We start from the raw sequence: 72,089 nt of genomic DNA, 5'->3' as shown, positions 1-72,089 counted from the left end.
GTGCTATATACACACCAAAATTCCCCACAAACCCTCAATGGATAGATCAAATAGCAAAGAGCCTATAAACATGACTAAATAGAGAATTAATTAAGTAGAAGATATAACTATAGAAAATTATAGAAAATAAAAACAGATATCCAAAGAGATAGAAAATATGAAAGGCACAATATATGTACCTAATGTAAGTTCAAAAAGGAGAGACCAAAAAAATAAGAAAGTAAAATTTTGAGTCCATGAATTTGGGAATAAACATATTTTCAAACCTAAACAGAACATTTATAAGTGTTAAGAAATAATAATATACTTACTAAATGTCACAAAAATGACTCTCAATGAATGACAAAGAAACAGTATAATTCAGAGCATGTCCCCAAATCACATTATAAATATCATATTTACATATTCAAAGCTAACTTTAAAAAGTATCATATGCATTGAAAATTTTAAAGGGATATATAAATAGCTTATATGTAAACACTAAGTCATAATAGATAAAACTTTAGAACCAATGTGTAGCCCAAATTACATACCAGAATTTGTTGGATAAAACTATTTAGAGGAGACATTTATTTTCCCATAAGCTTATATTAGGGGAAAGATGACTAAGAGTTAAAGAGGTTAGAGCACAACATGAGAAGACAGAAAATGAACTGAAGAACTATCTTAAGATAATAATTGAGGAAGATAAAACTACAAGAGAAAGCAAAAACATAAAATTTTGTACCAATAAAACTAAAGTCTTATTTTTTAAAAGACAAAACATACATAGACAAATAAACTAAAAGGATAAAAATCACAAATATCAATGTGAGATTTTGAAATTTAAAAATGCACATATTCTTATATTTTAACATCTCTGAAATCAAGATATATTACAATCAATAATATTTCAAAGTTTAATTGATGAAGTTTCTTTTTTTATTTAAAAATATACAAATTTGTAGTTCATCTGGTAAGTGACTAAATAAATTGTCATTTTAATAAAGCACAGTGAGCAATTTGATGTCAGTAAGTTTGAAAACTAAGACAAAATTGATTTATAAAAATAAAACAACACAATTAACACAAAAATAGAGAAATTAGAGAAATATTATAAAAATTCCTTAACCTGGGTTTCCTTAGAATCAGACATAAAGTATGTGATACTTATGTGAGAATGTGGTTCCATGTAGCAGAACAGGACAGGTGCAATGAAACTAAAAGAGAGGTACAGCCAACTTAAGGGTTAATCAGCTCTGGGTAAATGCTGCTAGATCTGAGAATCCTCACCCAGAGGAAGCGAGGGGGAGTACATAGCCATCTGTTCTCATTGGTCAAGTGTAGCCAAGAGTCATTAATTTCTCTGTCCTTTCCATTTGTGCATGAATGATTGAAGACTGATTCTGAAGATGGCAGAAAATGAAAGGTACCTGGAGTGATCTGAGATACTGAGTTACCCAATTAGCTCTGCATAAAGAAAGTAAACATCACATACAGTGCTCACTATAGCACTGATAAACTTGATGTTGTGTTTGAAAACAATCAAAGTATATATTGGAGACTAATTACTTTTTAGTTGTTTTATTTGTTATTATCTTCTCCTATTCTGGGGGTTGTCTTTTCACCTTGCTTATAATTTCCTTTGTTGTACAAAAGCTTTTAAGTTTAATTAGGTCCTATTTGTCTAGTTTATTTTTATTCCCATTACTCTAGAAGATGGGTCATAGAGGATCTTGCTGTGATTTATTTCAGAATGTTCTGTCTGTTTTCCTCTAAGAGTTTTATAGTTTCCTATCTTACATGTAGGTCTTTAGTCTATTTTGAGTTTATTTTTATGTACAGTGTTAGAAAGTATTCTAATTTCATTCTTTTACATGTAGTTGACCAGTGTTCCCAGCACATTTATTGGAAAGACTGTCTTTTCTCCATTGTATATTTTTACCTCCTTTGTCAAATTTAAGGTGTCCATAGGTGCATGGATTTATCTCTGGGCTTTCTAGTTTCCTCAGTTTCTGTTTTTGTGCCAGTACCATATGTCTTGATGACTGTAGCTTTGCAGTATAGACTGAAGTCAAGAAGGTTGATTCCTCTAGTTCCATTCTTCTTTCTCAAGATTGCTTTGGCTTTTCAGGGTCTTTTGTGTTTCCATACAAATTGTGAAAGTATTCGTTCTGGTGCTGAGAAATAAACTGTTGGTAGCTTTATAGGGATTGCACTCAATCTATAGATTGCTTTGAGTAGTGTAGTCATGTTCACTATATTGATTCCTGCAATCCAAAAACGTGGTATATCTTGCCAACTGTCTGTGTCATCTTTGATTTCTTTCATCAGTGTTTTATAGTTTCTTGCATATAGGATTTTCTCTCTTTAGGTGAAAAATATTTTATCCTTTTTTTTTGCAATGGTGAGTAGGATTTTTTCCTTAATTTCCCTTTCTGATTTTCATTGATTACTGTATAAGATTCCAAGGGATTTCTTTGTATTAATTTTATATCCTGTAAAATTACTATATCCATTGATTGGTTCTAGTAATTTTCTGACAACATCTTTCAGTCAGTTCAGTTCAGTCACTCAGACAAGTCCGACTCTTCGCGACTCCATGAATTGCAGCATGCCAGGCCTCCCTGTCCATCACCAACTCCCGGAGTTCACCCAGACTCACGTCTATCGAGTCAGTGATGCCATCCAGCCATCTCATCCTCTGTCGTCCCCTTCTCCTCCTGCCCCCAATCCCTCCCAGCATCAGAGTCTTTTCCAATGAGTCAACTCTTCGCATGAGGTGGCCAAAGTACTGGAGTTTCAGCTTTAGCATCATTCCTTCCAAAGAAATCCCAGGGCTGATCTCCTTCAGAATGGATTGGTTGGATCTCCTTGCAGTCCAAGGGACTCTCAAGAGTCTTCTCCAACACCACAGTTCCAAAGCATCAATTCTTCGGCACTCAGCCTTCTTCACAGTCCAACTCTCACATCCATACATGACCACTGGAAAAAACAAAGCCTTGACTAGACGGACCTTTGTTGGCAAAGTAATGTTTCTGCTTTTCAATATGCTATCTAGGTTGGTCATAACTTTCCTTCCAAGGAGTAAGCGTCTTTTAATTTCATGGCTGCAGTCACCATCTGCAGTGATTTTGGAGCCCCCCAATATAAAGTCTGACACTGTTTCCACTGTTTCCCCATCTATTTCCCATGAAGTAATGGGACCAGATGCCATGATCTTCATTTTCTGAATGTTGAGCTTTAAGCCAACTTTTTCACTCTCCACTTTCACTTTCATCAAGAAACTTTTTAGTTCCTCTTCACTTTCTGCCCTAAGGGTGGTGTCATCTGCATATCTGAGGTTATTGAGATTTCTCCTGGCAATCATGATTCCAGCTTGTGCTTCTTCCAGCCCAGTGTTTCTCATGATGTACTCTGCATAGAAGTTAAATAAGCAAGGTGACAATATACAGCCTTGACGGACTCCTTTTCCTATTTGGAACCAGTCTGTTGTTGCATGTCCAGTTCTAACTGCAGCTTCCTGACCTGCATATAGGTTTCTCAAGAGGCAGGTCAGGTGTTCTGATATTCCCATTTCTTTTAGAATTTTCCACAGTTTATTGTGATCCACACAGTCAAAGGCTTTGGTATAGTCAATAAAGCAGAAATAGGAGGGAAACCATTTAAGAAATGGAAAAGTAATCACAAACAACATTGGGTAGTTGTGACTTTCAGTTCTATATCAGTTGAATTTTTGTGCTGTTTTCCCTGTGTACGTGGTGGTTCTATTTTTCTCCAATAAAACTTTTTATTTAAAAAAAAAAAAAAAAGCAGAAATAGATGGTTTTCTGAAACTCTCTTGCTTTTTCCATGATCCAGAGGATGTTGGCAACTTGATCTCTGTTTCCTCTGCCTTTTCTAAAACCAGCTTGATCATCTGGAAGTTCATGGTTCACATATTGCTGAAGCCTGACTTGGAGAATTTTGAGCATTACTTTACTAGCATGTGAGATGAGTGCAATTGTGAGGTAGTTTGAGCATTCTTTGGCATTGACTTTGTTTTGGATTGGAATGAAAACTGACCCTTTCCAGTCCTGTGGCCACTGCCCAGTTTTCCATATTTGCTGGCATATTGAGTGCAGCACTTTCACAGCGTCATCTTTCAGGATTTGAAATAGCTCTACTGGAATTTCATCATCTCAACTAGCTTTGTTCATAGTGATGCTTTCTAAGGCCCACTTGACTTCACATTCCAGGATGTCTGGCTCTAGATGAGTGATCACACCATCATGATTATCTTGGTCTTGAAGATCTTTTTTGTACAGTTCTTCTGTGTATTCTTGCCACCTCTTCTTAATATATTCTGCTTCTGTTAGGTGCATACCAAAAACAAGACCAGGAGCTGCTGTGGCTCAGTTCATGAACTCCTTATTGCCAAATTCAGACTTAAACTGAAGAAAGTAGGGAAAACCACTGGACCATTCAGGTATGGCCTATATCAAATCCCTTATGATTATACAGTGGAAGTGAGAAATAGATTGAAGGGACTAGATCTGATAGAGTGCCTGATGAACTACGGACGGAGGTTCATAACATTTTACAGGAGACAGGGATCAGGACCATCCTTGTGGAAAAGAAATGCAAAAAAGCAAAATGGCTGTTTGGAGAGGCCTTACAAATAGCTGTGAAAAGAAGAGAAGCAAAAAGCAAAGGAGAAAAGGAAAGATACAAGTATCTGAATGCAGAGTTCCAAAGAATAGCAAGGAGAGATAAAAAGCCTTCCTCAGCGATCAATGCAAAGAAAAAGAGGAAAACAACAGAATGGGAAAGACTAGAGATCTCTTCAAGAAAATTAGAGATACCAAGGGAACATTTCATGCCAAGACACCATCTTTAGGGTTTGCTATGTAGAGAATCATGTCATTTACAAACAGTGAGAATTTTACTTCTTGTTTTCAAATCTGGATTCCTTTTATTTTGTTTTCTTCTCTGATTGCTGTCGCTAGGATTTTGAAAACTATGACTCAGCCATTAAAAAGAATACATTTGAATCAGTTCTAATGAGGTGGATGAAACTGGAGCCTATTATACAGAGTGAAGTAAGCCAGAAAGAAAAACACCAATACAGTATACTAACGCATATATATGGAATTTAGAAAGATGGTAACAATAACCCTGTGTACGAGACAGCAAAAGAGACACTGATGTATAGAACAGTCTTATGGACTCTGTGGGAGAGGGAGAGGGTGGGAAGATTTGGGAGAATGGCATTGAAACATGTAAAATATCATGTATGAAATGAGTTGCCAGTCCAGGTTCGATGCACGATACTGGATGCTTGGGGCTGGTGCACTGGGACGACCCAGAGGGATGGAATGGGGACGGAGGAGGGAGGAGGGTTCAGGATGGGGAACACATGTATACCTGTGGTGGATTCATTTTGATATTTGGCAAAACTAATACAGTTATGTAAAGTTTAAAAAGAAAATAAAATTAAAAAAAAAAAAAAGAATGGGCGTTTTTGTCTTCTTCCTGATTGTAGAAGAAATTGTTTCAGATCTTTACCAGTGAAGGTAATATTTGCTGTATGTGTGTTATATATGGAATTTATTATGTTTTAGTATGTTCCTTCTATGCTTACTTTCTGGACAAGCAGTTCATGCTGCTCAAAAACAGAAAAACAAACAACCCAGTCAAAAAGTGGGCAGAAGACCAAAACAGACATTTCTCCGAAGAAGGTATACAGATAGATAATAAACACACAAAAAGATGCTCAACATCTCTCATTATTAGAGAGATACAAATCAAAACCACAACAAGGTATCATCACACATGGTCAGAATGGCCAGTATCAAAAAGTCTACAAACAATAAATGCTAGAGAGGCTGTGGAGAAAAGGAAGCCCTCTTTCATTATAGGTGGGAATGAAAACTGATGCAACCACTATTGTGAACAGTATGGAGAGTCCTTAAAAAGCTAGGAATAAAACTACCATGTGGCCCAGCAATTCCACCACTGGGCATAATACCTTGAGGAAACCAGAACTGAAAAAGACAAATATATTCCAGTGTTCAATGAAGCACTATTTGCAATAGCTAGGACATGGAAGCAACTTAAAAAATCCACTGGCACGAGTGGATAAGGAAGTTGTGGTACATATACACAATGGAATATTACTCAACTATAAAAAGGAAAGCATTTGAATCAATTCTACTGAGGTGGATGAACCTAGAGCTTATTATACAAGTGAAATAAATCAGAAAGAGAAAAATAAATGTTGTATATTATTGCATGTATATGGAATATAGAAAGATGGCTCTGACAATCCTATGGGCATAGCAGCAAGGCAATGCAGACACAAAGGACAGACTTTTGGACACAGTGGGAGAAGGAGAGGGTGAGATGATTTAAGAGAATAGCATTGAAACATATGCATTACCACATATAAAATAGCAGTGGGAGTTTGATGTATTATCCAGCAAAGCCAAAGCTATGGTCTGTGACAACTTGGAGGGATGGGGTGGGGAGGGAAGTGGCAGTGATTTCAGGAGGGAGGGGACATCTGTATACCTATGGCAAATTCATGTTAATGTGTGGCAAAACCATCACAATATTGTAATTATCCTCCAATTAAAACAAATAAATATTTGTTTATAAAAGAAAATAACCAAAGTAAGCAGTTATAAATGTACCAACCAAAACAAGCCCAGATAAAGCGTGACAAATATTCTGAATTTCATGTAATTGATTCCAAAATACAGAAAACTCAAATTATTAATCCAAAACATCTTGATAACAAAAACTGACACGACTATAAGAAGAAACAATTACATACAATCTCAAAATATAGATGCAAAATCCTAATTACAGTGTTAACATGTTGAATCCATCAATTTGATATTCATAAAACAAAGCACCCTTAATAATAATTTTGATTGATTCCAGAAATACATGGATGATTAACATGAAAAACAAGGACCATGTGATTTGTTACTTTTTCAAACAGATACATTGAGGGGAAACTGCTCTTTCTGCCTCTGGACATAATCGTATGAGGCTATGACATTCGGAATTGCTGCAAGTATCTCTGACCATGAATGGAAAGCCAAGAAGATCCCAAAAAGGCTGGGTCTCACATGACTCTGTTCAGTTGCAGCAGTTACTACTCTACTTTTACAATGCTTATGATTAGAAATAAAAGTGTGCTTATTGACTAGATCAAAGCAAAACAAAAAACAACCCTCAAAACTTATGTTCATTATTGTTGCTGTTTTTGTTGAGTCATCCAGTTCAGTTCAGTTCAGTCGCTCAGTCGTGTCCAACACTTTGGGACCCCATGAATCGCAGCACGCCATGCCTCCTTGTCCATCACCAACTCCCAGAGTTTAACCAACTCATGTTCTTCGAGTCATTGATGCCATCCAACCATCTCATCCTCTGTCATCCCCTTCTCCTCCTGCCCCCAATCCCTCCCAGCAACAGGGTCTTTTCTAATGAGTCAGTTATTCGCATGAGGTGGCCAAAGTATTGCAGTTTCAACTTCAGCATCAATCCTTTCAATGAACACCCAACAATGATCTCCTTTAGGATGGACTGGTTGGATCTCCTTGCAGTCCAAGGGACTCTCAAGAGTCTTCTCCAACACCACAGTTCAAAAGCATCAATTCTTCAGCACTCAGCTTTCTTCATAGTCCAACTCTCACATCCATACATGACCACTGGAAAAACCATAGCCTTGACTAGACGGACCTTCAACATACTATCTAGGTTGGTCATAACTTTCCTTCCAAGGAGTAAGCGTCTTTTAATTTCATGGCTGTAGCCACCATCTGCAGTGATTTTGGAGCCCCCCAAAATAAATTCTGACACTGTTTCCACTGTTTCCCCATCTATTTCCCATGAAGTAATGGGACCAGATGCCATGATCTTCGTTTTCTGAATGTTGAGCTTTAAGCCAACTTTTTCACTCTCCACTTTCACTTTCATCAAGAAACTTTTCAGTTCCCCTTCACTTTCTGCCATAAGGGTGGTGTCATCTGCATATCTGAGGTTATTGATATTTCTCCCGGCAATCTTGATTCCAGCTTGTGTTTCTTCCTGCTCAGCGTTTGTCATGATGTGCTCTGCATAGAAGTTAAATAACCAGGGTGGCAATATACAGCCTTGACATACTCCTTTTCCTATTTGGAACCAGTCTGTTGTTCCATGTCCAGTTCTAACTGTTGCTTCCTGACCTGCATACAGATTTCTCAAGAGGCAGGTCAGGTGGTCTGGTATTCCCATCTCTTTCAGAATTTTCCACAGTTTATTGTGATCCACACAGTCAAAGGCTTTGGCATAGTCAATAAAGCAGAAATATATTTTTTTTTCTCGAACTCTCTTGCATTTTCCATGATTCAGTGAATGTTGGCAATTTGATCTCTGGTTCCCCTACCTTTTCTAAAACCATCTTGAACATCTGGAAGTTCACGGTTCACATATTGCTGAAGCCTGGCTTGGAGAATTTTGAGCATTACTTTACTAGTGTGGTAGATGAGCGCAATTGTGCAGTAGTTTGGGCATTGTTTAGTATTGCCTTTCTTGGGATTGGAATGAAAACTGACTTTTTCCAGTCTTGTGGCCACTGCCAAGTTTTTCAAATTTGCTGGCATACTGATAGTAGCACTTTCACAGCATCATCTTTTAGGATTTGAAATAGCTCTACTGGAATTCCATCACCTCAACTAGCTTTGTTTGTAGTGATGCTTTCTAAGGCCCACTTGACTTCACATTCCAGGATGTCTGGCTTTAGGTGAGTGATCACACCATTGTCATTATCTGGGTCCTGAAGATCTTTTTTATACAGTTCTTCTGTGTATTCTTGCCACCTGTTCTTAATATCTTTTGCTTCTGTTAGGTCTGTACCAATTCTGTTCTTTAGTGAGTCCATCTTTGCTTGAAATGTTCTCTTGGTATCTCTAATTTTCTTGAAGAGATCTCTAGTCTTTCCCATTCTGTTATTTTCATCTATTTCTTTACATTGATCACTTGGGAAGGCTTTCTTATCTCTCCTTGCTATTTTTTGGAACTCTGCATTCAGATGCTTGTATCTTTCCTTTTCTCCTTTGCTTTTCACTTCTCTTCTCTTTATAGCTATTTGTAAGGCCTCCTCAGACAACCATTTTGCTTTTTTGCATTTCTTTTCCATGGGGATGGTCTTGATCCCTGTCTCCAATGTCACGAACCTCCGTCCATAGTTCATCAGGCCCTCTGTCTATCAGATATAGTCCCTTAAATCTATTTTTCACTTCCACTGTATAATCATAAGGGATTTGATTTAGGTCATACCTGAATGGTCTAGTGGTTTCCCCTACTTTCTTCAATTTAAGTCTGAATTTGGCAATAAGGACTTCATGATCTGAGCCACAGTCAGCTCCCAGTCTTGTTTTTGCTGACTGTATAGAGCTTCTCCATCTGTGGCTGCAATGAATATAATCAATCTGATTTCAGTATTCACCATCTGGTGATGTCCATTTGTAGAGTCTTCTCTTGTGTTGTTGGAAGAGGGTGTTTGCTATGACCAGTGCATTTTCTTAGCAGAACTCTATTAGTCTTTGCCCTGCTTAATTCTGTACTCCAAGGCCAAATTTTCCTGTTACTCCAGGAGTTTCTTAACTTCCTACTTTTGCATTCCAGTCCCTTATAATGAAAAAGGACATCTTTTTTGGATGTTAGTTCTAGAAGGTCTTGTAGGTCTTCATAGAATTGTTCACCTTCTTCAGTATTACTCGTTGGGGCATAGGCTTGGATTACTGTGATATTTTATGGTTTTCTTTGGAAACTAACAGAGATCATTCTGTCGTTCAGTCATCTAGTGGTGTTCAAATCCTTGTGACCCTATGGACTGCAAAACGTTAGACCTCCCTGTCCCTCACCATCTCCCAAAGTTTGCCCAAGTTCACCTCCATTGTTTCAGTGATGCTATGCAGCCATCTCATCCTCTGATGATCTCTTCTCCTTCTGCCCTCTATCTTTCTTGGCATCAGGGACTTACCCAATGAATTAGCTCTTTGCATCAGATGACCAAAATACTGGAGTTTCAACTTCAACATCAGTCCTTCCAATGAATATTCAGTGTAGATTTCCCTTAAGATTGACTGGTTTGATCTCCTTGCTATCCAAGAGACTCTTGAGAGTCTCTTCCAGCACCACAATTAGAAGACATTAATTTTTTAGTGCTCCACCTTCTTTACAGTCCAGCTCTCACAACTGTACCTGACCACTGGGAAGACCATAGCTTTGTCTATATGGACCTTTGTTGGCAGAGTAATATCTCTGCTTGTCAACACACTGTATAGGTTTGTCACAGCTTTCCTGCAAAGAAGCAAGTATCTTCTGATTTCATGGCTATAGTCACTGTCCACAGTGATTTTAGAGCTGAAGAAGAGGAAATCTTTCACTACTTCCACTTTTTCCCATTTATTTGCAGTGAAGTAATGGGCCAGATGCCATGATCTTAGCTTTTTAAAAATATTTAGTTTTAAGCCTTCTCTTTCACTTCTTCACCCTCAAGTTCTTTAGTTCCTCTTTTTTTTTCTGCTATTAGAATAGTATTATTAATATATGTTCATTTTATTAAAAAGTTGACTTTTTTTAAGTATGATCATTGCAATTGAAGCAGTTTTCAAACAATGACACTTCTATATCTGAAATAAGAAAAACTGACTTCACTGATTACTGTAGTAAGGAATACCTAAGCTAGTGAGTCACAATCTCCCAGAACAGAGTAGAATGCTAAATGAACAGAGAGAGTTTAAGAATCAGAGGTTCAAGAGTTAGTCTTCTTCAGAGGTGAACATGGTGGATGTCATTATTTGATTACTCTTATTGATCAATTGATTCTTATAAGTGATTTTATTTGAGTAAATCTTCCCCTGATTAGCTGACTTGTAGTAGAAAATGACTGAGAGGTTGGTAGGCCTGTAAATGTATGCTCACTTAGGCACATTGTGATAGAACAAAGAGTTAAATCCAATTCTGGTGTCTACAAAACAACATAGATTTTCTTGAATTTGTGAAAATATTAAACCATGTAATAACGTTTGTGACAAAAAGATTGCTGAATCATAATAGCATGAAGATTTCCTAACTGGCTAAGTGGTAGCTACAAAAGAAATATCTATCAAAAAAAGTGCATATAGTGATGAAATGAGAAGCACATTCCCTTAAGGAGCAAAACAAAGATGTCCATTATCCCCACTAATTTTCAGCCTTTTACTGGTGGTGCTAGCCTGCACAAAATGACAAGAGAATGGAATTATGATAATATGACAGGATGAAAATGGCATAAAAATAATCAAATATATACATATGTATATGTATATATATATATACACACATATCTGGGGCTGGGACTTCCCAGGTGATGCTAGTGATAAAGAACCTGCCTGTCAATTCAGGAGACATAAAAGATGCCGGTTTGATTCCTGGGTTGAGAAGATCCCCTGGAGAAGGACATGGCAACCCACTCCAGTATTCTTGCCTGGAGAATCCCATGGACAGTGGAACCTGCTGGGCTACTGGGTTGTAAAATCCATTGGGTTACAAAGAGTTGGACTTAGCATGCACAGGCACACACACACACACACACGTTTTTAAAATCCAAAATTCTACAAAGATTGTAAGAGTAAGTTTACTGTACAGAAGCCAATTACATTTTAGACATAAGGAAAAACAGTAGAAAATAGTTTAAAAATATTTTTAATAAAAATATTTAGAATAATAAAAGAGTAATAAAAATATCTAGAATATATTTTAGAATTCCATTTAGGAGTCTAGAGAATTCTGTGGTGTCATGCCATTTCCCCAAATTTGGGAGTAAGGAAGAAGCCCAGAGCAGGAGTAAGACATCCCACATTCCATTCTCCCCCACCCTCACTTCAGCCGTTACCAATAAAGGGTAAGAGACAGTTGTGAAACTTGGAGTATAAGATTGTTCTGATCCTATTTTTGAAAAAGTCAAGCTAGAGTCCCCAACCTCAGGAACACATGCTCCTAAAAAAATCTCTGCATGCACAGACACTATAGCTTTGTACCTTAAAATCATCAAGATTCATCAAGAACAGACTATTTGATATCCTGAGGTTCTGTTACTTACTATAAGAATTGCATGATTCCCAGACATACACCACAAATTAACTGTTCTTAATTTCTTTCCATCTCCTACCTGTCTCCTATTCCTGCATCCTTGTGTGCATTTTTTGGAATTTATTATAAAATGTTAATGTTCTCCTATATTCTCAATCTTTTCTCTAGTACTTACTTTTAGTTGTCAATCGAACAGAAACTTAGAATTTCTCTTTCTCCTTGTGGTTCTTATATGTACACTTTTCAAATGGAAAGTTTAAAACATCTCCATCACTATGCTATTTACTGCTTTGGAAATATTTCTGCAAGTATTTCCAGAGGTCTACTATAGATATACCTTTCCCATTATGGGTTAGTGCTTGGTTTGTCTGTCTCCAGATGATGAGGGCAGAATTACTTTAAACACAAGTTACTATGAGGTAGTTTCCTAGACCACATTAATGATGTAAATTTGGGGTTGCACATTGTTGACAGAGATGACCAAGATTTTCTGACACTCATCTTAGAATTGGTCATAGGTGGTCTGATCAGTATCATCTTAACTGTTTTGAGTACAGTTAAACTTCAGTTCCAGTGGTGGTTTGTTCCCATGTTTTTGTTGGTTTGTTTTTTATTTACTTTATTGAAGTATATTTGCTTTATAATATTTCTGCTAATTTCTGTGGCACAACAAAAACATTCAGTTTTACATATGCATATATTTGTCTTCACATTCTTTTCCATTGAGGTTTATCACAGAATATTGAATATAATTCACTGTGCTCTACAGTAGGACCTTGTTGTTTATCCATCCTATAGATTACACTTTACATCTGCTCATCCCATACTCCTAATCCTTCCCTCCTCCACTCTCCCATCCCATCACTGGCAACTGCCAGTCTTTTCTCTATTGTGAGGAGTCTGTTCTGTTTCTTAGATTAGGTACTTGTGTCATATTTTAGATTCCAGATGTAAGTGATCTCAGGTGGTATTTGTCTTTCTCTTTCTGTCCGGTCACATTTTTTAATCTTAGTTTTTTAAGGTACATAATCACAAACACTGCACGAGTGCAGCAGCTGTGACGGTGCATGACTGCCGCGCCCGAGGAACTACCCTGCGCCCGAGTTAAGGAGCAGCAGTTTCACTTGGCTGAAGCAGCCATAAAAAGAGACTCCGCGTCCAAGGTAAGAGAAATCCAGGTAAGACGGTAGGCATTGAGAGAGGGGATCAAAGGGCAGACAGACTGAAACTGCAGTCATGGACAACTAGCCAGTCTGATCACGTGGACCAGAGCCTTGTTTAACTCAATAAAACTAAGCCATGCCCAGAATGGGGCCACCCAAGATGGACAGGTCATGGGGGAGAGGTCTGACAGAATGTGGTCCACTGGAGAAGGGAATGGCAAACCACTTCAGTATTCTTGCCTTGAGAACCCCATGAAAAGATGAACTCCCCAGGTCAGTAGGTGACCAATATGCTACTGGAGATCAGTGGAGAAATAACTCCAGAAAGAATGAAGGGATGGAGCCAAAGCAAAAACACCACCCAGTTGTGAATGGGACCCATGATAGAAGCAAGATTCGATGCTGTAAAGAGCAATATTGCATAGGAACCTGGAATGTTAGGTCCAGGAATCAAGGCAAATTGGAAGTGGACAAACAGGAGATGGCAAGAGTGAACATTGACATTCGAGGAATCAGTGAACTAAGATGGACTGGAATGGGTGAATTTAACACAGATGACCATTATATCTACTACTGTGGGCAGGAATCCTTTAGAAGAAATGGAGTAGCCATCATGGTCAACAAAAGAGTCCAAAATGCAGTACTTGGATGCAATCTCAAAAATGAGAGAATGATCTCTTTGTTTCCAAGGCAAACCATTCAATATCATGGTAATTCAAGTCTATTCCACAACCAGTAATGCTGAAGAAGCTGAAGTTGAACAGTTCGATGAAGACCTACAAGACCTTCTAGAACTAACACCCCCAAAATATGTCCTTTTCATTATAGGGGACTGGAATGCAAAATAGGAAGTGAAGAAACACCTGGAGTAACAGGCAAATTTGGCCTTGGAATATGGAATGAAGCAGGGCAAAGGCTAATAGAGTTCTGCCAAGAGAACACACTGGTCATAGCAAACACCCTGTTCCAACAACACAAGACTCTACACATGGACATCATGAGATGGTCAACACCGAAATCAGATTGATTATAGTCATTGCAGCCAAAGATGGAGAAGCTCTATACACTGAGCAAAAACAAGACCAGGAGCTGACTGTGGCTCAGATCATGAACTCCTTATTGCCAAATTCAGACTTAAATTGAAGAAACTGGATAAAACCACTAGACCATTCAGGTATGACCTAAATCAAACCCCTTATGATTATACAGTGGAAGTGAAAAAAGGGACTAGATATGATAGACAAAGTGCCTGGTGAACAATGGATGGAGGTTCATGACATTTTACAGGAGACAGGAATCAAGACCATCTCCAAAAAAAAAGAAATGGAAAAAAGCAAAATGGTTGTCTGAGGAGGCCTTACAAATAGCTGTGAAAAGAAGAGAAGCAAAATGCAAAGGAGAAAAGGAAAGATATACTCATTTGAATGCAGAGTTTCAAAGGAGAGATAAAAAAGCCTTCCTCAGGGATTAATGCAAAGAAATAGATAAAAAAACATCAGAATGGGAAAGACTAGAGATCTCTTCAAGAGAATTAGAGATACCAAAGGAACATTTCATGCAAAGATGGGCTCAATAAAGGACAGAAATGGTACAGACCTTACAGAAGCAGAAGATATTAAGAAGAGGTGGCAAGAATACACAGAAGAACTGCACAAAAAAGATCTTCACGACCCAGATAATGACAATGGTGTGATCACTCACCTAGAGCTAGACATCCTGGAATGTGAAGTCAAGTGGGCCTTAGAAAGCATCACTACAAACAAAGCTAGTGGAGGTGATGGAATTCCAGTTGAGCTATTTCAAATCCTGAAAGATGATGCTGTGAAAGTGCTGTACTCATATGCCAGCAAATATGGAAAACTCATCAGTGGCCACAGGACTGGAAAAGATCAGTTTTCATTCCAATCCCAAAGAAAGGCAATGGCAAAGAATGCTCAAAGGAAGAAATGTAATGTAGTCACTCAGTCGTGTCCAACTCTTTGTGACCCCACGGACTGTAGCCTATCAGTCTCTTCCATCCATGGGATTTTCCAAGCAAGAATACTGGAGTGGGAAACTACCTTACCATTGCTCATCTCACACACTAGTAAAATAATGCTTAAAATTCTCCAAGCCAGGCTTCAGCAATACGTGAACCGTGAACTTCCAGATGTTCAAGATGGTTTTAGAAAAGGCAGAGAAACCAGAGGTCAAATTGCCAACATCCACTGGATCATGGAAAAAGCAAGAGAGTTCCAGAAAAATATCTATTTCTTCTTTATTGACTATGCCAAAGCCTTTGACTGTGTGGATCACAATAAACTGTGGAAAATTCTAAAAGAGATGGGAATACCAGACCACCTGATCTGCCTCTTGAGAAACTTATATGCAGGTCAGGAAGCAACAGTTAGAACTGGACATGAAACAACAGACTGGTTCCAAATAGGAAAAGGAGTACGTCAAGGCTGTATATTTTCACCCTGCTTACTTAAGTTATATGCAGAATACATCAGAGAAACACTGGGCTGGAAGAAACACAAGCTGGAATCTAGATTGCTGGGAGAAATACCAATAACCTCAGATATGCAGATGACACCACCCTTATGGCAGAAAGCGAAGAAGTACTAAAGAGCCTCTTGATAAAAGTGAAAGAGGAGAATGAAAAAGTTGGCTTAAAGCTCAATATTCAGAAAACTAAGATCATGGCATCTGGCTCCATCAGTTCATGGCAGATAGATGGGGAAACAGTGGAAACAGTGTCAGACTTTATTTTTTGGGCTCCAAAATTACTGCAGATGGTGATTGCAGGCATGGAATCAAAAGACACCTACTCCTTGGAAGGAAAGTTATGACCAACCTAGATAGCATATTGAAAAGCAGAGACATGACTTTGCCAATAAGGTCCGTCTAGTCAAGGCTATGGTTTTTCCAGTGGTCATGTAGGGATGTGAGAGTTGGACTGTGAGGAAAGCTGAGTGCCAAAGAATTGATGCTTTTGAACTGTGGTGTTGGAGAAGACTCTTGAGTTCCTTGGACTTCAAGGAGATCCAACAAGTCCATCCTAAAGGAGATCAGCCCTTGGTGTTCAATGGAAGGATGATGTTGAAGCTGAAACTCCAATACTTTGGCCACCTGATGAGAAGAACTGACTCATTGGAAAAGACCCTCATGCTGGGAAAGATTGAGGGCAGAAGGAGAGGGGGACGACAGAGGATGAGATGGTTGGATGGCATCATCGACTCGATGGGCATGGGTTTTAGTGGACTCCGGGTGTTGGTGATGGACAGGGAGACTGGTATGCTACAGTTCATGGGGTCGCAAAGAGTCAGACGTGTCTGAGTGACTGAACTGAACTGAATTGAATCACAAACAGTTTACAAGTCTGGATCAATTGGTGTTTACTTCTGTTTATGTTCTATCTCTTCCCTGACTCATCTTGCAATGTCTTGAACAATAAGTAAATATTTAAATTGAATGCTTTCATTTCAAAAAGGAAAACTATTAAAGAGTGGGACGGTTCTTTCCACATCCATATCAAACATCAGTTGTGGGTTGATGCATTGATTCTGATGACTTTCTGTTCCCATTATTTTGAGACCAATCATCCAATTCTAAGTTTGGATGATTATGTCATGACTACAGTTGGTTATGATAGAATTAACTGTTTCCACATGGTAAGGGTTTCAGAATTTATAAAACAGCTCAAAGAATATGGTTCAGAATATTATCTATGGCTGTTGATAAATAAACCTAAAGGACCAAATTTTATTTAATGAGTAAACTATTGTTATTTGATTTTGTTTGTCTGTTTTCCTCTGCTTCTGCATGTTATCACTTTTTTGATTCAATTTATTCTTTGACTAAAGTTTTTCTACAGACAAAAAGCAGACTGAGGACCTGGAAGATGGAAGTGTCTGTCCTGGGAAGGCCTCATAGGATCCTGCTCTATTTCAAAGCTAGAGTTAGAATCCTCTATGTTGTCAATGGAATTGTTGAAGGAGAGATGAAAAAATGAGTTCTCCAAATTCCTTCCCTCTCTCTTTCTTCTTTTCCATCTATATACATACATTTTTATAAATGCAGATAAATGTATATATCCATAGAAAAGTTGTACAAATATTTCTTGTATAATGTGTGAATGAGCATGCATATATTATATAATTGATTATATAAGTGCATACATGAATCAGTTATATATTGCTGTATAACAAAACACACCAAAATCTAGTGTATTAAAATTATAAGCATCTACTATTGAATCTATGTTTATAAATCAGCCAGACAACTTGGCTGATGTAATACATGCTTGGCTGATTTTGTCTGGTTTTGCTTCTGCCATCAGCTAGTAGTTCACTGGGAGGCCCACTGATCTGTTGATTAACTGACAGTCCTCAGATGTGCCTGGCATGATTCATACATTTTTAATCATTCAGGAGGTTAGAATGGACCTGACCACATGCTACTGTCAAGGTTGCAAAACTAAGGAATCTTCAAAGCCACTCAAGGCCTAAACTTGGACCTAGGACAAGATCACTCTCTACATACTTATTTAGTTCTTTATTTTAAAAAGCAAAGATGAAGTTTGTCCCAAATGGGGACATGGGGATATAGTTTCCTTTTTGTTGAGAGGAGCAGCAAAGTGACACTGCAAAGTATATGGACATAGGAAAGATTAACAAATTGATGTAATTTTGTAATCAATCTACCTCAGTGTGAATTATATATACAATTTTCATAATTATGTGTATTTATGAAGTTTTGAATAAGTTCTTTTAACTCTTTAAGTTTTTAAATATAGGTATAATTGATATAAAATATTATATTAGTTTCTGCCATACAATATAATGATTTAATATTTGCACATTGTGAAATGATCACCAAAATGTCTAGTTAATGTCCATCATCTTCCTTATTTAAAAATATTTTTTCTTGTCATAAAAACTTTTAAGACTTACTCTCTTAACAACTTCAAATATTTAATACAGTATTATGAACATAGTCACCGTGCTATACATTGTACACCCACAACATATTTTATAACTGAAAGTCTGTATCTTTTGACCTTCACTGAGGTCACCCATCATATACCTACCTCTGGTTACCACCAATCTGTTCTCTGTATCTATAAGCTCTGCTTTTTTTTGGGCGGGTGTGGGGGGGGGTGGTTTGGTTTTTTAAATTTTACATATAAGTGAGATAATTTGGTATTTGCCTCTCTCTGTCTGACTAATTGATTTATTTCACTTAGCATAATGACCTTGAGGTCCATTCATGTTTTCGCAAATTGGCAAGATTTCCTTCCTTTTATGGCTGTGCAGCATTTCACTGTATATGTGTACACCACGTTTTATTTATTCATTCATCTATGGATAACTGAAGAGATTCTTTTGTTGAATTGCATATAACTTTGTGCACCAGGACCCACAATAACATGATGATGTTGTTACTGAAGTGTGAGAAATATCATGAAAAAATGCACTTGTCTAGATATCCCTAGGTATGCCAATTATTATTCTAGATTACAGAATTTGGAATCTATTCCTTTTCTATATTTCTATGCCAGTGATGATCACTGTCTCATACTTTAATGATTCATTCTTTTATTAGTTCATTTAACAAGAAGTTTCTTCATGCTTACTATGTCCCAAGAACTACATTGTATGCAAGCAACAAAGAAAATTAAGTGTGATGGTTAAAAAAAAAAAAGGACTTCAAAGAAAAAGAGCAAAAATAATCAATAAAAATGGACATATTTTTGATATACATTTAGCGATGTGTTTGTTTTTAAAATCAAATTTACTTATTTGCCCAATATTTTATCATACTCTCTATGGATATGTACATATTCATATATATATATAGAGAGAGATTTATAGACATAAAACATCTTACTACTGTAGTCATCAAAGCATATTTAATATTAGTAAAATTATCTGATATCTATGAACAATTAAAGAACTAAGTGCTTTATATGGCTAGCCTTTCTTAATTCTCGGTCCTGTGGAGTAAGTACTACTATAAAATCCATTCTAACCATTGAAGAGTACATCAGGAGAAAGGCTGGGCTGGAAGAAGCACAAGCTAGAATCTAGATTTCCAGGAGAAATGTCCAAAACCTCAGATATGCAGATGACACCACCCTTATGGCAGAAAGTGAAGAAGAACTAAAAAGCCTCTTAATGAAAGTGAAAGAGGACAGTGAAAAAGTTGGCTTAAAGCTCAATATTCAGAAAATGAAGATCATGGCATCCGGTCCCATCACTTCATGGCAAATAGATGGGGAAACAGTGGAAACAGTGGCTGACTTTATTTTTTGGGGCTCCAAAATCACTGCAGCCATGAAATCAAAAGACACTTACTCCTTGCAAGGAAATTTATGACCAACCTAGATAGCATATTCAAAAGCAGAGACATTACTTTGCCAACAAAGGTCCATCTAGTCAAGGCTATGGTTTTTCCAGTGGTCATGTATGGCTGTGAGAGTTGGACTATGAAGAAGGCTGAGCACCGAAGAATTGATGCTTTTGAACTGTGGTGTTGGAGAAGACTCTTGAGAGTCCCTTGGACTGCAAGGAGATCCAAACAGTCCATCCTAAAAGAGATCAGTCCTGGGTGTTCATTGGAAGGACTGATGCTGAAGCTGAAACTCCAGTACTTTGGCCACCTCATGCAAAGAGTTGACTCATTGGAAAAGACCCTGATTGCTGGGAGGGATTAGGGGCAGGAGGAGAAGGGGATGACAGAGGATGAGATGGCTGGATGGCATCACTGACTCCATGGATGTGAGTTTGAGTAAACTCCAGGAATTGGTAATAGACAGGGAGGTGTGACGTGCTGCGATTCATGGGGTTGCAATGAATTGGACACTACTGAGTGACTGAACTGAACTGAACCATTGAAGAAGACACTAGAGATAAGCAAGGTTTAATAACTTGTTTAGTAATTTGTAAAAATAACCAGTCTGTAAGTGACAGAGTTGAAATTCAAACTTAGGCTTTGAGTTTCTTGAAATCTTTGGTCTGGCACCATCATCTTTCCAGACACTTTCTAATGAATAGATTGTTGTAAGTTCACAGAACCTGCTGCTTTCTGTATTTGTCCAAATATACATGGAAACAGTTTTCATCACCAAAAGAGGAAGCTTCATACCACTACTGATTTTTATCCAAATTTTGGATCTGTTTCCCTCCCTGGCCATTCAAATTAGATTCTTCAGGGAAATAAATTATATGCATTAGGTTGTCACCAGCGTGGGGAGAGGGGTAAGAGAGGAATTCTGGATGGAGGGGACACATGTATCACTAAGGCCAATTCATATTGCTATATGGTAAAATCCAGAATGATATTATAAAGTAATTATCCTCCAATTAAAATAAATAAATAAAAATTTAAAAGAAACAAAACCATAAAAAATTATATGCTTCAATACAGTTAAGTATGTAAGGAATAGAATTAGTGTTATAAACTATGCTTAGTCAAAATCATGGAAGTATCCAAGTAAAGGAATTAGGAATGCATCATTATTTTATATTTTAATAGCTCATTTCTTTTGTAACTCTTATTTTTAACTTGCTATTGCATTTATTTGGTTTTTAGTCTGTTTTGCCCACTAAATTATAAATTCCTGAGTAGAAGACCTTTTATGCCTTCCTTCCTATTGTCACTGACCCATAGTAGGCTCTTTGTAGCAATTTCTTACTCTAGAATATGATACCTGCAACCCAGGGCAGTAGCTCAGGTATCCAGAATCAAAGTCTAGAAGGTAAATACAAAAGTAAAGAACAGTTATGAGATTAAAAGATGCTTGCTCCTTGGAAGAAAAGCAATGACAAACCTAGACAACATATAAAAAAGCAGAGACATTACTGACAAAGCTCTGTCAAAGCTATGGTTTTTCCAGTAGTCATGTATGGATGTGAGAGTTGGACCATAAAGAAAGCTGAGGGATGAAGTATTTATCCTTTTGAACTGTGATGTTGGAGAAGACTATTGAGAGTCCTTTGGACTGCAGGGAGATCAAACCAGTCAATCCTAAAGGAAATCAGTCCTGAATATTCATTGGAAAGACTGATGCTGAAGCTAAAGCTTCAATACTTTCACTACCTGTTACGAAGAACAGACTAATTGGAAAAGATCCTGATGTTGGAAAAGATTGAAGATAGGAGGAGAAGACAACAGAGGATGAGATGGTTGGATGACATCATTGACTCCATGGACATGACTTTGAGCAAGCTTCAGGAGTTGGTGATGGACAGAGAAGCCTGGCATGCTGCAGTCCATTGCGTCACAAACAGTTGGACAAGACTGAGTGACTGAACTGAACTGAACTGAAATAACAGCACAGCTTCTCCTATTAAACTGAAGAGCAGGGCTGAGGAAGAGAAAGCTGCTCCAACAGATTCCAAAGACCCTGTGCTGGCTTTCATGCTGACACAGTCCAAATATCTCTTCTGCTGCCAGGTCAACTTTTTGTCCTTAAAGAGGTCCGCCTTGATACTGATATGATACTTTCTTTGTCTGTGCCCTCAAGAAAATAGAGGAGATATAAGGAGCAGTGTGTTTTGGAGGCTGGGAGGAAGTGGGTGGTTGATAGACTGACGTTGAGGGTGCCAGGTAAACTCTGGGATTAAGTCCAGCTCACACACACTTTTCCCCAGCCTCTTATTTTTCCTGCTTTTACTTCTTCTCTGTTTTGGGTACTCTGAATATATCCAAGAACTCCATTCTCCTACATCTTCCAGGTTAAAATACATACATGATAAAAAAAAAAAAGTAATTTTACTATAAAAATGTTCTGCACACATTTTCACTATGGGTTACTTTTCATTTATTTTTCAATTCAGTTCAGTTGTTCAGTTGTGTCCGATTCTTTGTGACTCCTTGAACAACAGCATGCCAGGCTTCCCTATCCATCACCAACTCCTGGAGTCCACCCAAACCCATGCCATTGAGTTGGCGATGCCATCCAACCATCTCATCCTGTGTCATCCCCTTCTCCTCCTGTTGTCTCCAATCCCTCCCAGCATCAGGGGTTTTCAAATGAGTCAGCACTTTGCATCAGCTGGCCAAAGTATTGGAGGTTTAGCTTCAACATAAGTCCTTCCAATGAACACCCAGGACTGATCTCCTTTAGGATGGACTGGTTGGATCTCCTTGCAGTTCAAGGGACTTTCAAGAGTCTTCTCCAACACCATAGTTCAAAACCATCAATTCTTCGGTGCTCAGTTTTCCTTATAGTCCAACTCTCACAGCCATACATGACCACTGGAAAAACCATACCTTTGACTAGATGGACTTTTGTTGACAAGGTAATGTCTCTGCTTTTTAATAAGCTGTCTAGGTTGGTCATAACTTTCCTTCCAAGGAGAAGCATCTTTTGATTTCATGGCTGCAATCACCATCTGAACTGATTTTGGAGCCCCAAAAAATAAAGTCTGACACTGTTTCCACTGTTTCCCCATTTATTTGGCATGAAGTGATGGGACCAGATGCCATGATCTTAGTTTTCTGAATGTTAAGCTTTAAGCCAACTTTTTCACTCTCCTCTTTCACTTTCATCAAGAGGCTCTTTAGTTCATCTTTGCTTTCTATTGTAAGAGTGGTGTCTTCTACATATGTGAGATTATTGATATGTCTCCCAGCAATCTTGATTCCAGCTTGTGCTTCCTCCAGCCCAGCATTTCTCATGATCTACTCTGCATATACTTTAAATAAGCAGGGTGACGATATACAGCTTTGATGTACTCCTTTTCCTATTTGGAACCAGTCTGTTGTTTCATGTCCAGTTCTAACTGTTGCTTCCTGACCTGCATACAGGTTTCTCAAGAGGTAGGTCAGATGGTCTGGTATTCGCATCTCTTTCAGAATTTCCCAGAGTTTATTGTGATCCACACAGTCCAAGGCTTTGGCATAGTCAATAAAGAAGAAATGGATGTTTTTCTGGAACTCACTTGCTTTTTCAGTGATCCAGTGGATGTTGGCAATTTGACCTCTTGTTCCTCTGCCTTTTCTAAAACCAGCTTGAACATCTGGAAGTTCATGGTTCATGTATTGCTGAAGCCTGGCTTGGCAAATTTTGAGCATTACTTTACTAGCATGTGAGATGAGTGCAATTGCGTGGTAGTTTGAGCTTTCTTTGGCATTGTTTTTCTTTGAAATTAGAATGAAAACTGACTTTTTCCAGTCCTGTGGCCACTGCTGAGTTTTCCAAATTTTCTGGCATCTTGAGTGCAGCACTTTCACAGCGTCATCTTTCAGGATTTGAAATAGCTTAACTGGAATTCCATCACCTGCACTAGCTTTGTGTGTAGTGATGCTTTATAAGTCCCACTTGATTTCACATTCCAGGATGTTTGGCTCTAGGTGAGTGTGAGTGATCACACCATCATGATTATCTGGGTCGTGAAGATCTTTTTTACACAGTTATTTTGTGTATTCTTGCCACCTCTTCTTAATATCTTCTGCTTCTGTTAGGTTCATCCCACTTCTGTCCTTTATTGAGCCCATCTTTGCATGAAATGTTCCCTTGGTATCTCTAATTTTCTTGAAGAGATCTCTAGTGTTTCCCATTCTATTGTTTCCTCTATTTCTTTGCACTGATCCCTGAGGAAGGCTTTCTTATCTCTCCTTGTTATTCTTTGGAACTGTGCATTCAAATGGGTATATCTTTCCTTTTCTCCTTTGCTTTTCACTTCTCTTCTTTTCACAGCTCTTTGTAAGGCCTCCTCAGACAGCCATTTTGCTTTTTTGCATTTCTTTTTCTTAGGGATGTTCTTGATCCCTGTCTCCTGTACAATGTCACAAATCTCCATCCATAGTTTATCAGGCACTCTGTCTATCAGATCTAGTCCCTTAAGTCCATTTCTTTGTAGACAAAATATATTTGAAGAGTGTTTATGTATTTGCATAACTTTTGGATACTTTGCCTCCCTAACTAGATCTGTCTATCAGATCTAGTCCCTTAAATCATTTCTTTTTATACAAAATATATTTGAAGGGTGTTTTTATATTTGCATAACTTTTGGATACTTTGCCTTCCTAACTAAATTCCAATGCCTAGACATAGGACAAAAAATAAACAAAGAACTGCAAAAGCAAATATCTTGAAGGAAGTTTCAAAGACATTTAACATTTTAATGTAAATTATATACTGTGTTTGTGTATACCTTTATAGAGTATACATCCCCAGTATGTGGCAGAACTCATACGAACTTCTGTTTTTTATCATAAACAAATACCTATTTACAGTATAAATTGACTACATAGTTTTGTAAATTTTTATTTTGTTGCTCTCGGGAATTGTATAGGGTAAGGGAGCAAAGCACTTATCAAGAACTTACTATGTGCCACACATTTGTTTTCTATTTTAGAAGTGTTATTTCATTTAATATTAATAGTAATCCTATTATTTTAAACCCAGAAATTGCCCCTAAGAGAGAGTGTGAAACTTCCTGGTTGAAAGTTAAAAAGAAGCAAAGCCAAGATTTAAACCCAGGTTTTTTGTTTTTTGTTTTTTTCTTCTTTGTTTGTTTTGTTTTGTTTTTAATAACTCCAACATCTGGATGTTTTTCTTTTTACCATGATTCTTTCAATTTTTTTTTTTTTCACTAAAGCATTTATTGTAGAGTGATGTATTGACACCATCATACTCTAATGAGACATTTGTAAGTTATTTTATTTCTGAAACAAGTAGTTCTTTTCTTGAGAAGTCACAAGATTTTTATGTTTAATGGGAGGGCTAAAGGTCAGACTTAAAGTTATTCATATTTTTCTATGTCAAGGAATAAAAGGGGAAACTAATTCTATCACAACAACTCTGGTCAATTTAATTCTTATATATGTTAAATAGCTCAAAATGAATAAACCTCCTTCACTGTTGATTCTTTTATAAAATAGATAAAAGTACTAAATGTGAAACAATTATGAGAAATTTGGGTATCATGTTAAAGTCAAAAGGTTTACAACTCTAAAACCATTTTACTCAAGTATGGATTTTATATGACTCAGACATTATTATTCTATCTTCTAAAAAAGTAAGAAAATTTCTATAACAAGAAGAAAAAGTACGGTTGCCAAAAAAGGATACTAATTTTAAAAGCATCAACAAGGAAAGAACACAATAAAGAGAGAAAAATTTAAGTTGCTTAAGTATTCCTTGTATAGCATTGATTTACTCTTTCTCTCTCAAGGTCATCTCAGTAGCTATTTCAGACTTTTACTGGACTACTGCATTCCTCCATCTCCCCCATTCCCTTTTATTTCCAGCAGTTAATCCTTCCTTTGCCTAAATCTTCATGGAATAAGTAGAGACAATTTGGTAGAGAACTCACTAAATTTTCTATGTCACCACTTGCTTCCTTGTGTACACACACACATGCATACACACACATGCACACACACACACACACACACACACACATCCTCACATCTTTAATCAGAAAAAGAAGTATCTTTCCATATGGACCACTAAGAAAGCTAATACATCCCCATATTTAATATCTTTAAGATATTTAATCCCAAAGCCAATCCCCCTACTTCTGTTGTGACTCTTTTTACTCATAATTAAAGATATGCTCTAGGAGAACCTCTTAAAAAAAAAAATTAAAAGCCCTGAAAAATTCACAGTCACACACACAAAAAAAGACAGCTAAACAAATTAAAACTATTGTCCTTGATTTGAGTCATTATCTTCCTATCACCTTAGTCTGGGCAATAAGCTAGCAAGAATTCTGTGCACATTGCTCCCTTTTTTATGCTCTTTTTTCACTCCCCTCTTTTTCCTTCATCTGTCATTCTATAAATCTGTCCCAGGAATGTATTATCAGCTCTACCAGAGGTTGAGAAGACACAGACAACTAGTTCCTTGGTGTCAAGAAGGGGCTCACCTATAATGTAATAGAAAGAGAGCAAAAAATGTAAGCAAGTGGGTGCAATCTGGGAAAGATGAGAAATCAGTATTCCATGTTGGTGGTTAAAAAAAAGAGGAAAATGGGCCTTGAAAACTCAGAAGATATTTACTTCTTGAAAGGATGAATACATAGAGCAAAAGGTAAGTTCAGGAAGAATAAGAGGTAAAGATAAAATTAATGATTTATGAGTGGGTTTACTAAGATAATGGCATCTGGTATTATCACTTCATGGGAAGTAGATGGGGAAACAGTGTCAGACTTTATTTTGGGGGGCTCCAAAATCACTGCAGATGGTAATTGCAGCCATGAAATCAAAAGACGCTTACTCCTTGAAAGGAAAGTTATGACCAACCTAGATAGCATATTCAAAAGCAGAGACATTACTTTGCCAACAAAGGTCCATCTAGTCAAGGCTATGGTTTTTCCAGTGGTCATGTATGGATGTGAGAGTTGGACTGTGAAGAAAGCTGAGAATCAAATAATTGATGCTTTTGAACTGTGGTGTTGGAGAAGACTCTTGAGAGTCCCTTGGACTGCAAGGAGGTCCAACCAGTCTATCCTAAAGGAGATCAGTCCTGGGTGTTCATTGGAGGGACTCATGCTAAAGCTGAAACTCCAATACTTTGCCCACCTCATGAGAAGAGTTGACTCATTGGAAAATACCCTGATGCTGGGAGGGATTGGAGGCAAGAGGAGAAGGGAATGACAGAGGATGAGATGGCTGGATTTCATCACCGACTCGATGGACATGAGTTTGAGTAAACTCTGGGAGTTGGTGATGGACAGGGAGGCCTGGTGTGCTGCCATTCATGGGGTCACAAAGAGTTGAACATGACTGAGCGACTGAACTGAACTGAACTTGGGATGTTTGGAGATCTTCAAACAGTTATAAATGGCATCATGATGAGATGCAAGCATTAGAGATGGGAAGAAGTATAAGAGATAAAGTTAAAGAGGCAAACAGATTAAAACATAAAGGATTTTCTTTACCATGTGAGTTTAGAATATATCAAAAGGAAATAAGGAAAGAAGAGTAAAAATCTTTTTTCAGTAAATTTTGCTGTATAACAAGCCAACCCAATAGTTAGTGAGTATAACACAATAAATGCTTAGCATTTCTCAGATATTCTATGTCAGTTACACTGTTCTTATCTGCTCTAACTCAACTGATCAATGAGGCCAAGTAGCAGTTCAGCTGAGATTGCATGGCCTATGATCGCCTAACTCATATTTTTGATAGTAGGCTTGATATCAGCTGTAGTAATATAATGACTTGGCTATGTGTCTCTCACCATAGCTATCCATAGCTAGATAGCCCATGCCTTTTTCCATGATAGAAATCTCAGAGTAGCAAGAGAAGGCAAACCCCAATGAAAAAAAGCACATTTAAGTGTCTGGTTACGTTACAGTGACATCGTCTCACTAGCCAAACAAATTCATATAGCTAAAATCAGAATATATATGGCAAGAAATCACCCAAGAACATGTGTAAGGAACTAGTGGCATAATTATGGTCATTTATTAAAAACAAACTTGCAGAGCAAGGAACCAGACTTCTATAGCACAGAATGCCATGTGTTGTTTAGGAATATTTTATCACTAATAGATTGACCAGAATCACAATACATACTAGCCCTTGTCTTCTGCAGGTATATTATCTGCCGTTAAGAGTTGTTGAGTAGAGGTCAGAATGCAAATGAATATGTCTAAATATTTAAAGGTTATAAAACAAGCTGCTGCTGCTGTTCAGTCGCTTCAGTCATGTCTGACTCTGCGGGACCCTGTGGATTGCAGCCTGCCAGTCTCCTGGATCCATGGAATTCTCCAGGCAAGAGTACTTGAGTGGATTGCCATGTCAACCTGGGTCTCCTGCATTGCAGGCAGATTCTTTACTGCTGAGTCATCAGGGAAGCCCTAAATCAAGATAACAAGCATTAAACAAAATATAGACTAGTTACTACTTTGAAAGATGAACATCCACAATAACCTGGAAGAACAAGTCCAAAGCTCTGGGACTTCTTGTAGATCCTTGCTATATTATGGAGGCCAAGGAGAGCTGTTCCACAACATACCCTTTGTGCTTTCTGCCTCATCTCTAGCACTGTAAGAACCCTCACCCCCATCCTTTTGTTTATCAGTGTCCATACTTCTAAGTTCTTTCTTTGTCTCCAGACAGCAAAAAGTAACCTGTTGGGACTACTGTTGTAGCCGGCTGTGGGATGATCCTTCCTCTGTAAAATCAACATGGAGAAGAGAAATTTTCATGACCTGTAAATGAACTTAGAACCATTTGGGCAAGAGATATGGAGTGCAGTCAGGACACACTCTAGAAGTTAGGGCATGACCCCAGAGCCACGCAGACTTCCTGCCCCTTGAATAGGAGTAACTGCAAACAATAGAATTAGGACAGATAGTCTCGTTTAGTATGCTGGTGGTTGTTTCAGGTGAGAAAATACAAATAATTTTAAATTCTATTTTTGCCATCATATAAACTGAACTCAACTGGACTTCCCTGGTGGCTCAGATGGTAAAGCGTCTGTCTACAATGTGAGAGACCTGGGTTCAATCCCTGGGTTGGGAAGATTCCCTGGAGAAGAAAATGGCAACCCACTCCAGTACTCTTGCCTTGAAAATCCCATGGACGGAGGAGCTTGGTGCAGGCTACTATCCATGGGGTAGCAAAGAGTCGGGCATGACTGAGCGACTTCACTTCAAACTGAACTCAAAGCCGACAACTTTGACTGGAGCTCACTGATGGATTTCTCTGTGAGAAGCTGTTTGAGGGCCATGACCCTATGGACAGGACATGACCATTCACTATGCCTCCTTTCCTTTAAACCTATTAAACCACCATGGTCTTGCTTTTATAGCAGTTCAGCTATTAATCTAGCATCAATGAATTTTTAATTGTCTAAATCAAGAGATATTTCTCAGAACTTACCTCACCAGCAATAACAGTGTTTCTGATGGTCTGTTAATAAATTAGATTTTCCTGCTTTTTGTAAGAGTAGACACATGATGCAAACTGGCCAGTTGACCTATTTTATTCTCTTGGGAGAGTGATGTAACCCAAGCAGAGCCAATCAGAATCAGTCCTTTTTCAGAATTTATATGGATGCTGTGGGAGAGAAAGTCATGTTCTTCCTCTCTTACTCTGGAATAAAAGATGAGCCTGGAACTGCCTGGAAGATTAAAAAAGAACTGAGAGACAGGGGAAGCAGAGAAATAAACAGAGAAAGTAATTCCTAATGTCTTAAAACCCTGGAGACAGCCATGACTGTCAGCCATCACCTAGACATTCCATGAATAGGAAAGGATAAATTCACTTATCCAGATATTAATTTATTTAAATGGTTTGAGTTAGGTTTATGTCATTCAAAGCAAAAATTTTCTGTCATGTGGTATATGGCATTGTTGAATATCTCCTTTGTTTTTAATTCTCCTTTTCCTAAGTTTCCAAGAAATGTCTCTCCAGTTGCTCCTACAGCATTTTTAATACTAAATTTATCTGATTTTTTCTCTATCTGTTCCTTGAATGTGGATATATTTCAGTACTTGTTGTTTTCATTCCATAGACTCTCTCTGGATAAAATATCAAAATCCATTGTGTATTCCCCTTTTGCATCAGTAATGTTTGAGCCATGTCTTTAAATATAGAAAGCAGATAAGAATTCACAGTATATTTTCTTGCCTTAGTTTAGGAATGTCTTTCACTACCCATTCCTCAACATCCCTTCCTTTATCCATGTACTATTGTATATGACTTAACAGTTTGAGCCTGGCTTCATACCTTAACTCTTTGTTTTTTAGTCTCTCTTTTTGCTCTTTCACTACTACCATTCTTATTAATCCTGATGGAGATAATCTGATTTTAAAAAACATTCCTCAGCTAATTTTTTAGTATCGTCAGATGATACATAAAAACCTTACTTCTAGAAAAGCAATATCAATCACTCAGGTCAGTGGTTCTCAACATTTAGCAGGCATCCAAGTCTCTTGGAGACCTTGCTAATACAGAATACTTGGCCCCACTCCCAGAGTTTCTGACTCAGTAGGTCTGGGGTGGGACCTGAAAATATGAATTTCTGGAAAGTTCACAAGAAATGCTGACCCTGGTGGTGTGGGCCATAGGAATAATTCTGATCTAGACTATATTGTTTGTTATTCTTATTATTGCAAACCATTGTATTATGCATTCTTCTTGAGTGTAGGAGGAGCCAATGACATGTCTAATCAATAGAAACTCCCACAATATTATGAGCCATATAATTTAGCTGACAGGAAACAGACAAATTCTCCTGTTGCCTTGAAGAAACAAGCAGCTATGTTATGATTGTGAACTCCTTGTACAGAAGCATATAAGGGTGACCTCCAAAAACTCAAGGCAGCTGAGCAGACAAACAGTCATGTATCCACAAGGAAACAAGTTCTGTCAACAACCTAAATGAATTTGGAAGGGGATTTTTTCCCCAAGTATCCATGTGAAAACAGTCCAGCTGTCCCTTCCTTGTAGCTTGTGAATCCTTAAGCAGGGGACCTAAATAAGCCATGTCTGGACTCATGACCCACAGAAACTGAGATTATAAATGTGTGTGGTTTGAAGCTGCTATGTTTATGATAATTTGAGTACAGAATCCTCTAGGAAATATTATTCTCAATATCGACCTCTCCAAAGCTTGTAAGATACAATTTAAACACCTTAGCAGGGCATTATGAGACTTCTTGTGAAAGATGTCCTGCTTCCTTCTGTCATCTCAATACTCAAAATCTTGCACCTCCTGCTTAGTAGTTAGAGAGTAAAATTCCCTCCTGTAACCTGGAAACATGCTATAATAGATATATGTCCGAACTTTGGATAATTTTTCACTTTTTCTCATTTTATATTCTCTTCTATTCTCTTCAAAATTTACTTTTGATGTTGTCATCTTCCATGACCTTCTGTGACACCACTGAACTCCTGAGCCTAATTATAGTCTTTGCCTCTAAACACAATATGTTTACCTTTAATTTTCCAGTTATTGTATTGCCTTGTTAAGTTAGCTTGCTTTTTCATCTCCTCCAGTAGATCACAACAACTTGAAAGCAACAGGTCCCTTTAGTTTGTCTGTATCCCATAAGCCTAGTAGTTGTACCCATTCAGTTGTTCAACCAAGAGCAATGATTTGTAAGAAAATCACATACATTTTTAAGATGATAAATATTTATTAAGATGTCATTAATGCAAAAAGCTAGAATTCTTGATAAAGGAAAAAATATATAACATGGACTAAATAATATCTGAAATCATGATGTGAAATAAAGCATAATAGGAAATCTTTGTCTAGTCATGGCAGGTGGGCAAAGCACTGAGTTATATTTATATTTTCCAGGCTCTTCATGACAGCACTTTATAATATGCTGTTTCACACTGAGCGATTGCCACACATTTAAGTTCCATATAGTTTTACATGGATAGACTCTTTGAATGAATCAACTATTGTTATCACTTTTGATGGAAGATATTTAATTATTAAGTAAATAGATAATTATATAGTTTTAAATAATACAATTTCAAGTGTGCTACGCAGTGAACACATCGTAGGGTTTTCAAAAGCCAGTGGTCTATTACACTTTCTATCCCATTATAAAGAAATTTCATTCCTTCATAGCTTTCAAATTTATATTGAAAGACTTCCCATGAGGAAAGCTTTTCATTCTAGTTCTATTGCTCTTCTCTTTAAGATGTATATTCTCCTTATAGGTATCATTCAATGTAAAAATCATACTGAAATCTTTCTCTTTTCCTTTCTGTTATGCTAGACCACTTTGTTGTGTTAGTCGCTCAGTCGTGTCTGACTCTATAAGACTGAATGGACTAGAGCCTGTCAGGCTCCTCTGTTCACGTGATTTCCCAGGCAAGAATACTGGGCTGGGTAGCCATTTTCTTCTCCAGGGGATCTTCCCAACCCAGGGATTGAACCTGTGTCTCCCACATTGTGGTCAGTTTCTCTACTATTTGAACCACCAAGAAGCTGGTCATAGTAGACCATAGTGAAAGGTCAATTTCCGGTAGCAGTCTTAGTAAATACTATTTGTAATACATAAACAGTTGCACAGGAATTATAATAAATAGGTACAGTTCCATAAAGTAATATGAATAAATATTATGTAAATAAATATATTATTCTCAACAAGTTAAATCTATATTTTTTGGGTAAGAAAACAGCAAAAATCCATACTTTTTGTGTGGATATCTACTGGCCTCCCAAACTTAATAACTCAGAAAGTGACTATATTTGAGACAGGGATTTAAATCATTAAAGTAGATCTTAGTCCAATCTGACTAGTGTCCTTGTAAGAAGAGGAGACTAGGACAGACAGAGAGGCACCAATGATGCACATATACACAGTACAGGCCTTGTGGGGGCACCCCCAAAGGTGACCTTCTCTAGGTCAAGAGAGATCTCAAGAGAAACCAAATTGTCTAACATGCTGATCTTGAACATTTAGACTCCAGAACTGTAAAATCATAAATTTCTATTGTTCAAGCTACCCATTCTGTATTATTTTGCTATGGCAGCCCTTGCTGACTAACACATTCCAAACTAATACATACCAAGGGCACAATGACAACAATCTTAAAATAGAAAAAAAAATGAACAACAACAACAAAACCCCAGCACATTTCTCACCCTTTGAAAAATGAAATAAAAAAATAGCTGTTGATGCTATATTTTTTCAGAAAAAGTTTTATAAATGGTGCATAAGTTAGATCTATCCTTAATAGTGTTAGTGCTGTTTCCTCTACCTCCACCCTCTACCCTCTCTCATTTTACCTTAACACATATCTACTCTGTCCTCTGTCTTACAGAATCACCACTCTGTGCTTATTACATAAAAATTAGGGAAAATGATAACTGTATTTAATATATCTCTAAAGTATTTAGCAATACATATGACACTGTGGGAAGGAGACCCACTTTAAAGTCCATGCCAGAATACTGAAACAAAAATAGACTCCATAAGATGCAAAGGTTTGCAAATTTCTTTATTAAATATCATTATAAAGACAACTTGATATTTGGTCTTTATGGTTAAATGATGAGCTCCAAGTTAAGAAATGTTGAAGTATTTTATATCTTATAAACATGTATGTACTTTAACAGCTAAAAGCTTTCTTTATCTTCCAACCTTTATTATAACTGGCACTACTTAATCAATGGAAAATGAAAAACACATACTTCTAGGTATTGCTACTGAATGCATTTTCCAAGGTTGATGATTGAATTTGTAAATGTGTAATTATTATTCAGGTAAACAAAAAATATATTGTTGTTTGTTAATACACTGCAAGCTTAAAGCCCTTTGTTAAACTCTTTATTTCATTATGAATGAAAAAATTCATTCATAATGAAATTTTGAATTTCATTATGAATGAATTTTTTTAAATTCTTGATATAAAGGAACAGTATTTTATGATCCTTAATATGTAACAAGATACCTATTCTGTACCAGATTTAATTCCACTAGTCATATATCATTTTTTAAGGTCCTTAGGCTACTATGGTAGCAGATATTATATCTTGAAGTCATTGAGCAGCATACTACCTGACAAGCTCACTTGAAAGACAATTTTCAATACTATGCTCCAAGTAAATATCAATTTAGAAATGAAATTTAACTTCTGGATTCTGTTTTCACTTCTAAAATTACACTCCAAAGTTTAATAGTAGAATGGAATTTTCTGTAAGTTTCACATTCTCAGGTTGAGGCTTAGGTAAAATTTGTTCCGAAAGAATGGACATTGTTACTTAAAATGCAAAAATCATTTTTAAATCCATACACAGATACTACAATTTTGAGGTTAGAAAAATTTTGTAACACTGAACTTACCAGTCATCAGGTTAGATAGGAACAGATGAGATGAAAAAGACCACAGCTTCTACTGCTAAGGAAGGATGACCTGTACTTAACTATACAGAACCCTAAGTGATTCACTTAACATGTATGGAAATCTAACTATCTCTACCTGCTAGAGAATGCCAAGACTCAGGCATTAAAATCAAAGAGTTCATAAACAACTGGGGAAGGAACAGGTGAAACAATGAAACCCCAGTGAAGTAATATATAGGCAAAGGGTGCAATTGAAGGAATTAGGGAAAATCTATTCCCATAAAAGTGTGTAGTTGAGAGGGGTAAGTCTTGATTTCTTGCAAGAGGTGACTTATAATAAGCTTTAGAAAATGAGTAGAACGTTAACTGGGGAAAGAATCATGTATAAAGACACAGAAGCTTACATACCATGGTCTGATAATTAGAATGCCCAACATGGAGATAGAGTCAACAGGAAAAATTATGCAGGTGTTTATTTGTGAAATCTATAGAAAATCACCAAATGGTAGGGTACTTTATGGTCAGGTATTATTGCTCAGGTTACAACCATGCAACCAGGTTGCAACTTCCTATAATAAGGAAGTTCTACATTCGAATAGTGATTGAAACAGTCCTTTCTGTTTGAGGATACTTATAAAATGGTAATAGTAAAGTCTACCTAGTAGCTTAATTGTGATAAAAAATCAAATCAGGAAGAGAACAAGATGGCATAGAGGCAAGTGGATGTGGAATACAGCTATCTCCATGGATACATCAGATATACACCTTTAGACACAGAAGAGCTTCCAGAACACCCTCTGAGAGTGGGCAGCAGTACCTGACCACTGGAAAAGAATATACAGAACCACACTAAACTTGGTAGGGCAAAGGAAGTAGAAGGAAAAAGAGGAGAGTTAGTAGAACTGGACCTGCCCTTGGTGGGTGGGGGGAAATGGAGCAGGGGTCTGATCCCTACCATCAGGGCAATTCTTTGGGACAGAAGAGAAACATTTGAAGCTGAGAGTGAAGCAGCTGATGTGTGACAATCTAAATGGAATGAAAATCACACAGATAATCCTTACTGGAGCCATATGTACCCTGGACAGGGACACAGGTCCCCTAGAAGGCACAGTAGCTGGGAGCTGGAGCATAGGGATTGTGGAGCAATCCCAGGGTGAAGTCTGCTGTTGACTGTGGAAATGGCCCAAGGGGACGTGAGGGAGAAGACTGTAGTGGGAAATGCCTGTGGAGGAAAACCAGGCAGCCATGGAGTCAAGGCAATACTGAAGAGTCACATGTAAGGGGTAGAGCCAACACTGTAGCTTCTCTCCTCACACTGCCAGCACTGGCAACTGAACAATAGAGGCTGTCCCTTTAAAATGCCTGATGTGCCAAACAACAGAGAAGAATCCCAGCCAGGGCAGCCCTTTAAGTGCCTGAATGGGTGGAAAAACAGAGAAAGACAAGTCAAAGAGGCCTTTTGATCACCAGCTGACAGAGGCTAGAAAAACTCTGATTGGGCCATAGTTCCTGTGGTTGAGGCAGTTGGTGTTCCTGTACACGTGGCACTTCCAGGGTCCCCAGGACCCAGCTAGCTGCACCACGTTCATGCTCAATCCTCACTGGGGCAGAGCTGCCACAGGCTAGAAAAAGCCCTAATAGCACCATATCTCCTTTGACAGTAGTGCCAGCTTGCCTGTGCAGCCAGCATTGCCAGGGTCCCCATGATCCAAGCTACCACACCACCTGCATGCATGATCCCCATTGGGACAGAGCTGCCAGACACTAGAAAAAGCCCTGCATCCATGCATGTAAGGTTGCTTTGATTGTTCATGTCTGACTCGTTGCAACCCCTGTGGACTGTGGCCTGCCAGGTTTCTTTGTCCGTGGAATTCTCCAGGAAAGAATACAGGAGTGGGTTGCCATGCCCTTCTAGAGTATCATATTTCCTGCTTCCCTAGCTGCCAGCTCCCCTGAGTACCTGGTGATGCCAGGACCCCTGTGATCCAAGTGGCTGCACCACCTCCATATCTGGTCCTCACTGGGGCAGACATCAGTCTTCCACAGCAGCCTCAGGAACAAAACCCTGTGGATGACTTACATGCAGAGGTAGAGATAAAATTGTAATTGAAACCCAGAGGCAGTGTGGCTAAGGAAGCGGACCCAAAACCTTCCCACCAGCTAAACAAGCTGCATATTAAATCCACACAATAACTAGGCAGACCTTGCCTATGGAATATATAAATGGAGAGTTCCCACAAAAGAAAATGAGCTAGTTCTGATAGTTGTGGACACTGGAGGCAAGAACATACAGAAATAGGACCAGATTAAAATCTAAGTTGTCCCCATAGTGGGTCCAAAGACCAGCACAGTGTTGGAGGGCATCCTAGAAAGGAGAGGTGGACTGTGATGCCCAGTTAAGGAAAGGACACTGACAGCAGAGTCAAGCAAAACCTTTATTATTTTTACATTTTAACATGTTCTGAAGTTGCTTATAGATTTTTCTTTCTTTTTTTCCTTTCTTTTCTTTTTTCTCTGTTGTTGTAGTTGCTGGTTTTATTAGTATTATTAAATCTATTTAAGCTTTTGAGCATTTTTTTTAATCACACATTCTATTTCTTTCATGTCCTTTTGTGGTTCTGTGGGGTTTTCTTTTTTTTAATTTAAATTTTAATTTTTTTAATTTTAATTAATTTTCTACATTCATTCTTTTGTTTGCTTTTCCTAGTGTTCTTTTTGCATTACAGTTAATCTTTAATATACATATATCTTTTTTATCTACCTCTATTTAACATTGCATTTTTATTCTTTCCCTCTTTCCTTCTGTTTATTTTTTTTCCACTGTGTTTTTTAGTTTTTCAGTTTGCTTTCTTTTCATTGCTTTATTCCCCAGTTGGCACCTTGCTTTAGTTTTGCTTCCCAGGTTGTATTTTAGTTAGCTTTGTTTTTACATGGACATCATTTTTGGTTTCCTTTGTTTGCCAGGTCAACTTATTGTACTTTATTGTTGTTGGTCTGTTTTGGTTTTGCTTATGGATGTGTGTGTGTGTGTGTGTGTGTGTGTGTGTGTATTCCTTTATTTTAGTTATTATTTGCCTGCTTTTGTAATTGCCATTTGCCTGGGGTATGGTTTTTGTTTCTTATTTTTGGTATCTGTTTCAATCCCATTTAATGCCATTACAAGCCACCTGTGGACCCTCCATTCCTCAGCCAGAGATCAATTCCTGAGTCTTTGGAGTGGGAGTGCTGACTCCAAGACCCCAAACCACCAGAGAACTCCTAACCCTAGGCAGTATTAATTAATGAGAACTCCTACAAGGGCAACCACTTGTATACAAGACCCGACATCACCCAACCACCAGCAGCATCCTGTGCAGGATACCTCATCCAAACAGCAAACAACAAAAATACAAACCCAGTCATCAACAGACAGGATTAAACCTCACTCAACACTGCCCATCAGAGGGAAAAAAAAAAAAAGAAAAATTCACTTCCTTCCACCAGAACACAAGCACAAGTTACACACTTTATGAAGATTACACATATCACTAGACCAGTCTTATGAGGGCTGAAACCAAAAGGAAGAAAGGATTCAACCTTGAAGCCTGGGGAAAGGAAAGATCAAACACAATAAAACAAAAAATTTAAGCAAAGGCAGAAAAATACTGTGCAAATGAAGGAACAATGTAGAACATACAAGTCCAAATAAATGAAGAGGAAATAGGCAAACTACCTGAAAAAAGTGTTCAGAATAATGATAGTAAATATGACCTGAAACTGAAAAAAGAATGTATAAAATGCAAGAATCAGTTAACAAAGACCTAGAAGAAATAAAAAATAAACAAATAGAGACAAACAACACAATTACTGAAATTAAAAATGGTCTAGAAGGAATCAATAGCAGAATACCTGAAACAGAACAGATAAGTGATCTGAAAGATAAAATGGTGGAAAGAACTGCTGAAGAACAGAATAAAGTAAAAAGAATGAAAATAACTGAGGATAGTTTCAGAGACCTCCAGGACAATATTAAATGCACCAAAATTCAAATTATAGGAGTCCCAGAAGAAGAAGAGAAAAAGAAAGCCACTGAGAAAATTTTTGAAGAGATTATAGTTGTAAATTTCCCAAACATGGGAAAAGAACTAGCCAATCAAGTCCAAGAAGCACAAAAAGTACCATACAGGATAAAACCAAAGAGAAACATGCCAATACACATACTAATCAAACTAACAAAAATTAAACACAAAGAAAGAAATTAAAAGCAGCAAAAGAAAAGCAACATACAAGGGAAAATCCATATGCTTAACAGCTCATCTGTCAGCAGAAATTCTGCAGGCCAGAAGGAAAGACAGGATATATTTAAAGTACTGAAAGGGAAAAAATTTACATCCAAGATTAGTCTATCCTGCAAGGATCTCATTCAAAATTGATGGAGAAATCAAGAGCTTTACAGTCAAGCAAAAGTTAAGAGAATTTAGTATCACCAAACCAATTTTACATCAAATGTTAAAGGGACTTTTATAGTTAGGAAATACAAGAGAAGAAAAAGGCCTACAAAAAAAAAAAATCCCAAACAATTAAGAAAATTATATATATATATATATATATATATATATATATATATATATATATATCCTGTATACAAGAAACCCACTTCAGACCTAAAGACATCTAAAAACTAGGCAAAAACAACACAACAAAAGAAAACTTACAGGCTGATATCACTGATGAATATAGATGTAAAAATCCTCAACAAAATTCTAGCAAACAAAATTCAAAAACACATTAAGAAACTCATACACTATGATCAAGTTGGGTTTATCCCAGGGATGCAAGGATTCTTCAACATACACAAATTGGTCAATGTGATACACCATATTAACAAATTGAAAGATAAAAGCCATATGATAATCTCAATAGATGCAGAAAAAGCCTGTGACAAAATTCAGCACCCACTTATGATTCCAACTCTGCAAAACATGGGCATAGAAGGAACCTATCTCAACATAGTAAAGGCTGTATATGATAAGCCCTCAGCAAATATTAAACTTAATGGTGAAAAAATGAAAGGATTCCCTCTGAAATCAGGAACAAGACAAGGATGCCCACTCTCACCACTATTATTCAGCACAGTTTTGGAAGTGCTAGCTATGGCAATCAGAGAAAAAAAGAAATAAAATGAATCCAGATCAGAAAATAAGTATAATTCTCTTATTTGCAGATGGCATGCTACTATACATAAAAAAACCTGTACTATCAAACAATTAATGGAGCTAATCAGTGAATTCAGCAAAGTTGCAGGATAAAAAATTCAATAGACAAAAATCACTTGCATTTCTAATTTCTATATACTAACAATGAAAACTAACCCTGCTTATTTAACTTATATGCAGAGTATATCATGAGAAACTCTGGACTGGAAGAAGTACAAGCTGGAATCAAAATTGCCAGGAGAAATATCCATAACCTCAGACATGCAGATGACACCACGCTTCTGGCAGAAATTGAAGAGGAACTAAAAAGCCTCTTGATGAAAGTGAAAAAGGAGATTGAAAAGGTTGGCTTAAAGCTCAACATTCAGAAAATGAAGATCATGGCATCCGGTCCCATCACTTCATGGGAAATAGATGGGAAAACAGTGGAAACAGTGTCAGACTTTAGTTTTCTGGGCTCCAAAATCACTGCAGATGGTGACTGCAGCCATGAAATTAAAAGACGCTTAATCCTTGGAAGGAAAGTTATGACCAACCTAGATAGCATATTGAAAAGGAGAGACATTACTTTGCCAACAAAGGTCCATCTAGTCAAGGCTATGGTTTTTCCAGTGGTCATGTATGGATGTGAGAGTTGGACTGTGAAGAAAGCTGAGTGCTGAAGAATTGATGCTTTTGGGCAATGGTGTTGGAGAAGACTCTTGAGAGTCCCTTGGACTGTAAGGAGATCCAACCAGTCCATTCTAAAGGAGATCAGCCCTGGGTGTTCTTTGGAAGTAATGATGCTAAAGCTGAAACTCCAGTACTTTGGCCACCTCATGCGAAGAGTTGACTCATTGGAAAATACCCTGATGCTGGGAGGGATTTGGGGCAGGAGGAGAAGGGGACGACAGAGGATGAGATGGCTGGATGGCATCACTGATTTGATGGACGCGAGTCTGAGTGAACTCCGGGAGTTGGTGATGGACAGGGAGGCCTGGCATGCTGCGATTCATGGGGTCACAAAGAGTTGGACACAACTGATCGACTGAACTCAACTGAACAATGAAAAATCAGAAAGAAAAATTAAGGAATCAATCCCATTCACCATTTCAACAGAAAGAATAAAATATCTAGGAATAAACTTGCCTAAGGAGACAAAAGAACTGGATACAGAAAATTATAAGATGCTGATGAAAGAAATCAAAGATTACATAAACAGATGGAGAGATATTACATGTTACCAGGTAGGAAGAATCAATATTTTGAAAATAACTATATCACCAAATGCAATCTACAGATTCAATGTGATTCCTATCAAATTACCAGTGGCATTTTTCACAGAACTAGAACAAAAAAGTTCCACAATTCATATGGGAACACAAAAGACCCTGAATAACCAAAGTAATCTTGAGAATGAACAGAACTGGGGGAAATCAACCTTCCTGACTTCAGTCTATACTACAAAGCTACAGTCATCAAGACAGTATGGTACTGGGATATAAACAGAAATATAGACCAATGGAACAAGATAGAAAGCACAGGATAAACCCACACACCTTTGGATACCTTATTTTTGACAAAGGAGGCTAGAATATATAATGGGCCAAAGACAGCCACTTCAATAAGTGGTGATGGGAAACCTGGACAGTTACTTGTAAAAGAATGAAATTAGAACACTTTCTAACACTATTCACAAAGATAAACTCAAAATGGATTGAAGACCTAAATATAAGGTCAAAAACTATAAAACTCTTAAAGGAAACATAAGCAGAGCACTTGATGACTTAAATCAAAGCAAGATCCTCTATGATCCACCTCCTAGAGTAAGGGAAATAAAAGCAAAAATAAGCAAGTGGGACCTAATTAAACATAAAATCTTTTGCAAAGCAAAGTGAAAGTGAAGTCGTGTCTGACTCTTTGTGACCCCATGGGCTGTAGCCTACCAGGTTCCTCTGTCCATGGGACTTTCCAGGCAAGAGTACTGGAGTGGGTTGACATTTCCTTCTCTGAGGAATCTTCCCAACCCAGGGATCAAACCCAGGTCTCCCAAATTGCAGACAGATGCTTTAATACCAAGGAAGCTATAAAAGGGGATAGAAAAGGCAACACTCAGGATAAGAGAAAATAATAGCAAATGAAAAAGACGAAGGTTTAATTTCCAAAACATGCAAGCAGCTTATACAAATCAACACCAGAAAGACAAACAACCCAATCAAAAAGCGGGAGGAAAACATAAACAGATATTTCTACAAAGACATATAGATGGTTAACAAACACATCTTATTCGCTTTCTGCCATAAGGGTGGTGTCATCTGTGTATATAAGGTTATTGATATTTCTCCAGGCAATCTTGATTCCAGCTTATGCTTCATCTAGCCCAGCATTTCACGTGATGTATCTGAATATAAGTTAAATAAGCAGGTTGACAATATACAGCCTTGACATACTCCTTTTCTGATTTGGAACCAGTCTGTTGGTCCATGTCCAGTTCTAACTGTTGCTTCTTGATCTCCATACAGATTTCTCAGGAGGCAGGTCAGGTGGTCTGGTATTCCCATCTCTTGAAGAATTTTCCACAGTTTGTTTTGATATACACAGTCAAAGTCTTTGGTGTAGTCAATAAAGTAAATGTAGTTGCTTTTTTGGAATGCTCTTGCTTTTTTGATGATCCAGCAACATAAGAATAGTCTCTACAGACGGACATCACAGGATGGTCAATACTGAAATCAGATTGGTTATGTTTTTTTGCAGTCAAAGATGAAAAAGCTCTATACAGTCAGCAAAACCAATACAAGGAGCAGACTGTGGCTCAGATCATGAACTCCTTATTGCCAAATTCAGACTTAAGCTGACAAAAGTAGGGAAATCCACTAGACCATTCAGGTATGACCTAAATCAAATCCCTTATGATTATACAGTAGAAGTGACAAAAGATTCAAGGGATTAGATCTGACAGACAGAGTACCTGAAGAACTCTGGAGGTTCATGAAATTGTACAGGAGGCAGTGATAAAGACCATCCCCAAGAAAGAGAAAGGTAAAAAAAAAAGAAAAATCATTGTCTGACAAGGCCTTACAAATAGCTGAGAAAAGAAGTGAAGCTAAAGGCAAAGGAGAAAAAAAAAGATATACTAGTTGAATGCAGAGTTCCAAAGAATAGCAATATCTTTCAATAAAAAATAATTTTAAAAAAGCCTTCCTCAGTTGGAATTCCAGTTGAGCTATTTCAAATCCTTAAAGATGATGCTGTGAAAGTGCTGCACTCAATATGCCAGCAAATTTAGAAAACTCAGCAGTGGCCAAAGACTGCAAAAGGTCTTTTTCCATTTCAATCCCAAAGAAAGGCAAGGCAAAAGAATGCTAAAACTACCGCACAATTGCATGCATCTCACAGGCTAGCAAAGTAATGCTCAAAATTCTCCAAGCCAGGCTTCAACAGCACATTAACCGTGAACTTCCAGATGTTCAAGCTGGATATAGCAAAAGTAGAGGAACCAGAAATAAATTGCAAACATCCTTTGGATCATCAAAAAAGCAAGAGACTTTCTGAAAAACATCTACTTCTTCTTTACTGACTATGCCAAAGCCCTTGACTGTGTGGATCAAAACAAACTGTGGAAAATTCTTAAAGAGATGGGAAGACCCAAACACCTACCATGCCTTTTGAGAAATCTGTATGCATATCAGGAAGCAACAGTTAGAACTGGACATGGAACAATAGACTGGTTCAAAATCAGGAAAGGAGTACATCAAGGCTGTATATTGTCACCCTGCTTGTTTAACTTTTATGCAGAGTACATCATGCAAAATGCCAGGCTGGATGAAACACAAGTTTGAATCAAGATTGCAGGGGGAAGTATCAATAACCTCAGATATGCAGAAGACACCACTGATATGGCAGAAAGCAAAGAAGAACTAAAGAGCCTCTTGATGAAAGTGAAAGAGGAGAGTGAAAAAGTTGGCTTAAAACTCAACTTTCAGAAAACTAAGGTCATGGCATCTGGTCCCATCACTTCATGGCAATAGATGGGGAAACAATGGAAACAGTGACAGACTTTATTTTTCTCGGCTCCAAAATCACTGTAGATGGTGGTTGCAGCCATGAAATTAAAAGACGCTTGCTCCTTGGAAGAAAAGTTATGACTAACCTAAACAGCATATTAAAAAGCAGAGACATTACTTTATCAACAAAGGTCCATCTAGTCAAAGCTATAGTTTTTCCAGTAGTCATGTATGGATGTGAGAGTTGGACTATAAAGAAAACTGAGCACTGAAGAACTGATGCTTTTGAACTGTGATGTTAGAGAAGACTCTTGAGAGTCCCTTGGGCTGCAAGAAGATCCAACCAGTCCATCCTAAAGGAGATCAGTCCTGAATATTCATTGGAAGGACTGATGCTGAAGCTGAAACTCCTATAATTTGGCCACTTGATGTGAAGAACTGACTCACTGGAAAAGACCCTGATGCTGGCAAAGACTGGAGGCAGGAGGAGAAGGGGACGACAGAGGATGAGATGGTTGGATGGCATCACCGACTTGAAGAACATGAGTTTGAGTAAACTCGGGGAGTTGGTGATGGACATGGAAGCCTGGAGTGCTGCAGTCCATGGGGTCACAAAGAGTCAGATATGCCTGAGCAACTGAACTGAATATATAACAATAAATAAACCTCAATAAAAATAAAAAAAAAAAAAGAAGAACTGGACATGGAACAAAAGACTGGTTCCAAATAGGAAAAGGAGTATGTCAAGGCTGTATATTGTCACCCTGCTTATTTAACTTATATGCAGAGCACATCATGTGAAATTCTGGACTGGATGAAGCACAAGCTGGAATCAAGATTGCTGGGAGAAATGTCAACAACCTCAGATATGCAGGTGACACCACCTTATGGCAGAAAGGGTAGAAGTACTAAAGAGCCTCTTGATGAAAGTGAAAGAGGACAGTGAAAAAGTTGGCTTAAAGCTCAACATTCAGAAAACTAAGATCATGGCACCCAGTCCCATCACTCCATGGCAAATACATGGGGAAACAATGGGAACTGTGACAGACTTTATTTTTCTGGGCTCCAAAATCACTGCAGATTGTGACTGCAGCCATGAAATTAAAAGATGCTTGCTCCTTGGAAGAAAAGTTATGACTAACCTAGACAACATACTAAAGAGCAGAGACATTGCTTTGCCAACAAAGGTCCATCTAGTCAAATCTATGGTTTTTCCAGTAATCATGCATGGATGTGAGAGTTGGACTATAAAGAAAGCTGAGCACATAAGAATTGATGCTTTTGAACTGTGGTGTTAGAGAAAACTCTTGAGCTTCTCTTGAACAGCAAGGAGATCCAATCAGTCCATCCTAAAGGAAATCAATCCTGAATATTTATTGGAAGTACTGATGCTCAGTTTTAAACCTCTATATTTTGGCCACCTGATGAAGAACTGACTTACCTGAAAAGACCCTGATGCTGGGAAAGATTGAAGGCAGGATGAGAAAGGGACAACAGAGGATGAGATGGTTGGATGGCATCACTGACTCAATGGACATGAGTTTAATAAGCTCTGGGAGTTGTTGATGGACAGGGAAGCCTGATGTACTGCAGTTTATGGGGTCACAAAGAATTGAAGATGACTGAGTAACTGAACTGACTGGCTGAGAACTATAAGACAATAAATTTGTGTGGTTTTAAGCCATTAACTTTGTGGTAATTTGTCATGTGGCAATAATCAGAAACTAATAAAAGAGTACCAAAGAATTTGTGAACATGTTAAAATTATCATAGCATCTTTGATTTGCTGAGAGACTCTAATGAGTGCATTAAAAGTATATACACCTTCCATGAGCTAGCATTGGGTTAGATACTAAGGATATTATGATGAATTAAACATGATTTTATTTTTCTAGTTTATTCACAGATAGCATACATGGAAAGACTTGGTAGAACTTTAAATGACAATATAAATGTAACATATTATGAGTGACTTGTGAAGTTTAGAATGCAAACCAACCATTCTTGAATTTACTAAATAATATATCAGAATCAATATTTGAAAAGATGGGAAATATGCATACTTCCTGAGTATATTAGAAAAAAATACAGACAATAATTTAAAAAGTAAATGTCAGTTGGATTTGTAATAGATATTTACCATGTCTCAAAGTAAGAAAACCTGTTAGAAAAAGTACGCCGTGGTCAATCTCAGAGCAAAATCTCTGTTAATGAGCCTTCAATATGCAAGGGACATCCCCTAGAAGTGAAAGGTTGGGTTAGTTCACTGTCTCACTGAACTTTTAACTCAGGCCACTAACAAGATAGCCAACTGTGACTTAGATACACATTCAGTAGAAACTAGATAGAGTTTGCTAATTTAGTTTGTACAGCTCACTAAACTGATTCCATTAAGTGACAACTTTTAGTCACTATAGATACAAATATGAATACAAACTTGACACCAAGAATAAAAAAAGAATTTCTTGAACTACAATACTCACCAAGAAAAGCAATGAGAAATAAGAGAAATACAAAATTACTTGAACTGAAGTACTTATTTTTGCTGTTATTTAGGTCTAAGAAATGCAAACAAAATCTAAAGTGTGATAACTACAGCTTTAGAGAACCACAACTACCTTAATTCTTGAAGAAAGTTGACTGTTCAAAGGATAACTAACTTAATGATTAAAAGTTAAAAAAAAATCAAGTTATCAAGAAAACTTAAAGGAGTGATATTCAGAGCCCTGCCTTTGAGTGTCTGGGGGAGACTCTTTCCACAGGCACAGCTGCTGGCAGCCGGCCAGCATCTCAGGCAGGCAGCTGGTAGGGGAAGGGTAGGCTCTGCCAGCTGGCACTAAAAAATTAAAATTAAGGAAAAATAAACAACCTGAGGCTCACATGCATAATAATCAAGCCTTGATTCCTGGTGTCTGCCCTTGTTTGGTTCTCAGGGAAGCCTCTCAGTGAGGCAGCTCCTCCTTCTCCATCCAGAGTCCCCATGCTACTCTTCTCTGTTTGGGTTCCCTTGTTTGGAGGTTTCTGTGCTCATTCACTCAAGCCAAATTTCTTGAATTATAGGGTGTGCCAAACAATGTGCTAAGGGCTGAGGATGAATATATAAGTTATACTGGTTATGATCTAATTTTAAAAGATTTATAAATAACTGCAGAAAATGGGAGAACCATAGGACTTACGAAAAAGAGAAGACAGCCCCTATGAGATGATGAAAGACAATAATAATATAGGAATAGAAGATTCACTAAGACTTTCTGAAAAATCTGAATAATCTCTTCAAGAGTAAAGAAACTGAGGAAATGAATAGAGATAGAAAGTGGAAGTGGAATTTTAACTTGTGAATGTAACATTATGGTATATCCTGACCTGCCTATAACAAAGATACCAAAAATTATAGAAGCTTTAAAACATCCTTTCTCCCTCTTTTAGTGTTTCAGAAGGATGGCAGCATTGCCATTCTCAATGTATGTATGTGTGCTAAGTCACTTCAGTCGTGTCCAACTCTGTGCAACTCTATAGACTGTAGCCCACCCGGCTCCTCTGTCCACGGGATTCTCAAGCCAAGAATACTGGAGTGGGTTGCTGTGCCCTTCTCCAAGAGATTCTCCCAACCCAGGGAAAGAAACTGCATGTCTTATGTTTTCAGCATTGGCAGGTGGGTTCTTTACCACTAGCACCACATGGGATGCCCCACCATTCTCAATATACAGCTTCAATTTCTAGATCTGAAGAAGATGCTCCAATGCCTGTTATCAGATGTATATCTCAAGGAGAGGGAAGAAAGGGCAAAATCCCTTTTCAAGACAACGTAGAGAAGGTTCACATAACCTCCATTCACAGCAAACTCCAAGTGAGGCTGAGAAGTGTAGTAATCATTGGGTAACCTTGTGCTCACCTAAAACTCAGAAGTTCTATTATAAATGGAAAGAGAGAATTAACATTGGTAGAAAACTAACCCCGGTCAGAATAAATAGCAAATTCATATGAGCATAGTTCTCATTGTTAGTACATAATTAGTTTTGTGACTTTGTCCTTAAATTATTTCATTGAAGATTTACATTCACTGGGCTATTACCAGGACAAGAATATGAATCATTTAATAAACAAATATATAATACTTCAGAGATAAGTTTGAACAAGACATTGTGGGAAGTACTGAGGTGATAAAATATGCTCAGGTGTATGATGATAAAAGTGAAATTTTAAAATAACATCATGAGAAATGAAAAGAGACATGCACACGTTATAAAAGCCAATAGTGGAATAGGTTGGTCATCAGCCTTTTTGACAAATGCAGGATCCTCTCTATAAAAAAGCCCCGATAGTCATAAAACTTTTCTTCTCTCAAGTCAAGAAATCTCCACTGAAAATAAGTTTGCTCAACCTGAATTTTATCCCATCTCTCTATCTAGCCATCAAATCCTGATCTATGTGAGCTTCAGGGTAATACATTACTGCTCTGCTAGTCACTATATATTCTATGCAGTCGCATTCCATGCATAATGAAGATGCCAGTGAACTACAAAGGTTTTATCAACTCAAACAGGAATACAAATGCTGTCTCCAGGCAATTTATGGTATATATCTTTAAAAAGTAAGAAAAAGAGATTTTTAGGTCAATTCATATGTTTTTAGGGAAAATTATGTCACTTAAAGCCATTTTGAAAAGAGAAAAATTTCATCCTAATCATTTTTAAAATTCCTTTCTATTCCATATATTTATTTTTCATAGACATATACCTATAGCAAATGGTAGTATTGATAATTCAAACAAAATACCCTAGAACTTTTTTAGGTACATATATTTTCTTTTAAAATATTTATTTATTTATTTATTTATTACTGATTGCCTATTGTGTGCAAGGCACTTTGCTAGACACTGGGATACAAACTTCGGCAAGTCATTTATTTTAATCAGGATAATTTTGCTCTAAGGATAAAGCATCCATCAGAAATAGATCTAAATAAGAAAGTGTGTTGTTAAAGGTAATAAGGAGAAGTCCATATAAGTTTAAGGACTCAATGTTGACAAGGCTGGATCTTACTCACCTTGAGGAAGGCTACCAGACTCAAGGGAGTCTAAGCAACATTTTGTGGACTTTCAGTGTCCTGCCTGTAACTGTGACTCAGCTATATAACAGAAATCTGGACTTGGTTTTGTTTATCTTTAATTGCTTTTTTTTGTTTCTTTTCCATTTGTCAAATTCCTTCTAATATTCTTAATTAAAATTGCCACAAAGAGGAATCTGATTTATACAAAATTTTTTTCAGGCCATCTACAATTCTCACGTACCTGCCCTTACTTTTGTATTCTCTCATCTGTGATCAACAGAGAGAGACCAAGGCTGATGGGGCCCCAAAGTAGAGAATCTTTCCTTTGAGACAGAAGCACATTTGGAAATCAAAAAGGCAAGGGTTATGAATTCATGAAATAATTTTGTACACTGGAATGAATTGTAAACTGACAAAATATATAGCAAACATAGCTATTATCATTTATATAATATTTTATAAAATTTGTTGCTTTTGTTGTTCAGTCACTAAGTCATGTCTATTTCCAATCCCATGGAAAGGAGCACACCAGGCTTTTCTGTCCACTGTTTCCCATATTTGCACAAATTCTTGTCCATTGAGTCAGTCATACTATCTAACCATTTTCCCCTCTGTTGTTCCTTTCAATTCCTGCTTCATTCTTTCCCAGTATCAGGGCCTTTTCCAATGTGTCAGCTGTCTGCATCAGGTGGACAAAGTACTGGAGCCTTCTTTATTGTCCAAATCTCACATCTGTACTTGACTACTGGAAAAATTAATGCTTTGACTATATGGACTTTTGTCAGCAAAATGATGTCTCTGCTTTTTAATACACTGTCTAGATTTGTCATAGCTATTCTTCCAAGGAGCAAGAATCTTTAAATTTTGTGGCTACAGTCAACATCCACAGTGATTTTGGAGCCCAAGAAAGTAAAATCTGTCACTGCTTTCACTTTATCCCTATTTGCCATAAAGTAATGCGACCAGATAACATGATCTTATTTTGTTTTTGTTTTGTTTTTACCTTGAGTTTCAAGACAGCTTTTTGACTCTCCTTTCTTCTTCATTAAAAGCTTTTTTAGTTCTTCCATTTCTGCCATCAGAGTGGTATCATCTGCATATCTGAGATTGTTGATATTTCTCCTGGTAATTTTGATTAAGGCTGTGATTCATCCAACCCAGCATTTCACATAATGTACTCTGTATATAATTTAAATTAGCAGGGTGACAATACACAGCCTGATTGTACTCCTTTCCCAAGGAACCACTCAGTTGTTCCATTTCTGGTTCTAATTTTTTCTTCTTAACCCACATTTGATCTCTGGTTCTTCTGGCTTTTCTAGACTCGCTTATACATCTGAAAGTTCTCAATTCACATAGTGCTGAAGCCTTGCTTGAAGGAACATAGCCTTGCTAGCATGTTGAATGAGTGCAACTGTATTATAGTTTCAACATTCTTTCACATTGCTCTTCTTAGGGATTGGAATATGAACTGACCATTTCTATTCCTCTGGCCGCTGCTTAGTTTTCATGATTGTATTTTTGTGCTTATCCAAGTAACACTACATTTCTTATCTGAGTCATTAAGAACTTTTTTGTATAGTTCTTCTGTGTATTCTTGCCACGTCTTCTTAATCTCTTCTACTACAATTTTGTTGACATATTGAGTATAACACTTTAACAGCATCATCTTTTAGGACTTCAAGTAGCTCAGCTGGAATTCCATCACCTCCAATAGCTTCATAGCGATGCTTTCTAAGGCCCACTTGACTTCACATTCCAAGGATGTCTGGCTCTAGGTGCGTGTCCACACTATCTGATAATTCGGTCATTCATCATGATTGTATTTTTGTGCTTATCCAAGTAACACTACCTTTCTTATCTGAGTCATTAAGAACTTTTTTGTATAGTTCTTCTGTGTATTTCTTTTCAATATTCATTTAAGAAAGCCTTCTTTTCTCTCCTTGATATATTCTGAAACTTTGCTTTCAATTGTGTATATCTTTTCTTTTCTCCCTTGACTTTTGCTTCTCTTCTTTCCTCAGCAGTTTGTAAATCTTCCTCAGATGAGCACTTTTCTGGTTTTCATTTTTTCTTTTCCTTGGGATGGTTTTGGTCTTTGCCTCCTGTACAATGTTATGAACCTCTGTCCATAGCTCTTCAGGCACCCTGTTTATAAGATCTAATCCATTGAATCTATTCATCACTTCCACTGCATAATCATATGGGATATGATTTAGGTCAAACTTAAATGCCCTTTTCGTACTATTCATGGGGTTCTTGAGGCAAGAATACTGAAGTGGTTTGCCATTCCCTTCTCCAGTTTTGTCAGAACTCTCCACCATGGCCCATCCATCTAGAGTGGCCCTATATGGCATGGTTCATAGCTTCATTGAGCTAGACAAAGCTGTGGTCCCTGTGATCAATTTGGTTAGTTTTCTGTTACTGTGGTTATCATTTTTCTGCCCTTTGGTGAATAAGTATAAGACACTTATGGAAGCTTCCTGATGGGTTAGACTGACTGTGGGAGAAATTGGGTCTTGTTCTGATAGGTTGGGCCATGCTCAGCAAATCTTTAATCCAATTTTCTGAACAAGATTGGCATCAGAACCTGGAATGTTAGGTCTATGAATCAAGTTAAATTGGAAGTAGTCAAACAGAAAATGGCAAAAGTGAACACTGACATTTAATGGGTGAATTTAATTCAAATGACTGTTATATCTGCTACTGTGGGCAAGAATCCCTTAGAAGAAATGGAGTAGCCCTCATAGTCAACAAAAGATTCTGAAATGCAGTACTTGGGGGCAATCTCAAAGATGACTGAATGATTTATGTTTATTTCCAAGGCAAATCAGTCAGTCACAATAATCCAAGTCAATGCCCCAACCAGTAATGTTAAAGAAGCTGAAGTTGAATGGTTCTATGAAGACATACAAGACATTCTAGAACTAATACCCCCCCCCCAAAAAAAGAAAAAAAAGATGTGCTTTTTATCATAAGGGACTGGAATGCAAAAGCAGAAAGTCAAGAGATACCTGGAGGAACAGGCAAATTTGTCATTGGAGTACAAAATGAAGCAGGGCAAAGGCTAATAGAGTTTTGCCAAAAGAATGCACTGGTAATAGCAAGCACCCTCTTCCAACAACACAAGAGACAACTCTACATGTGGACATCAGATGAACACTGAAATCAGATTAAATATATTCTTTGCCTCCAAAGATGAAGAAGCTCTATACAGTCAGCAAAGACATGACTGGGAGCTAACTGTGGCTCAGATCATGAACTCATTACCAAATTCAGACTTAAATTGAAGAAAGTAGGTAAATCCACTAGATCATCAGGTATGACCTAAATCAAATCCCTTATGATTATATAGTAGAACTGGCAAAGAGATTCAAGGGATTGTATCTGTTAGACAGAGTGCCTGAAGAACTATGGAGAGAGGTTAGTGACGTTGTACAGGAGGCAGTCATCAAGACCATCCCCCCAAAAAAGAAATGCACAAAGCAAACTGGTTGTCTGAGGAAACCTTAAAAATAGCTGAGAAAATAAGAGAAGGGAAAGGCAAAGGAGAAAAAGAAAGATATACCCATCTTACTGCAGAGTTCCAAAGAACAGCAAGGAGAGAAAAGAAAGACTTCCTTGGTGTTCAATGCAAAGAACTAAAGAAAAACAATAGAATGGGAAAGACTAAAAATTTCTTCAAGAAAATTAGAGATACCAAGGGAACATTTCATGCTAAGATAGGCACAACAAAGGACAGAAATGGTATAGATATAACAAAAGCAGACGATATTATGAAAAGGTGGCAAGAATACATAGAAAAACTATACAAAAAAGATCTTCATGACCCAGACAACTGTGATGGTGTGGTCACTCCCCTAGAGCCAGACATCATGGAGTTTTAAATCAAATGGAACTTAGAAACCATCACTATGAATAAAGCTATTGGAGGTGATGGAATTCCAGTGAGGTATTTCAAGTCCTGAAAGATGATGCTGTTAAAGTGATTCACTTTCAGTAGAAATGCATCATCCAGGAATGCAGCTAACTTTTACATTTATGCAAGCTTGCTTACTGTGTGTGTATTTGTTTGAGAAAATTACCAGGACTCATCCATAATTATAGAAAATCATGTCACTAATAGCCATGCTAATCACAGACTTTAAATCACCAAAAAAAAAAAAAACCCATTTAAATCTACTTTTGGTAGCAATCCTATTCTGGTGACTCTATATACAGATGCGAGAATCTCATGTATTTCATCTTGACTTCTAGTAAATGCATGTCTAAGTATTTACAATTTAAAAATTCATGTTATTTTTATTAAAGATTACTCTTATTTCATATCTCCTTTATATTGCTTCATATCTCCTTTCAAAAGTTGTTGGTGATATTTAAAACCGTTAAAAACTTGGATATCTCTCTTGTTTACTTACCAATGACAAGGCCAGACACAGACCCTCCAATTCCCATTCTTAATGGCAACCCACTCCAGCACTCTTGCCTGGAAAATCCCACGGACGGAGGAGCCTGGTAGGCGGCAGTCCATGGGGTCTCTAAGAGTCGGACACGACTGAGTGACTTCACTTTCACTTTTCACTTTCATGCGTTGGAGAAGGAAACGGCAACCCACTCCAGTGTTCTTGCCTGGAGAATCCCAGGGATGGAGGAGCCTGGTGGGCTGCCGTCTATGGGGTCGCACAGAGTCGGACATGACTGAAGCGACTTAGCAGCAGCAGCAGCAACCTCATAAATCAATAACTTGCTCACTGTCCCTTGTTAATCAATCAGAACAAAATACTTGTTAAGCCCCTCTGTTTCCCCAGGAGGAACTCTGAATCAGCTTCAGGCAGAGCCAGCAAACAGCCCATTCTTGGTAGATTCAGGTCTTGCTGTAAAATGTTTTCTGGTCTACTATTCTGTAATGCTGGGGTTTCCCAGGTGGCACTAGTGATAAAGAACCAGCCTGCCAATACAGGAGACATAAGACATAAGAGATGATCCCTGTGTCTGGAAGATCCCCTGGACGAGAGCATGGCAACTCATTCTAGTATTCTTGCTTGGAGAATCCCATGGACAGAGGAGCCTGGTGGGCTACAGTCCATGGGATTGCAAATAGTCAGACATGACTGAAGCAACTTAACTTGTATCCATGCATCCTATAATGCCAGCCTTTCTATCTACCCCACCACACATAGTCCTTGGTAGCCTTAATTGTGTTAGTCACTCAGTCATATCTGACTGTTTGTGATGCCAGGGACTGTAGCCCACTAGGCTCCTCTGTCCACAGAATTCTCCAGGGTATACTGGAGTGGATTTGCCATTTTCTTCTCCAGGGAATCTTCCTGACTCAGGAACTGAACCCGAGTCTCCAGCACAGCAGGAAGATTCTTTACCTTCTGAGCCACTAGGGTAGCCTTGGTTATTCCTCCCTAAAATAGTAAAACACTCTATGCTCTAACCTTTCAGATATTTACAGATCAATATTCAGAGACCTCTCTGTATTGCAATGCCCTCCCCCACTTAGAAAATCCTTACTAAACCTATATTTATTTTTTATTTGACATATTGTTATCTTGGCAAAGTAAGGAAACAAACACACATTTATTTAAGATCAGCAAAATGCCAGAGAACATGTTTAAAAGTTTGCTGGAGTTTTTTTCAGAAACTCATACATTGAATTCTTTAGCAATCTTAGACTGCTCTGTCAATCAAAAGATTATTGTTTCTTTCCTTTGTTTTTTCTTAAACGACTCACTCTTCTGTGTGTGCAAAGATAGCTAATCCCTGAACAATTGGACAGGAGCTCTCCCTGGCAGCACTGCCAAGGGTCTGCTCTGTCGTGGTGAGGTCACATCAAGCCCCAGCAAAGGTAGAAGAAAGTCTGAATGTCAACAGTAGTGAATGTTAAACAGACTGTGGAAAATGGGGGAAAGATTAAGGCAAGTTTAGATGACCTTTGTGTGCATTTAAGTCATAATGGCCCTTGGCTGCTCATAGCGGCGTTCTTCTTCACAGAGCACTTAGCCAGGCAGCAACTTAACACTACGGCTGACTTTCCCTCTTCAGTATGGCAGCAGTTTAGGACTGGATTTGGTAAAGAGATAAAATGTCAACAATTGTTGCTACCTATGAAGTTTTGCATTTTTTAATTGACTTGAAGGCACATTCTTTTTACTGGACCACAAAATACAAAAGTAAGAAGCAGCCATTGTGACTGATACTGAATATAAAAAAAAAAAAAAAAAAAAAAGCCAAAATCTTATTAGTGCTCTAATAACCAAAAAACGATCCTACATTTAATAAATCAACCTAGTCTCGCATCTAATGCATTATTCAGTCAAAATGAAGAACTGACGCTGCATGTCTCTTTTTCTAAATATGCAAGATGTAACTGCTGTCCTACATTCTTCCAATTCCTGCAACACCTGCTGAGGGACGATGGCTGTTTTGCCAGGAGGGGGAGTGAAAGATTCCCACAGCGGTGCTGCTGCGGCTGTCAGAGGTCAGCAACCACGACCTCTGTACAGGAAGAAAGATAAATGAAAGACAAACTTCATCTTTTAATTAATGAAATGGTAATGCATTTGAAAGTAGAAGGTGACATTTTCTAATTTTCAAAAATAAATATTAGTATTCTATATCAGCATAATGATTAATTGAATCTTCTGGCTTTTTGGGAGAAATACATGTTTCTTCATGAGTACAAAGTCATATTCATTAAAAATCGATATTTATTTGCCTTAAGAAATAAATTCTTTCCTTATTTATATATCTATGAAAACTTCATTCCAGAAATCATAGGATAAAACTGACTAAATTGTAAATGGTTTAATCATAAAGTTATTGTTTAATTTATGGTTAAAAGATAAAGACAAAAGCTAATGATACTTTTAACATAATTTAATTTTTACATACTAGAATTTCATTTGAATATTATACATATTTCTTATTCCAGTTTTGCAAAATGATAAAAAAGACTATTTTAAAGGGATGTTATTTTATTGTTCAAGCATGCTTTTCATGTCAGCATTTCTTTTCACTATGTCTCTAACTTTATCAAGTTATAAGAATGACTTCCAACTATTTAATTGCTATTGTGTTTCTTTTTATTCTTTTTACCAGTAACCAGAACTAAGTTGGTACTTCATACAATTTTTTGTTTGTTTTTATTTAGGAAAAGAGAAAAGAGAAATGATAGGGTATGAGAAAGAACACACATGTTCTTTGTGAACGGCCTAAAACTAGATTATTGAGGCCACAGATCCCACCCCGCATGGCCACCTGTGAGCATGGCGAACACCCCCCTTTTCCCCTGTGAACATGGTGTCTATCGTGGGCTTTAAAGCAGGGAGAAAATATAACCATAACAATTTTTATTTTTTCCTGACACAGAAGGTGTATACGGTCACGGACGCAGGCCTGAAGAAGGCAGAGGTGTCATTAACTAGTGCATAATGGTGACTTGAGTGTGTTTATAGCACCTTTGCCCCAGGGTAATTCCATAGAGAAGAAACAAGTTGCCTTTTAAACAAAATAGAATCAAGCTCCTCTTTAGAAGAACAGGCCAGCATGTCTCTTGGGGATGTCACTCATTTCAGATCCTGTGTACTTTAAATGATCCATTGTAAGACAACATAATGAATAATCATCTTACTTTTTCACTCTTTAAATTTTCTTTTATTATTAAATTGCCCTAGATTCCCAATCTTCAATTGTCATATATTTGTTAGGAACTACCAGAATCATTGGCTATTTTGTTACACTTATTATTTTCCCTTCATTTCACACTTTTATGTGATCTATCCTTTACAAATGTGTGTTTGTGTGTGCATACATACATGTGCAAGCTCATGCAGGTTTCCTTACCAGGTGTTTTTAGCAGTGACCCCTAGAAGAATACCTGGTCTATTAGTGTGCCATCTTCATATTTCTGATGAATGTAGCTGGAATAAATGTTCCCTAGAATCTCTAGTATAAGAAGTATCATCTTTAACAACTTTTTGATCCAAATCCTCTACTCACCAATCAAGTCCAACATTAATTATTTTTCTTGATGCATTTTCCTTCCCAGAAAGCTGTAGCTGCCACAGGAAACTGAATTCCACCATCTCTTAGCTAATAGCTGTCACTGTTGCTAATGTCCCTTAACCAGGAAAACAGGAACTTTTATGCTTCTCAAGATTAACATTCTTAGGGTTCAGATTATCAGAGATATTCCCCATTTACTCCCATCCAAGCACCTCAATACCTAATATGCTGATGATGAGTCTGCTGTCCCTCTGCCACTTTGAGTAACTGACATTCTTTGTTCCTCATCTTGAGGAATCTTTGTCTCTCCTATACACAAACTGGGGGGCTTCCCTCATAGCTCAGTTAGTAAAGAATCCACCTGAAATGCAGGAGACCCCGGTTCAATTCCTGGGTTGGGAAGATTTGCTGGAGAAGGGATAGGCTACCCACTCCAGTATTCTTGGGCTTCCCTTGTGGCTCAGCAGGTAAAGAATCCACCTGCAATGTGGGAGACCTGGGTTCAATCCCTGGGTTGGGAAGTTCCCCTGGAGAAGGGAAAGGCTACCCACTCCAGTATTCTGGCCTGGAGAATTCCATGGACTGTATAGTCCATGGGGTTGCAAAGAGTCGGACACGACTGAGTGACTTTCACTTCACCTCACTTCACACACAAACTACCAACCTTTAGTGTTTCCTGTTCTAGAGGAAGTTTCCAGCTCATCTCCTAAATGGGCTTAGGGTAAAAGTTGTAAAATGATGACTTTAAATCAATCTGCAGAAATGTTTGGTGTGACTTAGACATATTTTGAAAATTTCTTATCAAAATCTAGATTTCAGGTTGGTAATGAAACTTGAAGAAGTTTTCAAAATTTCTAATAACAAGTGAATCCACAATTTAAAAATACTATATTTGATTGCAAAAAATCTAAATTCAGTAATAGTTTAATTTTCACATTAAAGAGTTTATGTATTACTCTACAATATATATTTTTCCTTATATGTAAAGGACATTTGATAATTTTATGTCTTTTATGAACACTGCATGATCTGTGTTTTCATAAGGCAAAGCATCTAAATTTCTTGGGAACATTCCTATACCATTCTGTGTCCAGGTGGTTCTGATGTAATTAAAATATATCTCCTGACTACAGAGATGGAAAAATGACCAAGATGTGTTAGACAGAGCTAAGGGACATATTAAAGGATCAAAATATTAAGGGATCTTGGGTGAAGGCAATGAAAAAGTAATTTTTTTTTTTTTTAATTATGGTGCCAGTGAGACTATCCTGGCCCTGTGGAGGTAGCAATGAGCAGAGATCCTGATAAAAATGAAACTAACAAAGAGCAAAGCAGGATAGAGGAGGAAATGAGCCCTAACCTACTTTTTGAGGCCCCGTGGTTAGCCATAGCTGAATCCAGTCTCTCTCTCGACATTTTGGATTTGTAAGCCAACACATTCTCTTTCCTGTTTTAGTCACTTGAAGTTAAATTTCCATCACCTGGAATCAACAGTCCTAACAAGGGAGTCTCTTACATTCACATTCTCCCATCTGTGAATTTTCTTGTTCTTAATTCCTTTCTTTCTTCTAAAATATATCTATAATCTTTCACATATACCCCATCACAATTCTACCCTTTTTTTAGCTTATTGAAGTTAATGTCTTATATGACAAACACTGTATGTAGCTGTGTGGCAGTATGGACATAGAACCAACATGAAATTCCCACTCTCATACACAAGAAAAAGACAACTTTCTTGCTCTCAAAACCACTGAAGTTTAGGGAACAATTTAGACTACCATCAGTAATTTATCAACGTATTTTTGTAATTCAAATTTAGCTGGTGGTCATCTTATGATTCACCCAGGTCAAAATTCATGTTACACACTACAAAATTGGATGATAAGTACTTATAATTATTTAAAAGAGATATTGCATTTAAAGATATTGCATCTCTATTCAATGTTTGTAGTAGAAGGTTATTTTCTTTTTAACAATCTAAACATATACTAGAATGCCAGAGAGAAGACAAAATATGGTAAGTTAACTTTTATTCCAATCCATTGCGAAGTCCTTCATTTAAAATGGCAGTGAGAGTGTTAATTTGTGAAGTTAGCTGTTTTTACGGATTAATAGATATTTCACAACAAACAGATTGAAAAGAAAATTTAGAGGACAATGAGGTCACATATTAAAGCAAAATCATCCTTCTTTTTCCTATAATTCAAATTTCCACTCTTGTGGCATTTGACCAGTTTTCATAAAATCCACCCCAGGACTAAAATTATTAGTGAATGGTTGGAAACTGAGGTGAGCAAGCATTTAGCAATTGTTCAGTGGTCTGTAAAATGAATTTCTGATCTCAGTCCAGTCATAAAACCTATCATCACAACTGATGCAAGTCAATGCCTTTTCTATCAGTCTCATCAGGGAAGCCTGGGACTGCCTGAACACAGACACAGAAATGTCTTCTATAGAGCCAAAATCTGTAAGTCAAAATTAAGGATCACTGGTAAGGGAGTTACTGTCTCTGCTTGAATCACTCTATAGCTAAGTGCAAGGCTTTAAAAGATGAGTCTACTTCCTTTAGGAAGATTTACATTCTGTCTGAATATAAAGTGGAATAGATATCATGAATATCCTGAATCCAGTAGAGAAGTAATTGAAGATAAGGAAATGCTTTGTCCCTAAAGACAGGAAGGTAGCAGAACACTTATGGTCCATGTCAGTGCAACTCCGCGTCTGACTTAGACATGGAGGGAGATGCAAAGAGTGTCCTTTATATCCTAATGGATCAACAGAATTCAGAGTGCTTTACAGGGACAAAAGCTGCACAATATCTAAATTAAATGTATTTATGCCTATCTGAAATTACCATATTTTTATGTAAAAATTTTAGCTGTCCCATAGATCTTCTTCAAAAGACTTACAATAACCTTTCTTTATCAGTCAGTGTCACTTCTTAAAACAATTCTAAACTTCTGGCTTCTTTCATAAATTTGCACTTTTGGTGTTGTTGTTAGGTTTAATTTAAGTTAGCTTTTGATGAACCAATCAAAAAGATTTTAAATAAGCTCAACCACAATCCATTGGCAAATTCAACAGTCCAGCCAGAACTGGTCTTTGCTTCCCTTCTGTATTCCCTGAGAAATTACTGTGGCCCTCTTATATTCTGAATGCACATCTCTTAAGTAGATAGAGATATTAGGCTATATATAGTGTTTTTAATGGTCTGATCCAAGATAATATTAAGGTGACATTTTGAAGTCAAAATTTACCTGTCTAATTTTCCAGGCTAAAAACAAGTACTATGTGTAGCAAGATCCCAACATCCTAAAATATTATAAAGTCACCAAATGAAAACAAAGATCAAGTCTTCCTGAGTACAGACACCTCAAAATTGAAGGTGAAATTCTCAAGTTTGAAACCTTTTGCTCTCTTTTCTCTTCATAAAACCTCTATGAGTTTTAGTGACTACAGTTTCAAAGTAAAGAAGAGTGATAACATGGGAGAAAATATAATTCTTAATGAAGTTGTAATCTGCATAAACTTTAATGAAGATTTATGGTTGTACTTTATGTATGGTGTAATATACTGATTGTCTTCATGATGCCAGAAGATATCATAAACATGTAAATGTGTCCTTTAGCTTTAGCATGTAAATCTGGCTGGTCTCTTCTCTCTCTAATTTTCATTTGTAGCATTCTGTATAGAATGAGAATGGAAAGAAGGCCCTGAAATATTAACTGTTTCAGGCAGAAAATATCAAGCTCCCTAAACTGTATATGCCACATGATTCTGGACTATTTGATTTAACGGGGCTCAAGCTGGGAAACATTTTCCCAGAATCCCATACCCAATCAGATTCCGAGTTAGAACTGGCTAAAAGACAAATTGTGAGAGATTTGGAAGATGAAGAAAAGAGAATGCCATCCTCTTAGAAGGTCTTCACAGTCAGACATGGTGACAGACCAATGAAGATGTGCCAAAGGGCCCCATCTGGCCCTGCTCTCTTCTGTTTGTCTTGCCAAGTGCTGATACTGATGATCAAAGTAGCCTCAAGTTTACTACCAGGCACTAGGCTGTGGGCCCACTTGGGAGTAAGTGATACAGAGGAAACAGCTTCCCCAGAGCCTACAGTTCCCATAATTCTCTCTAGGCATGCTCCTCCTATGGTCTAGCTGTCAGATAGGTTTGGCTTTTCAGAGTCTTCTGCAAGTACTACTTGTCCATGCACATCAGATTTTATTGATTTTCACTTCTTGGGGATATTGACTCATTGAAGAATTATGCAATAGATAAAAAGAGTTAGTCTCGTAATTACCAAATACATTCTCTATGAAGTATTCCATTTAGCAGTTTTAATATTCCATTAATTAGTTTTACTGGTTACATGTAATTAATTCCCATATAGTCCCTGAGTGAGACCTACACATTTCCTCCAATTTAGGCTGCCACCATCAGAATAGAGTTTATTTTCCAAGTTAGAGAAACAAAAACATTCAGTGAGTAAGGAAGGGACAGAAAAGAATAAATTACATTGTTTATGCTGCTTCAGCAAATACTAGACTTGGTGTGAGGAGTGTTATGCTTCCAGACCAACCTTCTAAGAGATGGCCCTAATTATGAGATGTATTTTGCCTCTGTCAGCACCTTAATTCAATTTTTGTTGGGTTTCCTTTTTGTTCTCATTTCAGGAATCTCTTAATTGGGCCAAGGTATGTAGAAACACTGAGAATCTAACATTCTAACTACATTTTTTTTTCCTTTTAATCTGTAGAAGATATAGTCACTCACTTTGTAGTTGTTATATCATACTTTTGCACATTTTCTCGGCAAGGAAACAAACTCAACAATCTAAACTCATAAATAGAACTGAGATTTGTTCTAGTATCCACTACATTACAAGCATACCAAACTTGGTAGTTTAAAACAAAACAAAAATCATTGTACTTCAGTCATAACCTGTAGGTCCACTTAGAATTCAGGTCCACTTAGCTGGATGACTTTTTTGTTCTAAATGGCACCAAATGTAGTTACTGTTTGGTGTCCCATTGGCAGTTGAGCTGGCTTGGAGGATCCAAGATGGTTTCACTCGCATTTCTGGAGCCTTGGCATAAGTGGTGGCCCTATAAGAGCTCCCTCACTGAATTCTCAGGGTCTCTCAGGTGGTCTATCCAGCAGGACAGTCAAACTTCTAACATGGAAGTTTAGATCTTCAAGTCTGAGTACTCCAAGAAGTAGAAAGAGACACAATATAACTTTTGCCATATTCTTACTGTCAGAGTAGTCACAGAGCTTGCAGAGATTCCAGACTCAGGGATACAGACCCAAAATTTCAATGGATGAAGCATTAAGATTGTTCAGTTATCTTTAATTCACCAAATAACCAGAAATGGATAGGCACAAGATGTTAAAATCTTAATGTGTTAGAGCCTAAAGGGCCCCTGATGCTTATTCGATCCTCTTAGTTTTCTTTTTTTTTTTTTTATTTTTTACAAATTTTTCCAACGTTGTGCTGGTTTCTGCTACACAACAATGCAAATCAACCATAGTTATACATATATCTCCGCCTTCTTGAGTCTCCCTCCCCTCCCACCATCCCATCCTTCTAGATCATCATAGAGCACCAGACTGGGCTCCTTGTGTTATACAATAACTTCTCACCAGCTAGCCACTAAAAAAAAAATACAACTAAGTCCCAGTCCCAGTGGTAACAAGAGAATTGCTCAAAATGAAAGTTGACCAGATTCATAGAAGAGACTAGAACTCTGAGCTCCTAACAAAGTCTAGTATTCTATGAACAGAATCACATTGATGGTAATTACTATTTCGTGATAATTTTAATATAATTATTATTCAAACCTCACAAAGTACAGTCTAGCACAAACAGTTCTGAGTATTAATAGTTTATAGCAATAAAACAAGCCTGTGAATATCAGTTTATGATTTGGAAGCAGATTGAAGATTCACTTGGCTTGTCTCCAGACTCCAGCATAACCACAGTTAGTCATTTAATCTCACTGTTACTCAGCTTCCTCATCTGCAATAATAAGAAAATTACCATTTAAGTTTGTTGTAAGGATACCGGTGAGATGATGTATGAAGTATCAGGCACAAATGAGTATTAAGTAACTCTCAGGTATTGTCTTAAGTCTGAGATTGGAATATAATACGGTTCTTTTCCTAAGACATTTATTTTCTCATTCTTAGCTTGGTCAGGTCATCAGATGAGAGTGAGGTAGAGGAAAAATGCAGGAATACTGAGCAAAGACAAGAAGCTATAAAACTTATTTTCTCAGAAAGTGAAACAATATGTAGAATTTCAAGCCATTGAATGACCCTTTGAAGACTGTGGTAATGAATTTTAAGTGAAACCAGGCAGCCTAGGGCAGTCCTCTCTACCTGTGTTCACTTGTTTAGATGTAGATGCTGGGAAGACACAAAGTTGGATCAAGCAGAACTGGGGTCTTACAAGGTGTGTATGATAAAAGGAGAGGATTAAAATGTGTTAAATTTTTGCAAGAAAATGATAATAATGTTGGACTTTGGAAATTGAGAAAACATTTTTTATGATTTTTCTAATATAATACAGTCATTAAAAAAATTATACTGGTTAGAGAGTTGTAATAATCTTGGGTAATGCCAAGGTCCAGTTCTGTCAAGGAAAGAAAGATTAAAAAGTGTGGATATGAAAGTTATTAAAATTGAGGTTAAATAATGCTGTTGCTGAGTCATGTGGATGAGAGAATTCTAAACATCAGTGAGGACAGGGGTTCAGTTTTGAAGCCTTAGAAGAGGAAGAAAAAGTGACTGAGAGTAAGGAAGAGAAGACTACCAGTCAGAAGGAATAACTGACTAGCCTGATGTCATAAGCTTCAAAAGACGAGGGGCAGAGTAAAAGAAGAGTTTTATAAAAACTATATTTCAAAGCAAAAAGTAATTGAGCGTATTCTCAAGATTCTGACATATAACAGCTAGGGTAAAATTAGCAACAACATCTAGAGAAGGCTGCAGAGAAGTTGCATCTTTGTTTCAGAATTAGGAAGTATCACTGCCACTTAAGTCACAGATGATGGAGGAAGCATTCTATTATCATCATCATTGTCATCATCACCATCATCATTATGGTTATGCTATTATTACTATAATCACTATTAGTCTGACCAGAGACCAGCTAGAAAGATTAAAAGTGAAGGAACAAACCAAGTAGTTCAGAAGATAAAGGCAAAACTGTAGAATGATAAAAATGAAAAAAAGCTAAGTTGTTTCCTGTGGGTGTTTCCTTACTGTTTAGTGACTGAGAATAATAAGACTGAAAAACATGATGGTCACATTGTTTCCAAAGAATTATTTCTGCTAGTGCTAGTTTGAGTGCATTGTATTCTAGAGCAGTGTTTCTCAAAGTTTGACATAATTATACATCATCTGATAATCCTATTTAAATATAGGTTCTGACTGATGCCAGAGTTTCTGCTTTTCTAACAAGCTCACAGGAGCTTCTCTCTTTTCATTGTCATCAACCCAATCAATACTGCCTCTCATCACAGGCAACAAACACCAGTGAAAAGTCTAAATGAAGAACAATCATTCTTAATCCACTATGGAACAGAGAAAAATAATCATAAGTATGAGATTTAAGTGGCTTGTGAAATTTTATTTGCAATTTGTTGGCTTAATATTTGTTACATCTATTTATTCTTAATAACCCCATACCCGGAATACTTTCTATAAAATGTGTCAGCAAGAACTTGGTTAAATTAATCAAACATCTTAGCTCCTTTAAGAAATGCTGAACTTTCTGGTGGAGAGAGAGAAAGTGATGTGAAGAAGGTTAAAGAGTACCAGAAAAGCTATATTCCATGAAGTTAATTAACAAGTAACTCGGGAAAGATTGAACTAACATAGGCATTACACACTGAAGAAATGGTTTCCTTGTGAGTTGTGGTAATATGACAGAACCAGAGAAGAGCACTAATCCTTGCTCTAATTAAGAAGGCCAATCTGAGCATCTTGATATATGTCTGGACATTTGATATATTTCTGGACACTCATTCCATCAATGAATGGAAGAAATCAAATTTAGAAATATAATTCAAAATTTTCTTCAGTTGTTGGGTAAAATGTCTATGAAACTCAAAGAAAAGTTTTACATTGAGAAGTCAATTTCTACTGAATTATTAACAATGAATTAGGCAAAAAATCTAAATGTTCTGATTCAAGAGGACTGAAGCAGCACATCAGGCTTTGGGAGGATTCATGATGATTAACAGTCACAGATACAGTATGAATCCTGACTCGGAATGACTTTAAAAATATCCAAGAAAAGTTATAAGAAGAAATATGACATCTAATTGCTCAAGTTTTCTTGGAACTTTCTCATGTAAGCAATCACACCACAAATTTCTTTCTTTTTGTCCCCATGTAAGTCTGATCTAAAATGTCTCTGCTTAATTCTCCAATATAAATGGATACACTTAGTTATTATGATTGTACAGTGGCCTCTTAGGGCTTGTAAGGATCCTAGAGCACTGTAAGACTTTAGCTCAACGGTATGAAAAAATAATTTGGTGGAAGATTTAAATTTCGGTGGTACTAAAGCAGGCATTGGAGAAGGCAATGGCAACCCACTCCAGTACTCTTGCCTGGAAAATCCCGTGGACGAAGGAGCCTCGTGGGCTGCAGTCCATGGGGTCGCTAAGAGTTGGACACGACTGAGCGACTTCACTCTCACTTTTCACTTTCATGCATTGGAGAGGAAAAGGGCAACCCACTGCAGTGTTCTTGCCTGGAGAATCCCAGGGACGGGGGAGCCTCATGGGCTGACCTCTATGGGGTCACACAGAGTCGGACACGACTGAAGTGACTTAGCAGCAGCAGCAAAGCAGGCATGTGATCCCAGATGAATGGTAGGCATAGGAATTTATGCCTGGATGGTCTGGGGTTAGGTCCTGAGACTCACTCTTTCACTGACTATGTAGATAGCAAGTAATGCAGTCAAGTCTCTGTCCCAACACAGCTCCTGACCTCCTGAGTGCCTGCTAGGTTAGTTGACAGTGACATTTTTCTGGTAACAGGCTATCAATGAAAGCTTATTCAGGGATAGGCTGTAGGCATCTAAACCTCAGATACATTGATCCAAATATGTGCAAGAACACATGCTAGAGCCTAGGGACAAAACTGTGAATGGAATAGTTACTGACCTCCAGGGCTTAACATTTATTGTGCTCACAGAAAACTAGAGGAAAAAATCAGTTGTGTTTCTGTATAGTATAAACAGATAAATTAAGAAACAATCCACTGTAAAATTATATTAAAAAGAATATAACACATAAGAATAAAATTAACCAAGGAGAGGAAAGAACTATAGACTAAAAACTTAAGAAGATGAAAGCAATTTAAAAGACACAAATAAATTTAAAGATATTTTATGGTGATGGATTGGAAGAATTAATATTGTGAAAGTATCCTCAATGCAGCCTATGGATTCAATGTGATCCCTTTCAAAATCCCAAAGGTATTTTTCATGGGAATGGAAAAAAAAAATCTCAAAATATGTATGGAACCACAAATAACCACAAATAGCCAAAGCAATGTTGAGAAAGAAGAGCAGTGCTGCAGGCATTACACTTTCTGATTTCAAAGTATATTACAAAGCAACCATAATCTAAACATTATCATACAGACATGAAAACGGACACATAGATCAATGGAAAAAAATAGGGAGCCCAGAAATAAACCCATGTATCACTCTGTCAACAAAGAGACATATAGTCAAGGCTATAGTTTTCATATGGTCATGTTTGGTTGTGAGAGCTGGACAGTAAAGAAGGCTGAGCACCAAAGAATTGATACCTTCAAACTGTGGTGCAGGAGAAGACTCCTGGGAGTCCCTTGGACAGTGAGGAGACCAAACTAGTCAGCCATAGGGAAATCAACCCAGAAAACTCATTGGAAGAACTAATCCTGAAGCTGAAACTCCAGAATTTTGGTCACCTGATGCAAACTGGACATGGAACAACAGACTGGTTCCAAATAGGAAAATGAGTATGTCAAGGTTGTATATTGTCACCCTGCTTATTTAACTTATACTCAGAGTGCATCATACAAAATGCTGAGCTGGACAAAGCACAAGCAGGAATCAAGATTTCCGGGAGAAATATCAATAACCTCAGATATGCAGATGACACCACCCTTATGGCAGAAAGTGAAGAAGAACTAAAGAGCATCTTGATGAAAGTGAAAGAGGAGAGTGAAAAAGGTGGCTTAAAGCTCAACATTCAGAAAACTAAGATCATGGCATCTGGTCCCCAACCTAGACAGCATATTAAAAAGCAGAGACATTACTTTGTCAACAAAGGTCCGTCTAGTCAAGGCTATGGTTTTTCCAGGGGTCATGTATGGATGTAAGAGTTGGACTGTGAAGAAAGCTGAGTGCCAAAGAATTGATGCTTTTGAACTGTGGTATTGGAGAAGACTCTTGAGAGTCCCTTAGACTATGAGGAGATCCAATCAGTCCATCCTAAAGGAGATCAGCCCTGGATGTTCATTGGAAGGACTCATGTTGAAGTTGAAACTCCAATACCTGGCCACCTGATGTGAAGAGCTGACTCGGAAAAGACCCTGATCCTGGGAAAGATTGAGGGCAGGAGGAGAAGGGGACGACAGAGGATGAGATGGTTGGATGGCATCACCGACTCAAGGCCCATGGGTTTGGGTGGACTCCGGGAGTTGGTGATCGACTGGAGGGTCTGGTGTGCTGCGGTTCATGGGGTCTCAAAGAGTTGGACATGACTGAGTGACTGAACTGAACTGAACTGATGCAAACACCTGACTCATTGAAAAAGATCCTGATGCTGGGAAAAATTTAGGGCAGAAGTAAAAGAGGGCATCAGAGGATGAGACAGTTGGATGGCATCACTGATGAAATGAACATAAACTTGGGCAAACTTCTGGAAATGATGGGTGGATGGAAGGCCTGATGTTCTGCAGTCCATGGGGTCACAAAGAGTAGGACATGACTGGCTGACTGAACAACAGCAGCAACAACAATATAATTATACAATTAATTTACAACTCAAGAGTCAAAAATATACAGTGAGGATAGAACAGGCTTTTCAATACTGGGAAAACTGATAGTCATATGCAAAAGAATGAAACTGTATTACAATCTTATACCATACACAAAAATCAACTCAAAAATGGATTAAAGACTTGAACATAAGACCGGAAATCATAAAAGTCCTAGAAGAAAACATGGAGAAAAGTCTCCTTGACATTGATCTTGGTAATAATTTTTTTTCTTTTTATCTGACATGAAAAGCTTAAAAAACAAAAGCAAAAAACAGACAAATGCAAGTACAGCAAGCTAAAAAGTTTCTGCATATCAAAGAAAAAAATTCAAGAACTGAAAAGGTGATCTATGGAATGAAAGAAAATATTTGCAAATTATATATCTGATAAGGGGCTAATATTTAGAATCTGTAAATAACTTGATAACTCAATAGAGGAAATAATCCAAATAAATATAAGGAAAGAACAATAGACATTTTCCCCCCCACAGGAGACATGCAAATGTCCAAAGGTATATTTGAAAAAATACTCAGTATCATTAATCAACAGAAAAGGCAAATCAAAGACACAATATCACCTCATACCTGCTAGAATACCTATTGTCAAAGAAGACAAAAATTAACCATTGAGAAGAACATGGAGAAAAGGAAACCCTGATATACTGTTGGTGGAAATGGAAATTGATTCAGAAATCAATTTCTGAAAAGAGAAATTTTCAGAAAACAGAAATGGAGGATCTTCAAAATAATAAAAATAACACTACCACATGGTCAGTTCTTGGTATATATCCAAAGGAATGAAAATCCCTATCTCTAAGAGATATCTACACTCCCATGTTCATTGCAGGATTATTCATAATACCTCAGATATGGAAACAAGCTAAGATGTTAACAGTTGAATGCATAAAGAAAATGTGATTCACATACATGCAAAATAGAATATTATTCCATCTTAAAAAAATAAAAGAAGAAGGAAATTCAGACATTTGTGACAACATGGATGACCTGAAGGATGTTATCCTAAGTGAAATAAGCCAGACAGAGAAAGACAGATGCTGTATGATCTACATACTTGTGGAATCTAAAAGAGTTAAACTCACAGAAACAAAGAATAAAATGGAGGTTATCATGGGCTGGGGGAGTAGTGGTGGGGAAATGAGAAGATGTTGGTCAAAGGGTATAGACTGAGTCAAAGTTTCTTGCTCATAATCTTAATACGAGAGCCAAAAGGAAAAAAAAAAAAAGAAAGAAACTAAAATTCTACCATTTCCCTCATTATATTGTTTTTATTGTTCTGTTACAAATTCCATAACTTTTGTGGTTTCAAACTGCATTTTTTTAAACTTTCAGTTCTGTCGACTTCTGACATGGATCTTGCTGGGCTAAAATCCCAGTATTGGCAAGTCTGTGTTCCAATTTGGAGGCTGCAGGGAAGAATTCTTTCATCTCCTTGCCTTTCCATGCTCAGCTTTTAGAGACTAAGTATGTTTGTTGGCTCGGCCCCCTTCCTTCCTCTTTGGAGCCAAAAATGTTGCTTCTTTCTGATCATTCTTCCATAGGAACTTCTTCCTCTGACTGACTATCACTGGGAAGATGTCTCCACTTTTTAAGGGCCCATGGCATTTAATTGGACGACCTGTATAATTCAGGGTAATTCACCTTCTCAAACTCCTTAGTATTATCTCATCTACAGGTTCCAGGAATTAGGATGTGGCCATCATTATGAGGCCATTATTCTACTCACCACACTCATTTTATGCTTTTCATCTTCTTTTTAAAATTTGATCAGAACCTTGAAATTTCTTCTTAATCACTTCAATCCCTCATTTTTAATGAATAGCTGCAAACCTCAGCTAAACTGCTGAGGCTTATTCAATTATTATAGCAGGGTTTCATTAAAACCGTGTTATAAATATCTCAGTATTTATCTATCCATCTATAAAAGCCTGTATTAAATAGCAGGCTTATTTTATCATTTCTCTTTAGTGTGCATCTTAGTTTTACCAGACTCCTAATAGGTTTCCTCTCAAACATTCTGTGGATGCCCAACCTCTATATAAGACAAAAGGAAAAAAAAATATATATATATATATATATATTACTCAAATCTAAAGGAGAATCTGTGACTATAAAGTAAATATTGTATCACTGTACATTTCTTTTCTTTATTCTTCGATATCTGAAGAAGCAATAGTTCACTCATAGGAGGTGTCTGCCAGGTGATTAAGGCTTTTGTGAAGGATAGTAGAAGTGAAATCAGTAGCCCCAGAAAACTAAAAGTCAATTGGGTAAGTGAGATATAAAAGACAGCTTGATATGGACAATGAAAAATTATGTTCAGTTCAGTTCAGTTCAGTCACTCAGTCATGTCCAACTCTTTGCGACCCCATGAATCGCAGCATGCCAGGCCTCCCTGTCCATCATTAACTCCTGGAGTTCACTCAGACTCACATCCATTGAGTCAGTGATGCCATCCAGCCATCTCATCCTCTGCCGTCCCCTTCTCCTCCTGCCCCCAATTGCTCCCAGCATCAGAGTCTTTTCCAATGAGTCAACTCTTCACATGAGGTGGCCAAAGTACTGGAGTTTCAGCTTTAGCATCATTCCTTCCAAAGAAATCCCAGGGCTGATCTCCTTCAGAATGGACTGGTTGGATCTCCTTGCAGTCCAAGGGACTCTCAAGAGTCTTCTCCAACACCACAGTTCAAACTCATCAATTCTTCGGCACTCAGCCTTCTTCACAGTCCAACTCTCACATCCATACATGACCCCTGGAAAAACCATAGCCTTGACTAGATGGACCTCTGTTGGCAAAGTAATGTCTCTGCTTTTCAATATGCTATATAGGTTGGTCATAACTTTCCTTCCAAGGAGTAAATGTCTTTTAATTTCATGGCTGCAGTCACCATCTGCAGTGATTTTGGAGCCTAAAAAAATAAAGTCTGACACTATTTCCACTGATAAACTGTATGTATGTACACTAAACAACATATAATCTGATTGTGGTGTTATTAAGAAATAAACAAAGGGAACACACAATTTAGGTTAAGTGGGGAAGAATGGTATTTCTGTAGGTGTTATTTGATCTAAGAGCTGAATGAGAAGAAAAACAAGCCAGCAAGATACTGCATGCAGTGGGGACAGCAAGGAAAAGATCAGGAACTACATTGGGGTATAATGAAAATTTGTGTAGCTAGAAAAGAGTGATCAAAGGCTGGAATTGGAGAGGGGGTGAAGTGTGAGGTAAGAATAGAAAGGTAGGCATGATTCAAGACATTTAAAACATTATAGTTAGAGAGGATATGCAATCTATTGTTTGAACTGGGACAGTTTTTAGAGTGGAAAGGACACTATCAACACGGCCTAAAAAGAGCATGGAGATTAGAAGGCTGGAGCAACTTAGGACAATCCACATCAATGAAGACTCTCCTAGCTAATTTGAAGCACACAGTTTCTTTACTCACAGACCAAGTAAGGGGTTTTAATTTTGTTCTATTGCAATGGGGTTTGGTGGCTGCTATCAGAAGATATTATGGGTATAATGTGAAGAATAGATTTTGGAAGAGGAAGAGCAAGGGTAAATGGTGGGGAGATCATCGTAGCAAGTGGTGTAACATTATAGTAGTAGAGATGCTGAAAATGGTTAGATGCAAATTGCAATTTGAAGATAGTGATGTCCAGCCTTGAGAGTGGATGTGAGGAAACAAAAAGTGGGTTTTTGCTTAAACAAGTGGGTAAACAATAGTGCCGTTGTGTGACATACAGATGACTGTATGTTTCATGCATGCAGATAGAACTCTGATGGAGATTTATATTTTAGAAGGATTTTTATGAAGGAAACACTTAATGTCTTGAGATTGAATGACCTTGCTTGAATGTAGTATAGAGCATGATAAAAATTATCTTGTTTAATACACACAATCCTTTTTCTATAGAAGTATGAGTACCTCCATTTTTACAGATGAGGGGCCTGAGGTTTAGAGTAGGTTTAGGTTTATTAATTTTCCTGAGGCTTCAGGTTTAATAGACTCTAAGGCCCTCTTATTTTGATTGCATGGAAATGGCTCACCAGTGTAATATACATTCCTAAACATTTGTTGAGCCCCTATTCTGTAAGAGGGCTTTCAATTACACCTGACTGTGGGACATGGATCATAATCCCCATTATACAAATAGGGATGCAGGGGCTCTGAGAGACCATCATTACATGTCAAATCTACATCATTTAAAATGTTTGGAATAGGGTTTGAATTCAGGTTCTGCAAGATAGGTCTTCCTGCTTTCCTAGCAAGCCTTCCAGGAGAGTGTGTAGCCATAGTCCTCCTGGGAAGGGAGTGCTGAATAGAAGTTTGGGGACATGTTTGGTTTTTAACTTCAGCATAATTACAATTACATCAAATAATAAATTATAGTCCTCAAATTTGAAAGAATAACATTTACACTACAAACTTTACCTTCAGGGCCTAATTATATATGATGTCAGTTCATAATAACCTAAGTTTTCAATTCACCTATTTCCTATTTGACTTGTCATTGTTTAAAATACGATCCCTGTATACCAATTACCTCTTCTTGGGAAACAAATATGTCAAGGTTAAATTCTCTTTTTTTTTACTTTTTTTTTTTTCGTTTTCTATTTTTTTTTAATTTTATTTTTAAACTTTACAATATTGTATTAGTTTTGCCAAATATCGAAATGAATCCGCCACAGGTATACCTGTGTTCCCCATCCTGAACCCTCTTCCCTCCTCCCTCCCCATACCCTCCCTCTGGGTCGTCCCAGTGC

This window comes from Bubalus bubalis, chromosome 13 (genome assembly GCF_019923935.1).
Source record: "Bubalus bubalis isolate 160015118507 breed Murrah chromosome 13, NDDB_SH_1, whole genome shotgun sequence".
NCBI lineage: Eukaryota > Metazoa > Chordata > Mammalia > Artiodactyla > Bovidae > Bubalus > Bubalus bubalis.
This window is presented reverse-complemented; position numbering follows the sequence as displayed.